The sequence below is a fragment of the Medicago truncatula genome, chromosome 8, assembly GCF_003473485.1.
Source record: "Medicago truncatula cultivar Jemalong A17 chromosome 8, MtrunA17r5.0-ANR, whole genome shotgun sequence".
Lineage (NCBI taxonomy): Eukaryota > Viridiplantae > Streptophyta > Magnoliopsida > Fabales > Fabaceae > Medicago > Medicago truncatula.
This window is the reverse complement of record NC_053049.1, coordinates 25,066,316-25,138,404: the sequence shown is the minus strand read 5'-3', so window position 1 is coordinate 25,138,404 and position 72,089 is coordinate 25,066,316. Positions and strand designations below refer to the sequence as shown.

Genomic DNA, 72,089 nt, shown 5'->3' with positions numbered 1-72,089 from the left:
GTTTATATAGACTTAGACAAGGCAAGTAAGGATGGTAGGATGTCTTAATCATGCCAAACTTGATTTTCGTGTGGGATTGTGGAATATGTGAACTTGGGATTTTCTCATACGAACTTAGGCTAATCTTTGAACTAATGCTTGATAGTTCGTAAGTGGCCTCTGCTAATACTTATATGATTAATTAAGATCGAGTTGTAGGTTTTCAAACTTGAACAAGTTACTTTGCTTTGAAAAGTATCAATGTTGGCCATTTTTGCTACTTGATACGGACTTTGTCAAAAATGGTTCTTTAAAGCCGAGTACCTTATAAATCTTTTGTGAATAGCTTTATATGACTAAATGAAGCTATGTGAATGATTGTTAAGTGTTGAATATGATGTTTATCATAAGGTGTTGTATCTTCTCCTTTACATGGAATGTGGGAAAAACGTATATTAGGAGCTAAAGTGAAGAACAAGGGTTAGAGAAAGGGGGAAACTTGAAGATTGAAGAAATTAGGAGCTAAAGTGAAGCTTAAGTTTGGATTAATCATTACCTAAGGTAAGGGGGTTAGTCTTAATCATAATCATAATTGTTTTTTTTGCAATTTTCTTGGTTTGTATGAAAAAGTGCTTAATTGAGTAAGAATTTATATGAATCCAATCTTTGAATTTCGTGCTCTTGTTTTGGTAATAAGTTTGAGTATGTTAATTGAATGATAAATGAATTGTTGGTGATGAAATAACATGTTCATAATGTATGAAAATGGGTTGTTGTGAAATTATGCTTAATTGATGAACTATGACATGTTGTTGTGAATTGAGGTGAGAATCAAGTTTCAATTGATGTTGTTGTTGCTGAGATATGTTGTTGTTTATGATTTATGACTTGGGTGTTCATATATCATGATTGTTGATGAGAAATTAAGATGTTGTTGGTTGTTTTGCAAAAATGGGTCAAATGAGGATTTTGGTTTAAAATGATGTTTGATTCAAGTGGTTTTATGAAATTGGGTGTCTTTTCATGTTAAGAAACGTTTGGGTGCACTTTGGGATCGAATTTGGGTAATGGAAAATCAAAAATTGGGATTTTAGGGTGAAAATGAATTTTTCCCGTAAAACTGAATTTTTCTGAACTGCACTCACTCGCCAGGCGAGCTGATGGCGAGCTGGTGGCGAGTAGCTACTGCCTTCACTCGCCATGGCGAGCAGCCTTCCTCGCCAGGCGAGCTGCCCAGTGCAGCACCCCATGTTTTCGCGTTTTGCGTCGTTTTCGCTCGTTTTCGTTTTGTTTTGGCTTTTGATTTTAACATGAAAGTTTTAGACAATTGAGTTGGCATTCCATTGGCCTTGATTTGACTTGGAAATGATGTTTTGATCTTGAGTTATAAAGAAAATACTCTAAGGAGGTTTTAATAAAACTTTACGAAAATATCGCATAATTGTTCCTAAGTTAACCCAAACCTTATGGATTGTTTCCAAACTTCAAAGTCTGCTTATTATAAGTTCAATTAAAGGTTTTAGATTATTTGAAACTTGGTTTGTGAAATTGAGATTTAATTTGGAAAATTACTTAGAATGTCGATTTTTCCAGAATGTGATTTCTCTTAAGAAATGAAATGGGATTAATGTTGTTTAATGATTATTGAATTTTCGGAAATGAATGAGATTGGTTCCTTTGAACCTTGATTTGCTTAACTTTGAAAATGGAGATGTATGGATGAATTATGATATGTTGGATATGATATTAACATGAGGTGTTGTATGTTCTCTTACTTGATATATGAGAAATATTGTAATGATGAAATGATATTGGTGAGTCCATATACATTGTTATTGTGATATGGTATTGATTAAGTGTGTGATGATGAATTATTGGTGTGATTGCATAAATGCAAATAAATATTAGTGATGGATTATTGGTGTGATTGCATAAATGCAAATAAATATTGGTGATGATTTGGTGAGTTGTTGTGTGGACATATGCATTATTATTGAGTCATATGTTCATGCATGCATATTTGGTGATGACAAATATGTTTATATATCCAATTGGTGATGATTTTGGTGATGATGGGCGACGGCCTAAAAATATTGGTGATGACCGGTACCACATGCATATAGATGTTGTGTCTAGGATCATATCATAAGGTGACATGAGTCCTAGTTGTGAAATTACTTGATGTACTTGTGGTTGTAAGTGATTGATGGTGATGTTTATACTTGATGGATTGTTGTGTCATGTTATGATTAATTATGTGAATTGATGAACTCATGGAATTGGTGGAATTATGAATGATGATGATGTGTTTGTTGAATTTATATCGGTGAGACTTGGATTGTGGTGATAATGTATGGAATTTATCTATTTTGATTCATACACAATATTGGATTATGTTATTCCTGCTTATCTGTGTTTTTTATTATGTTGATGTAATACTCACCCCCAGTGGTTTTAACCGCCTACTTGCCTGTATGGGTGAGTAGACGTTGTGCAGGACTAGTAGCTTGGTGAGTTCCTGATGTTGGTGGATAGTGGGAGCTTTCTCCACTATCGGGTCTTAGAGTAGAGTTGGCTCTGATCTAGGGTTTTGTTGTTAGCTCTAGATCTTGTTGGATTATTTTTATACTTTGAGATTTTGTCCATGTGTCGGACTTGGAGATTTTATGCTTATGTATTTTGAGATCACATGGCATGTATGTTTGATGTATGAGATTTGTATCCGCTGCGACTGATGAGGTTTTATATACATGCATGCTAGTTTCCGATCTTTGGTTTTTGTTTTTGGTGAAAGTAGCGACTATTTCTTGAATATATGAATTATTCACATGTTTAATTGCTTTAATAGAAATAGGGCGTTACAATATTGATGATGTTTTTGTTGCATAATGAGTTGACGACTTTGTCGTAGTTGATGGTACCGTGTACACATAGAAATCGTGTCTAAGTGCATAACATATCTTGGCATGAGTCCTAGTTGTGTTCGTGCTTGATGTTTGATGTGATAGATGACCTATGTAATTGTGAAATTGAATTATCTGTTGTTCTATTGATTAAAGTTTAATTAAATGATTATATGTTTTCAAACTGTTTATGTTGATTATGATTGATGTGAAGCTAACCCCTAGTGGTTTTGACTGCCTACCTGTTTGTATGAATGGGTAGACAGAGTGCAGGAGTAGTTTACTTTTGGTGAGTGCTTGGATAGTGGGAGCTAATCTCTGTTATCGTTTCTTAGAGTCTTAGATTAGGCTCTGATTAGGACGTCGGTCTTTATGTTTTTGTTGGACTTATTTGTTATTGAGATTTTACCCATGCGTCGGGATTTGGAGACTTTATATGATGATGTATATTGATCTCATGGCATGTATACTTGGAGATGTATGATTTATATCCGTTGCGACTGTTGAGAAATTTTATACATGCATGTTGATGTTATTTGTTGAAGACGTAGCGTCTATTTCTTGAATTTATGTTTTATTCGCGTGTTTTATCGCTTTAATATAAATAGGGCGTTACAACAAGTATCATAATTGTTTATGTGCTCGACGAATATTTGCATGGTTGATTTGTATACTTGTTGAATTGTATACTTGGTGAAATTTGGTGAACCTATGAATATGTAGAAATGTGTAGTGGATATCTATATTCGTATACTTGTTAGATATTAATGATGTTGAGTTTCCTGATCAATTGAAATTAATCCTATCATTTACTTTCATTTGATTATGTTTAATTGTAAATTATGAACTAACCCCTAGTGGTCATTTGGTTGACCGTCTACCATATTCGCATGGATGGGTAGACGACGTGCAGGAGTAGTTGCTTTGCATTGGTGAGTTGCTTAAGGAAAGCTGGGAGCTTCCTCGTTTACTGCTTTTTCGGAGTCTAGTGTGTCGACTCTGATTAGGATGTCTTTCTGTCTGGAGTCTTGTGACTAATTGTTGTTTTATGACTCAGTTATTGAGATGAGATTTTATATTTGGTGATATAGTATGATGTTGAGACATGGCTATTTAGAGATGTTTTACTAAACACAGTTTTAATGATGTTTTTATTCCGCTGCGATGTTTTGAGGAAATTATTATTTATGCATGTTTGATGATTTATTGGCGAAGTAACATCTAAATTATTGATATGTCCGTATCATTAGCGTAATTTATCGCTTTTAGAGTTTAGGGTGTTACACAGTGCAAGGGACTGCATATAACTCGGCTATGATGGGTCTTTCGATGATGCAATTATAGTTGGACTTTCATTATACAACAAGGAAAATGACCTTGACGGTCCTTATCCAACCTATTTCTCTAAGAATCACCATGAGTACCAAATATCCCCATAGTCTAATGGTGTCTTCATCAAATCATTTAAGGTCCGATCCCACGTATGTGGCAAAGTTCATGCATTTTAGTTGTATCTTCTTTAATAGATTGGTGTTAATGATGTATAATGAGTTGCCTTAATTAACTAAGATCCTCCTTACTTTGGAGTTGGAAATTCAAACCCAGATTAAGAGTAAGATGTGATGGTTATTGATCCTGCCACAAAACTCATCATCATAAAAGTCTATTGGAGGTTTCCTTTACTGTCCTTTGATTAGATTGGCTTCATAGGGATGGTTCTCGGATGCTAGTAATGTATGGAGTTCTCTTTTAAGTGATCCAATATTGGTGATTTCATCCGGTAGTTGGCTACCACTGGTGACCATAGTCGAACCAAATAGCTCCCACGATTAGTACAAGTTAGTAATCATGTTAACAAGTGTGATCGGGTGGTCTTTCTTGTCGTTTCACTCTTCTCGAGGACAATCTTGATAGTTATCTTCTCGGTCAAATTCCTTCTTGACTTTGTATTTCTAACCGCGACATTCCCTCTCGACGTGTACCTCTTCAATTTTCCCCCTTTAAAGAGGGCTTCTATTTCCTCTTGTGACAATAGTTGGTCTGATTTGTGCTAGACTTTACTTTGAGTGGCCTAGGGAACTCTACTCCTTCATCCTTGAATTTAGTGTTTGGCCATGTTTTCTGCTCAGTCTCTACTTTTGTGTGTATTTGTGTGCGCGCGTGCGGCGGGGGATGGGATGGGGGCTTGTTTCTTGTTTTGTCTACGGAGTTTTTTTTTTCCCTTTGCCCTTTGTTTTCTACTTGATCTCCACTTGTCTGGTAGGATTCTTTCATACATCTATGTATTTTTTTTTTAGTGAGCTTGAGAGAAGCCATGAGATACTTTCTCGCCTATTCCAGATCTGCGGAAAGATGTGCCACATTGGTGCTCGACACATGGTACTTTATCTTGAGGTGCGCATTGGAAGGGACCGCGTATAGTTCAATTAGATTGGTCTTCTGATGATGCAATTTTAGTTTGTCTTGGATTCTATAACATGTTGAACCAAAGTGAGTTTTAGAACAATGTCTCTAAGGTTTTGATGATAATAATATATGAAAGAACAATTGGATACTCTAATGTGTGTTCTAGTGTGTATGACCATATAATTAAATTCTAACTATTAGGTCAAGTTTTTGGTTCTGATACATCAAGTTCTGGGCACAAGGAAAACGTTATGGTACTCAAGAAAAGGATAGGAAACTTCTTAAGACTTAGAAGACGATTTGAAGAAGAGGAATGCTATTTGAAGGGAAAGATATTCTAACAAATTCACAGCGAATGGGTTATTTGCACTAAGTTTGGTAGTTAGTGGAAAACATGGGTAGTGGAGGATGAAAATGAAAGAGAAGCGACACTGCAATTACACGTCATGAATCTTTCTCGAATTTTTTTTCTTCTGCGATATGCAACATTTTCCTTTGAAGAAAGAACAACATAAAGTCAAAGCTTTTATCAGAAGATGTTCTAAAGATCACTATAATGAGAACAAGTTCTGAAGGGAACATGTTCTGATGGACACATCAACAGCCTCGGTGACTCTGACTAGTTTTATCATCCTCTGATAAAATGTATCTTTTAAGCTCTAATAATATTGTTTGTCTTCTATTTTAATAAATAAGAATAATATTAGAAAAACATAAGCATAATATTATAATAAAAACTCCATCTGTCGTATTAATTTTTTCAATTTTACCTTTATTTAATAATATGTGCATTGTTTAAAAAAAATTACAATTTTCTACTATGCATTTACGTCAAATAAAGTGAAGCAAAGATATATCGTAAATAACACATTTAATATCAAAGCTATGAGTACCTGAAAAGTAGTTAGAAGAGAAGCCGACATATTCAAGTGAAGACATATTTGAAATTGTTTGAGGTATCAATCCAGAGAACATGTTTTTAACAACGGTAAACAATTTCAACCGACGAAGGTTACCAATAGATTGGGGAATAGAACCATTAAAATTGTTAATTCCAAGACGTAAATATTGAAGTTGCGATAATTCCCCCAACGCTGCAGGAATTTCTCCAACAAACTTGTTCATGCTAAAACGAAGAAACTTTAACCGGCGCAACCAACATATCTCTTTAGGCATTTGACCACCAAAGCTATTGTTGTGGAGGTCAAGTATAACAAGAAACGACATATTCCCAATGCTCGGGGAAATAGTACCTCTAAGGTTCATGTTTGTGAGATTCAAACCATAGACTCTATTGTGTCGTTCATCACAAGTTACACCAACCCAACTGCATATAGGAGAGGATGTTGACCAATTATTAGCCAAAATATCATAGGGATCTGAAGTAATAAGTGATTTGAATGCTAGAAGAGCATATTTATCTGTAGTGATGTTTTTTGTATTTGAAGCTAAGCAAGCAACGAAACAATGCATTGAGAGCAAAAAAAGAAAGAGACCAGACAAAAGATTGACCATTTTTTTCATAGTTTGTGAATGTTATTGTTAGACGATTCAACTGCAAAGGACTGATAAGTGCATATATATTAGTTTAAAAATTATTTTCCTACGCTATTATGAATACCAACGTTTATTGACCGATTTGTGTGAAATGTGATATAATTGGTGGCTGCTAGTGGTTCAAATCAATCTGGATGACGATGGATTTGACTATGACAACATTTTCGAACAAGCAAAAATTGGTTTAACAATAAATTCAAAAGTGAATAATAATTATTTAATTGGTCACATCACAAAAATCATATTTTATTCAATCACTCAAAATTTATAAATATTTATAAAAGAATCGATACAAATAATTATTTAATTGGTCACAAAAATCATATTTTATTAAATCACAAAATTTATAAATATTTTTAAAAGAATCGGTACAATCTAGAATGAGTTTTGTTTTCATGCCGTGAATCGAGCAAGACATCTGATTGATAAGTGGCTGACAACGAATGCTCCTCCCAATAATTCATACGCAGAGTTAGATTCGGCACAAACTACTGATACTTCTCAGCAAGTTGTTTCCACGAGCGTTCAGCAGGTTGGTTGCGCATCAGCAAGCTTGAATAAGTGGCAGAAACCGCAACTGGGAAGGATAAAGGGTAACATTGATGCCTCCTTATGGAACTGTACTGGCATAGGTATATGTTTATGCGATGAAGATAGCGAATATGTGCTTGCTAAAACTATGAGTTTGTCACGGTTGAAGTCGAAGAAGCTCTTGAGTTGTTTTATACGTTACGGTGGTTAATAGACAAGCAGTTCGAAACTGTGAATTTTGTGGTTGAGTCGAACATCACATCAGATGCTTTCAACATAAATCGTCAAATGTAACAATGTTTGGTCAAGTTATTATAGCATGTCATTAATTCTTTTTCCTCACAGTTTACAAACAATAGGGTGGAGTTTAATAGACGACAAACAAATGTGGTTGCTCATGTACTTGTAGGCAAGACCACGTTGTCAGCTACCCACAATTCATTATGTTATTCCCGATTGTATTAACACTATTATTATAGATGAAATGTTATAGGCATCTTTTCTTCAAAAATTAAATAAATTAGGTATATGCGCTAAAGTGTTTTTGGTTTCTTAAGTATCTGGTTAAGGGTTCGATACGAGCTACTCTGTATGAGTAAAATTTAATTGATAAGAATGAATTCAGGTTGTATGTGCCATAGAGATTAATCATCGCTAAACAACAATGAATACTTCATGCCTTTAATACACCGACTCAATAAATATGGAAGGATTTTTTTATTTTTGAAATGGTTTAGATAGTTTGGAACACCGGGAATATTTTCTCATTGAAGACTCAAAACCTGGAAGAATAATACTTGATGAAATTAAATATATATCTTGAAGGTGATTCTCAATAAAAAAAAAAAAAAAAAAAGGTTTGTGCTTGTATTACGATTTACGAGTGGTTTTGGAACACACTCCTTTGTTTTAATTCTTATTGTTATTTGAGAGTTTGAGATGGATCAAATACTATTTGTATTTTTCTTTGTATCGTCTAATAAAGTTTACCTGCAGTTCAAAAATAAAATCATGTTTGATAGAACTACAGTTTGAAAGGAACTATAGGGATATGTTGGGTTAGAGGAGAAAGTGAACAAAGATAAAGATGTGAGAAAGAGAAAGAGAAGAGAATTTTGTTTTATATACGAAAGGAACTATAGGGATTATTTTTTTATAAAATCATGTTAACCCTATAGGTAAAGGGATGAAAAACACTACTAGCTCTAAATTGTAAATAAATAAAAAAAAGTGACAACTAGGGTACCCATAGAAGAATTGTGGATAATTTACCCCAACCAATACACATTAGCCACATAAGCACATTTTTAAGTGGTATCCATGAACTATCTTGACCCCATCAATAAATTGCTCATTTTCATTGGTTGGTGGATAAATTACCCACCATTCTTCAAAGGTAATCTAGAAAAAACCTAAAAAAAAACTATAAATTGTATGTTGTTCTTATTTTGATTCATTTTATGACAATTTTTTATTTTTTTTTTTATCTTTTGACAAATATAACAAATAAATGATATTTTTCCTCTAAAAGTTGATATTTTTATGTCAAATGTTTTTAACAATTGTACTTTTTAATTAAATGAAATATCATTATTATGGAAATAAAGCATTTTAATTAATACATTAAAAGTTGTTTTGATTTTATAAGTTTTACAAAAGTATTATGTGTTAAACGTCTGTTGTAAATATTTCTTCAAGGGTCTGTTTGGTAACACCCAAAAAAGAGCTTATAGCTCTTAACTTATAGCTTATAAGCTCGTTTGACAAAAAAAGCTCTGTTTGGTAACACTTTTTCACCATGAACTTATAGCTTATTTCACGAGCTTATAAGCTATTTTTCAGAAGCTATTCTCAGTAGCGTTTGAGCTTATAGCTTATAGTTTCTTACTTTTAATTCCAGTTTTACCCTTATTATTCTAACTAAATTTCATTTTTTACCCTTAATCATTTATTATATTATAAATTAAAATACATATGTTTTAAATATGAATGCTATTTTTTTTATGAATGAAAGATCCTTTTTTTTCTCAATAGAAATAGATATTTTTTTTACCTTTACGTTTAAGTTTTTTTCGTTACAATTGTTACGTTTTTTTTTGTGGGACTATTTCAATATTTAATGTCACCTTTTTTTTTACGAAATGACACGTTATTTTTGTGTGATATATAAGAATTGTAGAGAATAAGAACAAAGACAATAATTTCTCCAACAATAAAAAATTAAGAACGTTATGTTTACCTTCACTATATATATATATATATATATATATATATATATATATATATATATATATATATATATATATTTGTAAAAACTAGATTTTATTTATTGTTACGTTTAAAATTTTTTACACTTTATATTTTTTTAGTAAAATGAAAATAAATATAAATTAACATTTAGGAATTAAAAATTAATTTAATAATATATTAAATTAACAATTTTTAATTTTTAAATACTTTAAACATTAATTGATATAAATTTTATTATGAATTAAAAATGTCCTTTTTATGTAATTTTACATCTATCAGCTAATTGAACCGTTAATTTTACCAAACACTTCAAGTAGCTTATCAGCTACTAGTCATCAGCTATAATCCATCAGCTATGAGCTAGCTTATCAGTCATCCGTTATGCCCAAATAAACTTTTTTTGTTTTTGAAGGAGTCAAAGATAAACTTTTGTACTTCTACGTTATTTTTCTTTACGTTGACTGACTTCTAAATTGCAAAGTAGTAGCAATGTGGAAAGGTTTTAGTCTTTTGTTTTCTGGTTAGCTGTCTCATATCATCAGGTCATCTCAATAACAATGAAGTAAACGGTCATTTAATTCGTGAATAAGACCGATATAAATACTTTAATTTGAGACCTTTTCATGCCAAGTCCTACATCTCGTCGAAACTTCTTAAGTTGAAGAGAAAACTTCGATCCTGCAAGAGTAAAAGTGTTGAATATTTATATGTTGGCTTCACTTTTGCCTAAAACAAATATTTAAGTGAGATGTTGGACAAGATGTCCCAACATCCTGGCATGGTTCAGTTGATCTGCACCTTGCCTTGTTTTTCGCACGTGTTTTTTTATTTATTTAAGGAATCCACGTCTTTATTCTTGTGGTCAAGCTGCGTGCTTTTAGTACAGAATCAGATCGTTTGTGATTTCCTAAGAATGTGCTATCTACTTAGGAAAGTTTGGAGGTGATCAGGATGTTCCTAATAATGTGCCTACATATCAGGAGTTTCCTTTTCTGGTTCTGTTGTTTTATGAAATAGATCACTGATTGTTCTGAAGCCCAACAAGAGTGTACTGACCGTATTGCTTCGGTATTTAAACAAGACTGGAAGACCTAGAGAATCATTCAAGCCGTCATTTTGAGGAATAGATTGTTTAGGGTTTTGAGTATGTTATTTGTGAGCCTTTCTTGTATCCTCTTGATGCATGTTGTAACGCCCTCCTTGAATTATTTAATTATTTAATTGAGTCTAGAGTGATTATGATGAGTTATATTATATTTATATGATATATGTGTGATTTAAGAGGTTTATACGATTGAGGTAGAATTATGTGATTTTATGAGGAGTTGTGACTTATTTTATTGTTTAATAAAATGAGATTTGAAAATAAAATAAATATGGAGTTTAGGGGTTGTTTTGAGATTTTAGAGAGTTTTGGGGGAGAAAGAGAAATCAAATAAGATAGATGAGGGAGATATAAATAGGGAAAACCTAGTTAAAAAAAAAAACATAACGTACGATCAATTTTGGAGAAAAGGGAGAAAAAGCCAAGAGAAAGGAGAGACACCTAAAAGCTGCGATTTTGATTCTAAGGTAAGGGTGAGACTAACTTTGCAATTCTATTAAGTATGTGATTCAATGGTTATGTTTAACATGATGTAGGATGAGTTTTAGAGGATTTGAAAACTAGGTCAAAAGTGTAGAATTAATGATTAAACGGTGGAAACTTGTTAGATTGATGTAGAAACTGTTCCTAGACCTTAGATAATGTGTAGGATGAATTCTGGAATCAATGTTAGGCTTAAAACCATGAGAAAAGATGAATTTTCGTGAAAACTGCACTTCTTCCCGTAGCGACATTCATCGCTCGCCTCCCGAGCCATGATCCTTGCCACAGCGAGTGATGAACTTCATCACCCGCCTCGCGAGCAAACCTTACCCGCCTCGCGAGTTGCACCTTGCAGCTTGCCATAGCGAGCAGATGAACTCGCCTAGCGAGCTTGACCAGAGAGCTTGCAAGATTTCGTGATTTTGACCTTTGAGTTAATCCTTAGATGCTTTTGAGCGTCTAAACATGTTTAATAATGATTAGGAAAGATTGTAGAACGAGGTTGAACCTGGAAAGATTTTAGAATGAAACTTTGGGAATCTGACCTGAACTCGCCATGCCGAGCAGAGGCTCTCGCCTCGCGAGTGACCCAGAAACAGAGTGACTTGTTAGGGCTTTGCGATCTATGTCGCACAAGTTGTTAAGAGTTGAACCTTGGGGTAGTATTGAGATGTAATGGTGATGTTAATTATAATCTGTGAAGCTGTTTTAAGATGTGTTGATGTTGATTATGATGTGATATAATGTTATACGCATTACTTGAATTATGAATGTATATTTGAGATGTTGTTGACTTGCATTTGATATTATTATGTCATGTTGTTTTGTATACTGCCTGTGTTGCTGCTGCTATTTAACTAAGCTGCATGAGTCGGTCTAAATTGATGAAGATGATGATGTTCCAAATTATTGGACTATATAAGAGGTTGTTGATTTAAGATATTTAAGAGGTCGAGTCCATGCATTATCATTTCATTGTTGGGGGCTTGATGCCCTGGAGCCTTTGCTCAACACGATGGAGCTTTAGCTCAATAGCGATGGGGGCTTGATGCCCTGGAAGTATATTAATACTTATAGCGACGGGGGCTTGATGCCCTGGATTGGTACCACATGCATATAAGAGGTCTATGTTGCATAGTCTCATTTGTCGAGTCAAAGATGATAAGTTGTGAAGTTGTGTTTGTTTATTTGAACTATGAATGAAGTGATAAGTGATACATTATTATCTATGATGAATATCATGTTGAATTCTTGTTGTTAAATATGATTATTGAATTATATGCTTAATATTATTGTTTTGTGAAATCTCACCCCTTCTGCTTGGAAATGTTGCTCTTCGTATGAGTAACTTGCAGGTGATCGAGAGTAGGTTGCTGGTGTTGCTGTCGTGAGTGACTTATTCCTCACTGAGTCTTAGGTTGCTCTGATACGTAACGGGATGGGATCTTTTGTGGCTATTTCTCTTTCCTTTACGTATATGCCATGATTTATGATTATGTTGCTTAACTGAATTTATGAGATGGTTTTTATGAGGCCTGCGCGCCAATTATTATTTACGATGATGAACTTAATCCGTTGCGAAGTTTTTGAATTAATAATGTTGAAAGATAATTTGTTAATTATCTGTTTTATGATTTTTAAGTTCCCAGGTTGAAGTCAGTACGGGTAGGTCCTAGGTCATTAGTGCAAATGAGGAGTTTGCTGAGAGCTTTTGAATAAGGACTACACTAGTGGATTTCCTTCCTAGCTTGGTAGCCCCTATAACACCCCGTTTTTCCCAACATAAAAATTTCTTAATAAACATCAGAGTAAACGTCATAAACGGGATATCACATTTCACATAATCATAAATAGTCAATTAACAATTTAACTTTCAACGAAATAGCAGCGGAATTATGTCATCAACCATAAATAAGTTTGGCACGCAGGCCTCATCATAGTATCTCGGTTAAACAACTTAAGCATAAATATCATAGTCAAATACGTAAAGGAAATGAAGCATGCATTCAAAAAACCCATCCCGTTACGTATCAGAGCAACCTAAACGACTCAGTGAGGAACTCGTCACTCACGACAGCAACACGCCACTCTAAGCTCGATCACCTGCAAGTTACTCATACGAAGAGCAACATTTCCAAGCAGAAGGGGTGAGATTTCACAAAACAATAATATTAATCAATATAATTCAACAATCGTAATTAACAACATAAATCTTTGACATAAACAACTTAAACATCATAACATCATAGGTAATAACATATCATGTAATCACTTCATTAAAGCATCATAAATCTCATAGCATCTTAATATCATTCATCATTGACTCGACTATGCGACTATGCAACTTAGACCTCTTATATGCATGTGGTACCAATTCAGGGCATGAGCCCCCATCGTTATTTGAGTATTAATATACTTCCAGAGCATAAGCCCCCATCGTTATTTTGAGCTAATGCTCCATCGTGTTGAGTACTAAGCTCCAGGGCATGAGCCCCCAACATATGTATGCTAATGCATGGACTCGATCTCTTAAAACATCTTAATCATCATCTCTTATGTATCCAATAATTTGGAGGTTCAACATCATCTTGATCATCTTATATCAATTCATGTAACATAGTTAAATAACAATAGCAGCATAGGCAGATTGCAACAACGGTATGACATCACATAACGATATCAAATAAAATGACATTTCAATCACTCATTCATAACTCAAGTAATGCAATTAATCGTTAAATTACATCATATTCAACATTAACATTTCATAACAGCTTCACAGATTGCAGTTAACTTCTTAAATAGGTCACATTACTGCCCAGGGGTCCATCTCTAATCAAATTATGCGACACAGGTCGCAACATCCTCAGTTGCACTCAGTTCTGGAAGTGCTCGTGAGGCGAGAGCATCTGCTCGCCATGGCGAGTACAGGCCAGATTCCCAACTAATGTTGTTCTAAGCTAAACCAGGTTCAATCTCATTCTAAGTTATCATTTAACCTTTAATAAACATCTTTAGGCACTCAAAAACATCTAAGGTTCAACTCCAAAGTCAAAAATACAGAATTCTACATGCTCTCTGGTCATGCTCGCTATGGCGAGTAACATTGTTCGCTGCGGCGAGCTGCGACGTGCAACTCGCGAGGCGAGGGTAATTGGCTCGCGTGGCGAGCGATGAACTTCATCACTCGCGAGGCGAGGATCATCGTTCGCGAGGGCGAGCGATGAGTATAGGCTCGGGCAGAAGTGCAGTTTTTACGAAAATCCATCATCTCACATGGTTCTAAACCTAATTTCAATTCCAGAATTCATCCTAAACATATTGTAAGGTCAAAGGACAGTTTCTACATCAATCTAACCAATTTTCACCGTTTAATCATCAATTCTAACAATTTGACCTAATTCTCGACTTCTCCAATTCAATCCCATTTCTTGCTAATTACAACCAGATGGATTACATGATTAATAAAATTGCAGAGTTCATCTCACCCTTACCTTATAGATGAAATTCGCAGCCCTAGGTCTCTCTTGCTCTTCTCTTGGCTTTTTCTCCCTTTTCTCCAAAAACAGTCGTACGTACAAAGTGTTTCTAAAAACCTAGGTCTTTCCTTTTTATATCTCCTCCTAATATCTTATCTTAACTCTCTTTCTCCCCCAAAACTCTCTAAAATCTCAAAACAGCCCATAACTAAATATTTTATTTTATTTTCAAATCTTATTTTATTAAACAACAAAATAAGTCTCATCTCCTCATAAAAATCATCATATCACATAAATCATCTCAAATCATCGTAAATCACACATATATTATATAAATATAATATAACTCGTCTAGACTCAATTAAATAATTAATTAATTAAAAGTGGGCGTTACAACTCTCCCCAACTTATAAGATTTTCGTCCTCGAAAATTTACCTCAAGCAAACAACTCTGGATAAGACTCCAGCATCTTACTCTCTAGCTCCCACGTCAAGCTTTCACCAGTCGCTCCGTCCCAAACGACTCTCACAAGAGGTATCTCCTTGCCTCTCAACGTCTTCACTTTTCGATCATCAATCCTCACCAGTAACATCTTTACCGTAAGGTTGTCTCTTATTTGCACATCATCACTCTAGATCACATGAGATGGATCCGGAACATACTTCCGAAGTTGTGACACATGAAAGACATCATGCAAATTCGAAAGATGCGGTGCTAATCCCACTCGATATGCCACCGTTCCAACTCTTTCCGATATCTGATACGGACCAATAAATCTCGGAGTCAACTTCTTTGACTTCAAGGCACGTCCAACACCAGTCACAGGAGTGACTCTCAAAAACACGTGGTCTCCTTCTTGAAACTTAAGATCTTTTCTACGCTTATCATGATAACTCTTTTGTCGACTCTGCGACGCTTTCATCTTCTCTTAAATCATCTTAACTTTCTCAGTAGTCTGCTGAACAATCTCTGGTCCTAAGACCACTCTTTCACCTGATTCAAACCAACACAACGGAGTTCTGCAGCTCCGACCATATAAAGCCTCAAAAGGTGCCATTCCAATACTAGAATGATAACTTTTATTGTACGTGAACTCTATCAATGGAAGATGACTATCCCAAGTTCCTCCTTGCTCAAGTACACAAACTCTCAACAAATCCTCTAGCGACTGAATCGTCCTCTCTGACTGACCATCTGTCTGCGGATGATACGCCGAACTCAACCTCGACTTAGAACCCAAAGCCTCTTGCAAACTCTTCCAAAATCTAGAAGTAAATCTTGGATCTCTATCTGATACAATGATCGAAGGAACACCATGCAACTTCACAATTTCATTGATATAAATCTCTGCCAACTGGGCAACAGGAAAACTGATATTAATCGGTAGAAAATGAGCCGACTTCGTCAATCTATCAACAATCACCCAAATCGCGTCATTCCCTCTAGGAGTATTCGGCAAACTCGTCACAAAATCCATGGATATACTATCCCATTTCCACTCTGGCACATCTAAAGATACCATCATACCAGCAGGTTTCTGATGTTCAACCTTCGACTTCTAACAAACCAAACAGGAATACACAAACTGTGCCACATCGCGTTTCAATCCAGACCACCAGAATATCTTCTTTAGATCATGATACATCTTTGTAGCTCCCGGATGAATACTCAAGCTACTTCTATGACTCTCTTCAAGAATCATTTTCTTCATCTCTTCATTGTCAGGAATACAAATTCGACCTCGGAATCTTAATACACCATGGCCATCAACCTTAAAGTCTCCATCTTCAGTCGGATTACTAGCAACCAACAAGTCTACAAACTTGACATCAACTTTCTGTGTTTCTTTGATACTCTTCAGAAATTCACTATCAATCTTCAGCATTCCCAGTTTCACACTCTGAGGTGACCACTCGCAAACTAAGCTCATATCTCTAAACTGTTCAAGCAATTCAAACTCTCTAACCATCATAGCGGACATATGCAATGTCTTCCTACTCAAGACATCTGCAACAACATTAGCTTTACCTGGATGATAATTCAAACCAAAGTCATAATCTTTCAGCAATTCTAGCCATCTACGCTGCCTCATATTCAATTCTTTCTGATCGAACAAATATTTCAAGCTCTTGTGATCACTAAACACCTCAAATCTCGAACCATACAAGTAATGTCTCCATATCTTCAATACAAAGACCACAGCCGCCAACTCTAAATCGTGCGTGGGGTAATTCTTCTCATGAATTCTCAACTGTCTCGAAGCATAAGCTACCACTTTACCATCTTGCATAAGTACACCTCCTAAACCCAACTTGGACGCATCACAATATACCACAAAAGGTTCATCGGACTTCGGCAAAATCAAAACCGGAGCTGTCGTCAACCGCTTCTTCAATTCATTGAAACTGTTCTCACATTGAACATCCCACACAAAAGCTTTACCTTTACAAGTCAACTGCGTTAGTGGAAGTGCTAACTTGGAAAATCCTTCAATAAATCTTATGTAGTAACCAGCTAAACCCAAGAAGCTTCTAATCTCTGTAACTGACTTAGGCGTCTCCCATTGCGATACTGCATCGACTTTAGAGGGATCTACAACAACACCATCACTAGAAATAACATGGCCAAGAAAACTTACCTCTTTCAACCAGAACTCACACTTAGATAGTTTAGCATAAAGTTTCTTCTCTTTCAACACTTGCAAGACAATCTTCAAATGCTCAGCATGTCCTTCTTCAGTCTTGGAGTAAATCAAAATATCATTGATAAAGACAACTACAAAGTGATCCACAAAAGCATGGAAGATGCGATTCATATACTCCATAAACACTGCAGGTGCATTGGTAACACCAAAAGGCATAACTTTATATTCATAGTGACCATACCGCGTTCTGAAAGCTATCTTCTGCATATCTTCATCTTTTACTTTAATCTGGTGATAACCTGATCTCAAATCAATCTTGCTGAAAACTCGTGCACCCACTAACCGATCCATCAAGTCATCGATTCTCGGAAGTGGATACCTATTCTTGATAGTTACTTTGTTCAACTGTCGATAATCGATACATAACCTCATACTACCATCTTTCTTCTTTACTAACAAAATAGGCGCTCCCCAAGGTGAAACACTTGGTCTAACAAACTTCTTTTCAAGCAAATCTTCTAACTGTTTCTTCAACTCAGCTAACTCGGAAGCTGACATACGATAAGGTGCCATCGACACTGGCTTCGTTCCAGGAACAAGGTCAATAGAAAACTCAACTTCTCTCTCTGGAGGCACATCAGGAATTTCATCTGGAAAAACTTCAGGAAAATCGCACACCACTTGTAGCTTATCAATCACTGCTTGATTCTCAATAGATAAGGAAGCCATCAAGGAAAACATCAAAATACCATCGCGTTCCAGTTGCTTCAACTGCTTGGTAGACAAGAACTCTGCACCACTTTCCTCTTCGACGGAGGAGAAATACACTGACTTGCTAAAACAATTAATGTGAACATGGTTGTATTCCAACCAGTTCATACCCAGAATCACATCCATACTGCTCAAAGGTAGACAAACTAAATCCATTTCGAAATCACGACCAAACATAGACAAAGGACATTTCAAACATACGAGAGAAGTAGTCACCAAACCCTTAGCTGGAGTTTCGACAACCATCTCTCCATTCATATCAGACATAACAAGACCCAAAGTAGAAGCACAATCGAAAGCAATAAAACAATGCGTAGCACCAGTATCAATAATAGCAACTAAAGGAGTATTATCAATATAACATGTACCTCTGATCAGGCAATCCTCATTCTCGGTCTGAGTACCAGTCAAAGCGAAAACTCTACTAGTAGTCGGCGCCTTCTTAGGCTGCTTGCACTGAGAACCAATGTGACCCTCTTCATTACAATTGAAGCACACAATGTCATTATGTTTGCCCTCAGCTAGTGCATGACCCTTCTTACCACATCGGAAACATCTTTTTACCTCTCCCGAACAAGCATTGCTCTTGTGGCCTTTCTCACCACAATTAAAACAAACAATCTTAGCAGGAACATCCTTCTTCCTTGGCCGCCTATCTTCGATCATCCTCTGTTTGCCCTTATCAGCAGGGGCGCTATAAGGCTTAGGATGACTGTGCTGGCCCTTAGTCTTCCGCTCATTCACAACCTTGTAATGAGCCTTAGTGTCCTCCTCATAAATCCTGCAACTGCTCACCAACTCAGAGAAAACTCGAATCTTTTGGTAACCAATTGCCCTCTTAATCTCAGCTCGTAACCCGTTCTCAAACTTGATGCACTTTGAGAACTCAGCTGTCTCAGCAGTGTAATGCGGATAGAATTATGCCAACTCCACAAACTTAGCAGCATACTCAGTCACGGACATGTTTCCTTGCTTCAACTCAAGGAACTCAATCTCTTTCTTCCCGCGAACATCTTCCGGAAAGTACCTATTTAGGAACTCCCTCCTAAACACAACCCAAGTCACAACAGCACCGTCTTGCTCCAAAGTAGGCAGGAGACTAATCCACCAATCATCAGCTTCCTCAGCCAGCTGATGAGTACCAAAACGCACCTTCTGAACTTCGGTGCACTGCATCACACGGAAAACTCTCTCAATCTCCTTAAGCCACGTCTGGGCTCCATCAGAGTCATATCTTCCCTTGAAAGTAGGAGGATGATTCCTCAGGAAGGTTTCCAACATCCTCGACTCAGCATTCGCACCAGCATTTGCATTAGGCTGTTGCCCCACAGCTTGAGCGACGGCTTGTAGTGCAGCAGCTAACGCAGCATCGTTTCTTCCAGCCATCTCTGAGATTCTACACAACAGGTAACAACAACATAAGATAGTAATACAAATATTACTAAGACTCGACACGACTCTTCTAATTGGCCAGACGGACCGACCTGCTCTGATACCAATTGTAACACCCCGTTTTTCCCAACATAAAAATTTCTTAATAAACATCAGAGTAAACGTGATAAACGGGATATCACATTTCACATAATCATAAATAGTCAATTAACAATTTAACTTTCAACGAAATAGCAGCGGAATTATGTCATCAACCATAAATAAGTTTGGCACGCAGGCCTCATCATAGTATCTCGATTAAACAACTTAAGCATAAATATCATAGTCAAATACGTAAAGGAAATGAAGCATGCATTCAAAAACCCCATCCCGTTACGTATCAGAGCAACCTAAACGACTCAGTGAGGAACTCCTCACTCACGACAGCAACACGCCACTCTAAGCTCGATCACCTGCAAGTTACTCATACGAAGAGCAACATTTCCAAGCAGAAGGGGTGAGATTTCACAAAACAATAATATTAATCAATATAATTCAACAATCGTAATTAACAACATAAATCTTTGAGATAAACAACTTAAACATCATAACATCATAGGTAATAACATATCATGTAATCACTTCATTAAAGCATCATAAATCTCATAGCATCTTAATATCATTCATCATTGACTCGACTATGCGAGTATGCAACTTAGACCTCTTATATGCATGTGGTACCAATTCAGGGCATGAGCCCCCATCGTTATTTGAGTATTAATATACTTCCAGGGAATAAGCCCCCATCGTTATTTTGAGCTAATACTCCATCGTGTTGAGTACTAAGCTCCAGGGCATGAGCCCCCAACATATGTATGCTAATGCATGGACTCGATCTTTTAAAACATCTTAATCATCATCTCTTTTTTATCCAATAATTTGGAGGTTCAACATCATCTTGATCATCTTATATCAATTCATGCAACATAGTTAAATAACAATAGCAGCATAGGCAGATTGCAACAACGGTATGACATCACATAACGATATCAAATAAAATCACATTTCAATCACTCATTCATAACTCAAGTAATGCAATTAATCGTTAAATTACATCATATTCAACATTAACATTTCATAACAGCTTCACAGATTGCAGTTAACTTCTTAAATAGGTCACATTACTACCCAGGGGTCCATCTCTAATCAAATTATGCGACACAGGTCGCAACATCCTCACTTGCACTCAGTTCTGGAAGTCAAAACACTTAATAGTGTAACAGAAAAAGATCTGAGAAAAACATATCCGGTGCGGAACCTGAATCCAGTACGAGAAATGCTATTCCATATGATTATGGTAGCAACAAGAAATCTGACTATGGAAAAGTTCCAAAGTTCAATGGAGATCCTGAAGAATTTTCCTGGTGGAAAACCAACTTCTACAGTCATGTCATGGGTTTAGATGAAGAGCTATGGGACATAGTTTATGGAAAAGTTCCCTCGATTATATTGAGCATAGTTTACTTGCTCAGGACCTCTAACAACACTACCTAGTTGGCAATCAATGCCAATATGGCCAAATACACCACAAACTTCACAAGGAGGTGATACATGGGCAGGTGTGACAGCACTAGTATTCATTGTATCAAATTTTTGTGTTAGTGCGTCAACCTTAGCAGCTAGATGATCAAGGGAGGAAATTTTGAATATACCTGCCTCTTTTTTAGAGGGTGAAGAAGCAGTGATGACTCTCTCACTTGTCCACTGATAGTGGTTTTGTGCCATGCCCTCGATCAAATCATATGCTGCTGTGTAAGTTTTATTCATCAAAGCTCCACCTGCAGCTGCATCAACATAAATTTTTATAGTATACTAAAGACCATTATAAAAGGTGTGGATAATAAGCCACTTCTCTAAACCATGATAGGGGCAAAGCCTAAGCATTTCTTTGAAACGCTCCCACGCATCGTAAAGAGATTCACCATCTTTTTGAGTGTATTGAAAAAGCCTCGCCCTTAATTGAGCGGTTTGAGAAAGGAGAAAAAATTGGGCAAGGAAAGCTCGCCTCATTTGGTCCCATGAAGTGATAGAACCAATTGTCAATGAATGAAACCAAGCACTAGCTCTATCCCTTAAGGAAAAAGGAAAGAGGTGCAGCCTTACGGCCTCTTGGTTTGCCTTCAAAGTTCCACTGAGTCTTAAAAAAATTGAAACATGAAGATTCGGATCCTCAGTGAGTGATCCGAAAAATTGATTTTGCTGCACTAAGTAAATAATTGCAGGCTTTATTTCAAAATTATTACCCTCAACCGTTGGGTACACAATAGCATCGTATGGCTCATCTGAAGATGTGATTGCATACTCTTTGAGAGCACGTTTCTCAGCCATATTGTTATTATTGTGTGTTTTTCATCTTAGAATAAGAACCCAAGAAGTTAACGGTAAAAACAAAGAAATAGAAAAAGAAATAAAAATAAAAAAGGATTTTTTTTTCAGTCTAATCGTTAAAAAAAATTAATCAAATTGCAATAACTCCCCGGCAGTGGCGCCAAAAACTTGATGGGATAAAACCGCAAGTGCACGTTTCTACCGGTGTAGTAATAAAAGAGTATCGTTCCGACAGGGAGTTATGAATTCAATTAACTTTTAATAATGATTAGATGAAAGTTTCAAAAGTTAAAAGTTTGGATTTTTAATTGAAAGAAAATAAAAGAAAAGAAAAGATAAAAGTCTTGGGATTATTGGTTCATCTAACTGAGAAGTCCTTCACAAACCAAACTATTAAACTTATAACCTTATGTTAGACCTAATTTCTCAAGACAGTTTCTCTTTTGTTCCTCTAGCAACCAAGCCTATTTCGCTGACTTGATTACTATTAGATTTTGGTCCTAAGTTGCAACCAAGCCTATTTCGCTGACTTGATCACAATTTACAATCTTTGTCTAAATTCACTTGTTCGAATATCAAAGCTCCACTTTCGTTTTATGAATTGATATTTGAGATGATGGATTAACAATTATCAAACCCTCCACTTTCGTTTCCACAATTTGATAATGGTTAATTCATGTTAAAGCGGTGAATTTAGATTAGAATTTAGGGTTATATAAGATTAAGGTTTCAGAGCTTGGTTTGATTAGGATTATGTCATTTAGACTTATCCAACAATCCCAAGACAAGAGAAGTCTACTCACTGATGTTCATCGTAGACATGGAGAAGAAGAGAGAAAGCATAAAAGTAAATAACAAGAAAGTAAAAAGAACTTTTATTAGAAAGACAATTGTCACATATTGAATTTCAAGAAAAGATGAATATTTGTGATGGCTAGCTACTCTATTTATAGCATACATTCGACTTAAAATCTAACAAATTACATTACTAGAATGTTCCACAAGAAACTGCGGGCTAAAATAGAGTAGCTTAAAATCTAAGCAAAAGCAGCAAAAGCAAGTGTGGGATGTGGCACGGCCGTGCTAAGGGTGGCACGGCCGTGCCAAGCTTCTGACTTTGGGGAGATGTATTTTGTCTCCAAATCTTCATATTTTTGCTCCAAATCAGCTCCAAACCCCTTTCTTTTGCTCCAAGACTCAATCCATCAAATATTCGTTCCTGAAATATAACAATATGCTTTTAAAGTAAAATGATTCAAAAAGGAAATAATACTAATATAAAATAAACTTAAATCTATTTAAAACGAAACTAAATAACATATAAAAATAGATAATAAACGACTCATCAAACTCCCCCACACTTGAATCTTTGCTTGTCCTCAAGCAAAAGGCATAGACATAGCAGCAACAAAAAGATTAATATATGACAATTCAAATAAAAGCTTATGCCCCCTTCGAGGTTTCATTTCAATATACACTAATCACAACTTCAAGTATTCCTTGTGAACTTATTCAACCCAACAACAAGTCTTAAGTGAGTGTGTGTGTGTGTGTAGTCCAACCCTTTTCTTGCTCCTGTATAAGATAGATATTATGAGGAACAGGTTTTAACCTTAACACTAAAGTGACCGAGAAAAATCATTTCTTCATTTCATATAAGAGAGATGGGAGTTAGTTCAGATAGATTTGACAATTTAGATACTTGGGGGCTTGTAGATGCCTAGGGGCTATCATTTCACATTGGAAGTCCGCGAGGGGGTATCCTTTCCTCCAAGTTTCCATGATCGCCCTAAGTAGTGCTACAACTTATTCATCTTCACTTAGGAAGTTCCTCTTTTTAGAGGGTTTTATTTAAGCACAATTTAGTTGAGAAGTCATCACCACATTTAGGAAGTCAGTGAGGGGGTGTCCTTTCCTCCACATGTTGGTTATATTCTTCAGCCCCATTTTGGTTTACACATTATAGCACATTAGAATTATTCCCACACAAATTTATACTACTTTTACTCTGAAGATTTTTAAGGGTCCAAGCTACCATTAAAGTTAGAACGTGTTCCTTAAAATACCTATTCATACACTTACTCAAGGATTGCAACTAGGTGCTTTTCTCATTGGAGAATTTTCACAATAAAACTTGATGTGGGTATAGCAAGAACACTTACAACACAAGAAATCACTTTCATGTACAAGAAACGACCATTGAAGAGACAACAAAAAATTTATGTCATAATAAAACAATAAAAATAAGCTGCTTATTCATGCCGGGTTAATAGGTTTTTACCCCCCTGTAATATAGATCATTTCCGGTTTTCCCCCCTGTAAAATATTTTTTTTGATTTGCCCCCCTGTAATTTTTTTTTGTTTTGATTTACCCCCCTAATAGGCCAAACAAAAGCAAATTTTATTTTATTTTTTCCAGAATTTTTCGTTTTTGTTTGGCCTATTAGGGGGGTAAATCAAAACAAAAAAAAAATTACAGGGGGTTAAATCAAAAAAAATATTTACAGTGGGGAAAACCGGAAATGACCTATATTACAGGGGGGTAAAGACCTATTAACCCTAAAACAAAATAAAAGAATAAAGTTCAAGGGAGTTTGGAAACACTACGACTCAAGACACTTTATTAGGCTCCCCCCACACTTAGGAGAAGTATTGTCCTCAATGATTTAAAAGAAGAAGAAGAAGAAGAAGAAGAAGAAGAAGAAGAAGAAGAAGAAGAAGAAGATGATGATGAAGAAAGAAGAGAAGTAGAGAAGAGTAGAGGAAGAGGAGAGCTCATAATTTTATTGTAGTCCATAAGGTGGACCTTGGAGGTGAAGGTGTTGCATCATGTATCGGAACATTTGATTGTTTTATTCATTTATTTGATTGCCCCTTAGGACGTCGTTTCTTAGCCCGATCATTTCAACACCTTGTCTTTGTTGCTCGGTGCATGTTCTTTGAACATCGGTTTGCATCCATGCCCACCGTTCATCATTATAGTTTCCACCGGCTTCTTGTTAATGGTGCAAGTTTACACCTACCTCCTCTTCATCACCACCATCATCACCATCATTGTGTACCTGTGGGTTAGTGCCAACATAAACCAAGTTTTCTACCACCTCCGGATTAATAATATCTGAATTAGGTAGAATAATCAAGAAATTAGCATTATTGACTCTCCACTCATATTGGTAATTGTTAGAAGGGTCATGGATTCTAAAAAAAAAAATGGTAGTGAGGGTTTCTAAGTCTAGATAGTAGTTTCCCTCAATCCTATTTATCCCTTCGTTCACATTTACCTCAAAAAAATTTTAACAACGAAAGTGATGATTCCACCTACCATTATATCACCCTTATCATCTAGTTTCTTTTTAGCAATTGAAACAAGATAATCAAGCAAATAATAGCAAATGTTAATAGGATGGTTATAAAGCATAGCTCACAACATAAACAGCTCATCGATCCTCATCATTCCTACATCTTTCCTAGTCTATCCATAACATTATTATCAGTGTATCTACAAGCATAAATAGATTGAGAGATAAGAGCTTTAGACCTACTCCTTTGCTTGTCATCTTTAAAATTGATGTCATGGTTCTTGACTGTTGTTTTCTTTTTCTTTGCACCACTTCTAGAGCTTTCAATCTCCTTGCCTATCATTTTTTATGCCATTGACCTAGTTGACTTGGTTTGGGTTTTAGGGAAGGTTAGGGTTTGGTAAGGTTTTGTTTTGGAATTAGTGATGGGTTGGGGTTTAAGTGAGGTTGATGAGTTTAATGATGGAGATTGGTGGTAAATGTTTGGAATGATGAATGGAGATAGATATGGAGGTTTAAAGGTTGATGTTATGGAGGGTTAGTGAGGGAAGTTGAAGGATGAGGGAAGTTTGTGTTTGAGAATGAAGGAAGAAGAAGAAAAGTGAAAAAAAATGGTAAAAGAGGGTCTGGGACTATGGCACGGCCGTGCCACCACAGGCACGGGCCGTGCCAACTCTCTGGAAATGGATGGTTTTTTGGCTAGGTCACAGGCACGGCCGTGGCAACATAGGCACTGGCCGTGCCAAGCTTCTGGACATGCAAGGCTCAATTTTCTTCATTTTTTCGCATCATATTTGGACAAATACCTACAAAACAAACTAAAATAACACAAAACAAACAAAATAAAAGCAATTAAACTCGTGGGTTGCCTCCCACGAAGCGCTCGTTTAAAGTCATTAGCTTGACAATCAAGAGGTTTCTCTACCCTATACCCAATCTTTCCCAAAGGGATAACGGCATCAACCTGGCATTCTCTCCCAAATCACACATGGCTTTCTCAATGCATTCGGATCCTATGACACAAGGTATGAGAAAACTTTCTGGATTCTTAAGTTTAGATGGCAATTTGTTTGGAAGTATTTCAATAAAAATCCTAAACTGGTCATCTAACTTGGATTTGACAAAACCTTGTGTTATTGGATTTTTAGGCTCATGAGGTGGTGAAACAAATGGCTTTTCATTCTCTCCTATAGTTTTCTCATTTTGAGGCTCATCACTTCCTATCTCTCCCTCATTGTTCTTAATTTTCACAACGAGCTCCTCTAATTGTTTACCATTGATGAGTCATTTATTACCTATTTCTAGATATTATTTAGTTTAGTTTTAATTAGATTTTAGTTTATTTTATATTAATATTATTTCCTTTTTAAGATAGTTTACTACAAATTGCATTTTATTATATTTCAGGAATGAATATTGGATGGATTGAGTCTTGGAGCAAAAGAAATGGACTTGGAGCTGATTCGGTACGAAAATACAAAGATTGGAAGACAAAATATGTCTCCCCTAAAGTCAGAAGCTTGGCACAGCCCGCGCTAACATTGGCACGGCCGTGCCACCCTCCAGAGTGTCTTTTGCTGCTTTTGCTTAGATTTTAAGCTACTCTATTTTTAGCCCGAATGTAATTGCTTAGATTTTAAGTCAAATGTATGCTATAAATAGAGTAGCCATCCATCACAAATATTCATCTTTTCTTGGAATACAATATGTGACAATTGTCTTTCTAATAAAAGTTCATTTTACTTTCTTGTTATTTACTTTTATGCTTTCTCTCTTCTTCTCCTTGTCTACAATGAACGTCAGTGAGTAGACCTCTCTTGTCTTGGGATTGTTGGATAAGTCTAATGACATAATCCTAATCAAACCAAGCTTTAAACCTTAATCTTATGCAACCCTAATTCCTTATCTAAATTCACCGCTTTAACATAGATCAACCATTATCAAACTGTGGAAACGAAAGTGGAGGCTTTGATAATTGTTTATCCATCATCTCAAATATCAATTCATAAAACGAAAGTGGAGCTTTGATATTCGAACAAGTGAATTTAGACAAAGATTGTAAAGGCAGCGAAATAGTCTTTACAATCTTTGAGACATATAGTTTCGATCTTCAAGGGAACTAATAATGATCAAGTCAGCGAAATAGGCTTGGTTGTTAGAGGAACCAAAATCTAATAGTAATCAAGTCAGCGAAATAGGCTTGGTTGCTAGAGGAACAAAAGAGAAACTGTCTTGAGAAATTAGGTCTAACATAAGGTTATAAGTTTAATAGTTTGGTTTGTGAAGGACTTGTCATTAGGATGAACCAATAATTCCAAGGCTTTTATCTTATTTATTTTCTTGTAATTAAAATCCAAAACCTTTTTACCCTCTAAATCTTTAGTTTAATCATTATCTAAAGTTAATTGAATTCATAACTCCCTGACGGAACGATACTCTATTTTACTACTCCGATAGGACCGTGCACTTGCGGTTTTATCCAATCAAGTTTTTGGCGCCGCTGCCGGGGAGTAATTGTAATTTGATTAACTTTTTAATAGTGGTTAGTCTAAAAATATATATATATATATATATATATATATATATATATATTTATAAAATATTTTATTTCCTTTTCTTTTTATTTTTTATATATAAATCTCTCTCTCTCCCTCTCTCTCCCTCCCTTTCTCCTTATTATTTTTTTTTTTTTATTGTTTCTTATCTTTAACCATTCTTATCTCAGGCATGGCACAAAACTATTATCCTTGGACTCCTTCCCCTGTTTTGCCTCCTTGTTATGGAATATTTGGTCATACTGGTCAACTAGGTAGTGTTGTTAGAAGTCCTGAGCAAGTAAACTATGCTCAATATAATCAAGGGTTTAGGAACGATCAATTTTTTCAAACCCCTCAAAATCTTTTTGGACAACAAACAACACCACCTGGTTTTGAAAATAACCAAGGAGTCCCTCAAAGATCCAACTTGGAACTTTTGCTAGAAAATCTTGTATTAGATAACTCTAGGCACAACAAAGAATTTGAAATCCAAGCTAGAAATTTGAAGGACTCTCTCGATAGGCTTTCCTCAAAAGTAGATTCTCTTTGTACTCACAACAAAATGCTAGAAATTCAAATCCCTCATGTAGGCCATCAAGTAGCCTATCACTCCCAAACCTCCGGAATCCTTCCGAGCCAACCTAAGGCTAACCCAAAGGTTCAACCGAATGATGTTATACTTAGGGATAGTAAACAATTAGAGGACCCCGTTGTGGAAACCAAGACTAATGAAGTTGAGGTAGAGAGTGAAAAGCCACAAAGTGAGAAAGTTGTGATAGAGAGTGAAAAGCCTAACATATCACCACCTTATGAGCCAAAAATTCATTTCCCACAAGAGTTTGATGAGTCCAAGCTAGATGAGCAGTTTAGAAAAATTATTGCAAACATTCAAGAAAAATTGCCATCTAAACTTAAGGATCCAGAGAGTTTCTCCAAACCATGTGTCATAGGACCCGAGATTATAGAAAGAGCCATGTGTGATTTGGGGGAGAATGTCAGTTTGATGTCATTGTCCCTTTGTGAAAGATTGGGTATAGGATAGAGAAACCCTTTGACCGTCAAGCTAATGACTTTAAACGAGCGCTTCGTGGGAGGCAACCCACGCATTTAATTGCTTTTGTTTTATTTGTTTCTTGTTGTTTTAAGTTATTTTGTAGGTAATTGTCCAAGAATGATTCAAGAAAAAGAAAATTTTTGAAGTCCCGGTCTCCAGAACCTTGGCACGGCCGTGCCAGACCTTGCCACTCCAAAACCAAGCCAAATTCCAGGAACTTGCCACGGCCCGTTCCAACAGCTGGCACGGCCGTGCCCAACCCCAGTTGAGTATAGCCACATTTTCTTTTTCCATTTCATCTTCCATCATTCTCTAACACCAACATCTCTCCTCCTTCAAACTTCTTTCTAAAACCTACATAACCACCAACCTTCACACCTTCATATCTCCATCAAAACCCCACCAATTCACAAAAATTTCTTCACCCAAAATCAACCAAATTCGTAGCCTTCCCTAACCTAACCTAAAACCCACAAATTCATCACCAATTTCCACCACCCAACTCATAACACTCACCCCATCACTAAACCAACCCTTTCCACTAGCACATTCCTTAAACACAACCACACTAAATCCAACCAAGGTCAAGGCTATGGCTTCTGAAAGAGGTGGTAAAGAAGTTGCAAGCTCGTCAAGAGGACCTCCCCCAAAGAAGCAAGTTACAACAAAGAATCTTGGAATACAATTCAAGGACAACAAGCAAAGGGATAGGTATAAAATTCTCATCTCTAAAAATACATGCTTGTAGATATCCTAATTCTTTTAGCTTGAATGTAGTAGGCATTCACGATAATGTGTTTAAATTTCTAGGAAGCTAGCAGCATTCACAACCCTGTGCTTAGGTACCTTCAAAGGGTTATGGCTTGCACAATTTGGGGTAGGATTGAATTGGGGAACACTAGAACTGATGAACTCTTCATGTTGTGGGCTATGCTTAACAACCACCCCATTAACACTTACTTTTCCATGCTTGATTACCTTTCCCATCTCGGTAATAGGTCTAATGGTAGGGGAGAGATAGTGGTAGGTGGTATCATCACATACATAGTTAGGCAATTGGGAGTGGTTGAAGACCAAGGGATTAGCAAGATTGAGGGAAACAATAGGCTGAACATAGAGGCCCTTATCTCTTTGAACTTCATAAATCCTCGACCACCCATGGCCTATACACTTAAACTCAATGTGCCTATTTTGATTATACTCTCTAACCCATCTTGGACTAACACCGAGGTGGAAGAAAATTTGTTGTATGTTGGTGATAGTTCGCAGGTACATGAAGAGCACATTATTGAAGAAGAAGGTGCACACTTGCACCAAGAAGAGGATCACCATGACCATGAAACCGGAGGAAACAATGATAATGAAAGATGGACATGGATGCGAACCGAGGTTGAAAGGATAAGCACCGAGCAACTAAGGCAAGGTGTTGAATTACCGGAACTAAGGAATGATGTCTTAAGGGGCAACCGCATATCCGAAGAAAATAACCAAATGCTTCGGAACATGATGCACCATTTTCACCTCCAAGGTCCTCCCTATAAGAACTCAATGAAAAATGTGAGCTTTCCTCTTCCTCTCTTCTCTTACTCCTCCTCCTCCTGCTTCTTCTTCTTCTTCTTCTTCTTCTTCTTCTTCTTCTTCTTCTTCTTTTTCTTCTTCTTCTTTATTTCTCTTATTTTGAATCATTGAGGACAATGCTTCTCCTAAGTGTGGGGGGAGCCTAAATAAAGTGTCTTTAGTCGTAGTGTTTCCAAACTCCCTTGAACTTTATTCTTTTGTTTTGTTTTATTGTAAAAGGCATGAATAAGCAGCTTGTTTTTAATGTTTTATTATGACATAAATTTTTTGTTGTCTCTTCAATGGTCGTTTCTTGTACATGAAAGTGATTTCTTGTGTTGTAAGTATTCTTGCTATACCCACATCAAGTTTTATTGTGAAAATTCTCCAATGAGAATAGCACCTAGTTGCAATCCTTGAGTAAGTGTATGAATAGGTATTTTAAGGAACACGTTCTAGCTTTAATGGTAACCTGGACCCTTAAAAATCTTCAGAGTAAAAGTAGTATAAGTTTGTGTGGGAATAATTCTAATGTGATGAAATGTGTAAACCGAAATGGGGCAGAAGGATATCACCAGCACGTGGAGGAAAGGATACCCTCTCACTGACTTCCTAAATGTGGTGATGACTTCTCAAACAAATTGTGCTTAAATTAAACCCTTTAAAAAGAGGAACTTCCTAAGTGAAGTAAACAAGTTGTAGCACTACTTAGGGTGATCATAGAAACTTGGAGGAAAGGATACCCCCTCACGGACTTCCAATGTGAAATGATAGCCCATAGGCATCTATAAGCCCCCAAATGTATAAATTCATCAAATCTATCTTAACTCTCGCACCTCTCTTATATGAAATGAAGAAAAGATTTTTCTCGGTCATTTTAGTGTTAAGGTTAGAACCTGTTCCTCATAATATCTATCTTATATAGGAGCAAGAAAAGGGTTGGACTACACACACACACTCACTTGAGATTTGTTGTTGGGTTGAATAAGTTTACAAGGAATACTTGAAGTTGTGATTAGTGTACATTGAAATGAGACCTCGAGGGAGACATAAGCTTTTATTTAAATTGTCATATATTAATCCTTTTGTTGCTGCCATGTCTATACCTTTTGCTTGAGGATAAGCAAAGATTCAAGTGTGGGGGAGTTTGAGGAGTCATTTATTACCTATTTCTAGATATTATTTAGTTTAGTTTTAATTAGATTTTAGTTTATTTTATATTTATATTATTTCCTTTTTAAGATAGTTTACTACAAATTGCATTTTATTATATTTCAGGAATGAATATTGGATGGATTGAGTCTTGGAGCAAAAGAAAGGGACTTGGAGCTGATTCGGTACGAAAATACAAAGATTGGAAGACAAAATATGTCTCCCCTAAAGTCAGAAGCTTGGCACGGCCCGTGCTAACATTGGCACGGCCGTGCCACCCTCCAGAGTGTCTTTTGCTGCTTTTGCTTAGATTTTAAGCTACTCTATTTTTAGCCCGAATGTAATTGCTTAGATTTTAAGTCAAATGTATGCTATAAATAGAGTAGCCATCCATCACAAATATTCATCTTTTCTTGGAATACAATATGTGACAATTGTCTTTCTAATAAAAGTTCATTTTACTTTCTTGTTATTTACTTTTATGCTTTCTCTCTTCTTCTCCTTGTCTACAATGAACGTCAGTGAGTAGACCTCTCTTGTCTTGGGATTGTTGGATAAGTCTAATGACATAATCCTAATCAAACCAAGCTTTAAACCTTAATCTTATGCAACCCTAATTCCTTATCTAAATTCACCGCTTTAACATGGATCAACCATTATCAAACTGTGGAAACGAAAGTGGAGGCTTTGATAATTGTTTATCAATCATCTCAAATATCAATTCATAAAACGAAAGTGGAGCTTTGATATTCGAACAAGTGAATTTAGACAAAGATTGTAAAGGCAGCGAAATAGTCTTTACAATCTTTGAGACATATAGTTTCGATCTTCAAGGGAACTAATAATGATCAAGTCAGCGAAATAGGCTTGGTTGTTAGAGGAACCAAAATCTAATAGTAATCAAGTCAGCGAAATAGGCTTGGTTGCTAGAGGAACAAAAGAGAAACTGTCTTGAGAAATTAGGTCTAACATAAGGTTATAAGTTTAATAGTTTAGTTTGTGAAGGACTTGTCATTAGGATGAACCAATAATTCCAAGGCTTTTATCTTATTTATTTTCTTGTAATTAAAATCCCAAACCTTTTTACCCTCTAAATCTTTAGTTTAATCATTATCTAAAGTTAATTGAATTCATAACTCCCTGACTGAACGATACTCTATTTTACTACTCCGATAGGACCGTGCACTTGCGGTTTTATCCCATCAATCATCCCTAAGAGTAATAGAACTTATGTGGCCTTTCGGGTTGGTTTCAGTTTGACCTGGAAAGATTCCGGTGGTTTGATGGGAAGCAGTCACGTGTTGGGCCACTTGAGAGATTTGGGTTTCAAATATCATATTGTGAGTTGCTATGGAGTCTACCTTGGATGTGATTTTGGCAAGAGAGTCATTCAAAAATCCAGTTTGGTTTTTAAGCTCTTGGAGTTGTTTAGATTGATTTATAACATAATTTTCCATTAAAAGTTTCAAGCTGGATTTTTGAGGGACTCTTTGGTTGTTTGCATAACTGGGTGGTGTTGTTTGTTGTCCAAAAAGATTTTGAGGGGTTTGATTAAAAAATTGGTTGTTTCTAAACCCTCGATTATATTGAGCATAGTTTACTTGCTTAGGACCTCTTATAACACTACCTAGTTGGCAATCAATGCCAATATGGCCAAATACACCACAAACTTCACAAGGAGGTGATACAGGGGCAGGTGTGACAGCACTAGTATTCATTGTATCAAATTTTTGTGTTAGTGCGTCAACCTTAGCAGCTAGATGATCAAGGGAGGAAATTTTGAGTATACCTGCCTCTTTTTTAGAGGGTGAAGAAGCAGTGATGACTCTCTCACTTGTCCACTGATATTGGTTTTGTGCCATGCCCTCAATCAAATCATATGCTTCTGTGTAAGTTTTATTCATCAAAGCTCCACCTGCAGCTGCATCAACATAAATTTTTGTGGTATACAAAAGACCATTATAAAAGGTGTGGATAATAAGCCACTTCTCTAAACCATGATGGGGGCAAAGCCTAAGCATTTCTTTGAAACGCTCCCACGCATCGTAAAGAGATTCACCATCTTTTTGAGTGTATTGAAAAAGCCTCGCCCTTAATTGAGCGGTTTGAGAAAGGGGAAAGAATTGGGCAAGGAAAGCTCGCCTCATTTGGTCTCATGAAGTGATAGAATCAATTGTCAATGAATGAAACCAAGCACTAGCTCTATCCCTTAAGGAAAAAGGAAAGAGGTGCAGCCTTACGGCCTCGGTGTTTGCCTTCAAAGTTCCACTGAGTCTTAAAAAAATTGAAACATGAAGATTCCGATCCTCAGTGGGTGATCCGAAAAATTGATTTTGTTGCACTAACTAAATAAGTGCAGGCTTTATTTCAAAATTATTACCCTCAACCGTTGGGTACACAATAGCATCGTATGGCTCATCTGAAGATGTGATTGCATACTCTTTGAGAGCACGTTTCTCAGCCATATCATTATTATTGTGTGTTTTTCATCTTAGAATAAGAACCCAAGAAGTTAACGGTGAAAAAGAAATAAAAATAAAAAAGTTTTTTTTTTTTTTTTCAGTCTAATCGTTAAAAAAAATTAATCAAATTGCAATAACTCCCCGGCAGCGGCGCCAAAAACTTGATGGGATAAAACCGTAAGTGCACGGTTCTACCGGTGTAGTAATAAAAGAGTATCGTTCCGATAGGGAGTTATTAATTCAATTAACTTTTAATAATGATTAGATGAAAGTTTCAAAAGTTAAAAGTTTGGATTTTTAATTGAAAGAAAATAAAATAAAAGAAAAGATAAAAGTCTTGGGATTATTGGTTCATCTAACTGACAAGTTCTTCACAAACCAAACTATTAAACTTATAACCTTATGTTAGACCTAACTTCTAAAGACAGTTTCTCTTTTGTTCCTCTAGCAACCAAGCCTATTTCGCTGACTTGATTACTATTACATTTTGGTCCTAAGTTGCAACCAAGCCTATTTCGCTGACTTGATCACAATTTAGAATCCTTGAAGTTCGAAACTATATATCTCAAAGGTTGTAAAGACTATTTCGCTGCCTTTACAATCTTTGTCTAAATTCACTTGTTCGAATATCAAAGCTCCACTTTCGTTTTATGAATTGATATTTGAGATGATGGATTAACAATTATCAAACCTTCCAGTTTCATTTCCACAGTTTGATAATGGTTAATTCATGTTAAAGCGGTGAATTTAGATTAGAAATTAGGGTTATATAAGATTAAGGTTTAAGTGCTTGGTTTGATTAGGATTATGTCATTTAGACTTATCCAACAATCCCAAGACAAGAGAAGTCTACTCACTGATGTTCATCGTAGACATGGAGAAGAAGAGAGAAAGCATAAAAGTAAATAACAAGAAAGTAAAAAGAACTTTTATTAGAAAGACAATTGTCACATATTGAATTCCAAGAAAAGATGAATAATTGTGATGGCTAGTTACTCTATTTATAGCATGCATTCGACTTAAAATCTAAGCAATTACATTACTAGAATGTTCCACAAGAAACTGCGGGCTAAAATAGAGTAGCTTAAAATCTAAGCAAAAGCAAGTGTGGGATGTGGCACGGTCGTGCCACCCTTAGCACGGGCCGTGCCAAGCTTCTGACTTTAGGGAGATGTATTTTTGTCTCCAAATCTTCATATTTTTGCTCCAAATCAGCTCCAAACCCCTTTCTTTTGCTCCAAGACTCAATCCATCAAATATTCGTTCCTGAAATATAACAATATACTTTTAAAGTAAAATGATTCAAAAAGGAAATAATACTAATATAAAATAAACTTAAATCTATTTAAAGCGAAACTAAATAACATATAAAAATATATAATAAATGACTCATCACCCTCTAGCTCCCAAAACCCTAGCTTCATCTTCTTTCCTTTTCTCCAAGTTTGTGATCTTCTTTCTCTCTCTACCTCTCTACGTTTGTGAAATGAAAAGAGTGAATGGTTTAACCTAGTTTTTCTCGTAAGAGTTATGAATATATACTCATGTTAATTGGACTTAACCACTACACACCATAATGGACTTAAAACTCTCATTAATAGGTTCTAAAAAGTTTTACTCATTAATCCGCTAAAACACCGAATAATCACCATCTCTAAATAATTACTCTAACTCACTAGTAACTTAGTAAAAATAAATATTCTTGCTAAAATTACAAAAATAACCTTCTTAATGAAATGACTAATTTATACTTACTCGTCAAATGGGCAAAACACCCCTTAGTCTAAAAATGACTAAAATATCCTTTTAGATAAAAAAATCCATTAATCCCAAATTAAATACACACAAAGACAAACAAGCACATATAAGCACATATAAATAATAAGTAAAATAATTCTAGCTAAAAACGGGTTGTTACATTGTACACACATATTTTATATTTTTTCGTTCTTCAAACCATTTAAACTTAAAATTTTATTTGAATTTTCAATTTCAATCGAATGAAAAGAATATTGTTCATGACATTCAAATCTTCTATAGATGACATCTATACTTTTTAATAATTGGAGATTTGGAATATTTAAGAGAAATGATATTTGTACAACCACTTTGTGACAACTTCTTGACAACTTTTTCTCTCATACTCAAATTATGTTTTTATTTTCTCTCTTCCTTTTTCTATCTCCATTGTTTTTGACAAATGAAAAGTGAGAAAAAAGAAATTGTCACAAAAATTGTTTAAAATAGTTGTTCAAATTGCTCAATTTTTAAAACCATTAACTCTATTCTCTTTAGTTATTTCATCTGTTAGCATGTTTTATATAAAGGTTCTTTTAAGGATTCCCAAATCTATAGTTATGCACTCTTTTTATAGTCGCTATATATATTACATATATGGAAAGTCATTTATTAGTCACTAGATCATGTATCTGCAAAAATTATGAAAACAATATATATAAAAAAAAAAAAAAAAAAAATATCAACACCCAAGTGTCGCACGGGCCACGCTCAAAACTAATGATTCAACATTTGTCGATGAATTTGATAGATTCTTATAAAAAAAAATATACACGATTAACACCAAAATAGTAATAAACATAAACCATGCCTACATATTTCTCTTGATTTGTTTTCCACTACTAAGTTCAAGCTTCCACACCCAAATTCACACCTTGTTCTCAAAAGTCGAAATCATCTTGATTAGGCTTTGGTGAAGTTAACAAAGCTGTGTAGAGTCGAAGTCTATCTTCTCCCAATGAAGAACATCTTGACAAGGGTCTTCTAGGTCTTATAAACGACAATGAGTTCAAAGTTAACCTATGTCTGTACCTTCTCCATGCCAATTGTATGGCCACAGCACCCCAAGTTCTCCACCCTGGTGAGTAATACCTAGCACTTCTCTTCACCTTTTCCTTCACAAACGTGTACCTAACATTTATGTTGTTTTGAAATGGTTAATATATTTTACATATGAAAAAAAAAAAAGCTTAATTGTATTTTTCATCCCTATCTTTTGCCAATTGTGCGATTTTGCACCTCGTCTTTTTCCCCCTTTCTGATTTGGAGGCCCCCATGTGTTTTAGTGATGATGTGTCTGATTTTGATGACGTGTAATTTTTAAAAAACAAAAATTGATTTTGGAAATTAAAAGAAACGGAAAAAAAATTGGTGACCAAAAAAAATTGACAGCTGTGCCATGAAAGGAACCGGTAATCGATATTTTTTGTTTAAAAAAAATTATATGAATAAAACCCAAATGGAAAAAAATTAAAATAAATAATTAGGTTTTTTTGATTGGTTTTTGTTTTAATTTTATTTTTTTAATTGGTTTTTGTTTGTATTTTATTTAATTTAATTTAACAAGATCTGCATTTTCTTTTAATTTCCAAAATCAATTTTTTGTTTTTTAAAAATTACATTTACACACGTGGCAAACATTAAATGAACACACGTCATCAAAATCAGACACATCATCACTAAAACACATGGAGGGCCTCCAAATCAGAAAGGGGGAAAAAGATGGGGTGCAAAATCGCTTGTTTAAAAACATGGGGTGCAAAATCGCACAATTGACAAAAGATAGGGGTGAAAAGTGCAATTAAGCCAAAAAAAAATCATTTTGTTAAAACAAATGGAAGGATTCAAATTCCAAACAATGGGATAAACACACTTGCAAATAAATTCAAAAGTAGATAATTTACAAAGAAGCTTCAAACTAATGTCGTCATAACCGGACTAGATGGTTCAACCGAGAATCAATCAGTCGGTTGGTTTAACCATAATTGATTCTAAGTCTTTTCGAACGAGATTATTACGATTTATATTAAGTTGAACAATGGTTGATTTGATCGGTACATATTTTATTAAAAATATTATTTTATTAAATTAATTATTTTACTCAACCGATTGAACCAATTAAACCATGAGTTTGAGGTTTCACCGGTTCTTCAATTGGATTTTTAAAAGATTATTTAAAACTCACTCCATAACTTTAAAACACTATCTAAAAAAATCAACATATCATCATTCATAATGAAGATGTAAAGATCCTCTTTCTCTTACAATCAAACTTGTACCTGAAATGTTGTGTGACATACTTCACATCCTCAGCTTCAAGACCAAAAGCCTCTGTTGTTTCAAGTGTGACAAGTGTTGATGTTGATAGTGGAAGACGCTCTATGAAAGGTCTTCTCAAACACCATGAAAGGAGCTCGTCACCACTGAAATTTCCTGGTCCTAACATGCAGCAACTTTTCAATCCGTCTCTTAATACTTGGCTGCTTTGAAGATGACCCCTCACTACAAATAACATTCTTTGAACTGGGTCTCCTTCTCTTGCTATCTGCAGTATCATAATTCAATTCATCATGTTCATCTTTAATCAAGTCACTTTGTTAATCAAATTTAAGTATATACTTATTTGTGTAAAACTTCTTTGAACATGTTTATCAAATAACACTATGTAGATATTTGTAGAGGTAGGGTATGAACAAATATAAGAAAGTGACAATATTGTGTAATTTAATCTATGAACCACGACACTCCTCAACTTAGACGTGTATTGGTGTCAGACACGTGCCGGTGTCGGACATTGACATGAAACCTATAATTACATTTAATTATGTCTTTTTCTCAAATTATCATCGGTGTTAGTGTGTCGGTGTCTGTTTCGTGTCCGGTGTCGTGCTTCATAGAATTTGATTCAACACGTGTCTAAACAAGTTTTAAATGCAGAGACATCAATCTCTTGTTTCTAAATACCTTAACAATTATTTTAATTGACAAAATTCTTTTTAATAATAATTTGTAAGTTTTAATATTAACCAATGAAATTCTAATATCAATTAAAAATGTAATTTTATGAAACTTTATACTTTTCAAAACGACAAATTTGACAAAACATTTTAAATTTAATTTAGGGTTAATTAAGTTTTTAGTCCCTACAAAATTTTCTGTTAGTGTTTTTAGTCCTTGTTAAATTAAAATTTGTTTAATTATGCTTAAACTTCTAAATTTTTGAAAGATTTTTTACATACATGTTCATAACATCGTAAGACACTCTTTTATATAAAAAAAAAATTAGGTTTTTAACATGTAATGAATTAAATATGAATTTTTTTAAAAGCCAAAATTTTAAGATTATATTAATGAAAATTTGGACCTAATAATAAAATTTTAAGTTACTTTTTTGCGGAGGAACTTTGTATAATATTCTAAGTAAGTATGTGAAAAATATGTTACAAATTTAAAAGTTTAAGCACAATTAAGCAAATTTTAATTTTACAATGACTAAAAGTATGTGTTGGTCCCTATTAAATTGAAATTTGTTTAATTATACTTAAACTTTTATATTTTTAAATGATTTTTAACAGACATGTTAAGAACACTATAATAATCTCTTTTATAAAAAATTAGAATATTTTAACATGTAATGAATTAAATATAATTTTTTTAAAACGCCAAAAATTCAAAATAAAATTAACGAAAATTTGGACCTAAAAACAATTTTTTGAGCTAATTTATTTTGGCGGAACCTTTTATAATGTTTTAAACAACTATGTAAAAAATCATTAAAAAATTTAAAATTTTAAGCATAATTAAACAAATTTTAATTTAATAGGGACTAAAAACACTAACAGAAAATTTTGTCGGGACTAAAAAGTGTGATTTATTTTTATAGGGACTAAAAACAAAACTGCAGATATTTATAGGGACTAAAAACTTAATTAACCCTTTAATTTATTGGCTACAATATCTCTCACTATCACTGTTCCTTTTTACTTTTCGCTTTTGTAAAAATCTTTTATGTTCTATTTACTTGTCATTTTCAAAGTTTAATATAATATTTTGTCCATAATACTCTTAACATTTATTTCAAAGAGTGAAATAATAATTTGGTAAGGGTATCATAGAGAAAAGATAACAAAAAAATATTATTTGAGAAGATTTTTTTTTTATTAAAATTAACAAAATTTAATGTTTTTCTTGATGTGTAAATAACTTTGAAACAAAATCTAAAAATAAAATAAAATGAAATATCAATTATCCATTGTATGTTGGTGGTTATCATTGCAAATGGACGGTGAAATTGGTCCTCCCAAATTAGTCAGTTGTTAGATCGGATCACGAGTTTAAAAATAAGGTCTGTCGTTGTCAACTAACTTAACTATATGTTATAATTAAGTTCATCATTGTTCAAAAATGGAGTTTAGTAGGATTCAAAGCTTACCGTTTCTCCCTTAGTGAATATTAGAGATTTCACTCGGTCACATATGTTCTCTAGAACCAGCTCATCCATATGTTGAAACAATGGCACCTGAATAAAATATTATTATATAAGTCTTATGTTAGATTTGAATCATATAAAGTAGGGTTAATACTGCTCTGGGTCACCGTAATATTAGCGAATTCCGATTTTAGTCCTTGTAAAATAAAAAATTTAGATTATTTTCGAGTAATTTCATATTCTTTTCACTTTTGGTCTCTGTAATTTCAAATTCCTCCATTTTTTATCCTCATTTCACGTGCCATTTATGCAGATTCTTTTGACGTGGGTGAAACGAGGGACCAAAAATGAAAGAATCTGAAATTACAGGATTAAAACCGAAATTTGTTAATATTATAGGGACCAAAAACGATATTAACATGTAAAGTAAAATAACAGTTATATAATCACAAAAATTTTGGTGAACCTATGAACGGTGGTAGACCTTAACATCAAATTACTTGAGATCTTTTACCTGTCTCACCAAATCTAAACAAAGATGGTATTTAATGTCTCTTCTTAAACCTTCAGGAAGATTTTTGGTCATTTCACATTCATCAACCCCACGCATAGCAGCCCAACGTTGTCTTTCGTAGTTACGCACACGTTGTCGAAACCCCTGTGGTAAATGCTTTTTCCTCATCCACCATTCAACATTTCTTATCCTCAATTGCATCACTTGCTTCTTCGATGTTGTTGCATGCAAAAATACCTGCAACACGAGCATTCGAGAGACCTATTTAGCGACCGATTTTCTATATCAATCGTTAAATAACTGTGACTGATTTAGCGATCAATTTTTCAGAAGTCTCGAAATTGGTCCTGTATAATTCACTTTATAGCAATTTTGTAGTAGTAAGAAACAATGGTTGTGAAGGTTAAGAAAGGTGTTTACCTTGATGTTTCCGATCAACATAGTGACTAGAAGAAGTCCACTAGTCAAGATTATGATGTTGAAAACTACTTCTAGCCAATCCGTTGTGCTCTCGAGGTTTCCAAAAGTGCTTATGACATCAAGAAAGATTGTTTATTATCAAGTAACTATCGAGCAAGGATAAACATCTAAGAGAAAACTAATATGCTCAATTGATTGTTTTTTTATACCATGAACCCAGAAATCTTTGGAATGGAGTGAGTATCGTTTTATCAAGCGTTTTGAAATTAAAATTGTGGTCATTATATAGACAATTAACTTAGAAATTAACGTCATCGTGAGCTTAGCTCAGTTGGTAAGGAAAATGCGTAATATATGCAAGGTTTGGGGTTTAAATCTCAGCAACCACAAAAAAAATACTCAGAAATTAACAATGTTTTGCATGCTCTAAAAATAACAATGTTTTGCATGAAAACCACAAACTAAAAGAAGTTTATAAATGTTTCCGTGTAGTTGGCAGGGACATGCATTGTTATATGCAGGGGTCGAGGTTCGAACCCCACACACCTCACTTATTCACCTTAAAAAAGGTGAATTCTAGCCACTTGACTACATGACAAAAAACAAAAAAGTTGCTTATAAATATGTAGGAAACTAGGGACTAGGAAATAAATGTACCTTAGAGTCATTAAGCCCCAGAAGATTGGGAAAAGTACTTTTTCTAATCGGTTCTCATTAGTGAAAAGTTGAACAGTCCATTTATAAGCTCCATAATTGAAGCTATCAGGACTATTTAAGCATGTAGACCTTGCTTCCCTATTCCCTGCCCATGCCATTCTTGCCATATCTTTGTTCAACAAACTTGTACTTCCATAATACATTGGCTTATGACAAGAAAGGAGATTCATGCCACAACCATTTGTTTTATAACATTGCTCTTTCAGACATTTGGATGCTCTTTGGATCCCCAATAAGTACCAACATGCCCCTGCAGCCTATTTTAGTATGCATGAAATGAAGAATTAAGGTGGTTAGCTAACATTTTTGCGAATTAAAAATTATGTTACATGGTATTGAGTGTTTGGTTGCTTATTGTTTTGGCTTAATAGCAGTTTTAACCCCTTAACTTTTTTAAAGTTGTGATTTTAGCCTCTTAAGAAAAAAAACTACAAAACTGTTCCCTAAGTTTTGCAATTGTAGCATATTTGGCCCCCCAATGCCAATTTTTGGTTAAAAAAAAACACGTGGCACCTCACTTAGGGTGCCATGTCAGCGTAGACCAATTCAAAATTGCCCTTGAGGGCCAAAACTGCCAAAGATGCAAAACTTATGGGACGATTTTGTAGTTTTTTTTCTTAGGGGACCAAAATCATAATTTTAGGAAAGTTATGGGGCTAAATCTGCTATTAAATATATTGTACTTTGGTGTAGAACTAATTTTGTTTCTATAGTTCATAGAATTGGATGGTGTTTCTCTAGTTAGATTGATTTTTCAATTTGTTGTTAGTTTTCACCATTGTGTTGAACTTAGTTCGTAATACTGTTGTCCTACTCCTAACTCTTGTGGGATCCTCAAGAGTGTTTTTTTTCTTTGGTTTTTTTCTCTTCTATTTCTACTTTTTTTTTTTTATATTTGTGAATATGTCTAAACAATTTAAATTCGTGATTGTGACAACACAAACATTACTCTTTCTTGGCAATTTCATATTTTGGATTTGGTTCACCGATATATAATTGTTAGAGAAGCATTAGTTATCCCAATTCGAAAATGGGTGAGTTTCCTTAGAAAGATGGAAAAGCTGAATAATTACTTGCCTTGTTTTCATTACACGATAGAATACAAACACCATTATAAAGTAACAAACTCCCTACATTCATGAGAAACTGCATAATAGAAACGACATAATTTAAATGAGGTTTAAATGTATTTGTGATCTCTTAACTTTTAAAAAGTTGTGATTTTACTCCTCTAACAAAACAAATAACAATTTCACCCATTAATTTTACCAAATGTTACAAAGTTGTTGAGAAGACATCACGTGTCCCAAAACAGGGGCTCAAATCGTAACTTTTTGTACATATAAAGAGACAAAAGAGCTTATTTTTCTAAAGATAGAGGGTCAAAAGAACATATTCATCTAAAGTTGGCGGGTCAAAAAAACATATTTACTTAAAGATAAAGGACAATTTTTCTTTTTTTTGGGTTAGGCAAAATAATTTTTTTTTATTAGAGAGCTAAAATTGCAACGTTTTGAAACATAAAAAAGGAAAACTGCATTTAAGACTTTAAACGAACTAATACATTTATTTATTTAAAATTATTTAATGTAATATTTATGATGTGCAGAAGCCTTAAGAAAATTGCTCTTCACACAAAGATAATTGTTCATTTTCATAAAAACTGACCAAAATATCCCAATGTGACTTAACTCGCGTTGATGTATAACCTGCGTGACTTAAGTCATGCTCGGTATATACCAACATGACTTAAGTTACGTTGCGTTCTGGTATAAAAACATAACAACAACTATTTTGCCATTCTATTTTCAAAACTTCCAATTGCAATTTTACTCTCTCCCAGGTGCGACTTTCATCAACTTTGATCAAAGCAACATGAAATTCTACCCCAACATCAAGTAAGTGATTACGATAATTTGACATTGGTTTTTTTTAAAAAAGTTAGATTTTTATTTATGAAATTTCATAATTTTAGGTTTTTTGGGTAGAATTTAATGTTAGAATTTGTTATTGTTAATGATGAATTAAGTTAGAAATTGTTATTTAGATGCTGATTAGAGTAAGTTTGAATCAAATGCGGTAGGTTAGAGTTAGAAAATTGTTGGATTTTTTTATGGAACATTAGGTGTTTGATAAAATGTCTCAATGATTTTTTTTTTTGTGCAATGTTAATGATGAAATTAGTTAGAAATTGAATTCTTAATAGTTTAGAGATTGAAATGTCCCTATGAAAATCACTGATTTTTAGCATTGTTTTATGTTGTATAGATATGTCTGAGACACTGAACAGGCTGAGAGCAGGAAAACCATGACACAGAGTGCACGGGGCGAAAAGGAGGGTGAGGTCCAGCAAGAAAAGGAGGGTGAAAATGTTACTCAATTGAAAGAAAAAGAAAAAAAGCAAAAACCACAATGACATGGCACGACATCAAATGTGAAAGATCTAAAATAATAAACCAATTTGAAGGTGCCAGTATACAATTTCAACAAGCTGAGAAAGAGTGGAAGGACGTGTTATTTTAGTCCACAACCAAAATTAGGTGCTCTAGGAATTGCAAACAACAATCCTATTGACTTAAGTGATAAGAGAGAAGGGTAAAAGAGATTTTTGTAATGGCTTATAACAATGTCTTTGCTTTTAGATGTTTTTGGATATGGTGTTTTTAGTCTTTGCGCATTTTTATAACATTTTGGTACATTTTCGGTTTTAGTTTTGTGTATTATAACTTTGAATAAATTTGCGTATTATAACTTTAAGTTATTGAATGAAATGAATGATTGAATGAATGAATATGCGTATTTGAAAGATTGATGAAAACATGGATGAAAATGAATGAATGGATGAATGAAGCAATTTTTCCTATTCTGTTTGGTGGTACAAACAGAACATGACTTAAGTCACACTGGAATATGACCTACGTGAGTTAAGTCACGTTGGAATATAACATATGTGACTTAAGTAAAGTTCGGTACATCCAACGTGAGTTAATTCACGTGGGATACATTTAAAGGTCATACAATACCTCATTTCTTCATTCTTCTTCATTTCGCATCTAAAATCTTTAAAATATCTCTCAAATCATCCAAATCCCCAATTTCTTCAAGTTCAAATCAACCAACACTCCAATAATAAGTAAGTTTTCATAATCAAGTGCCGTTGATATTTTATGTTTATATGTTACATTTTTCCTCTTAAATTAGATTTTTTTTTGTTTTAAGGTTTGTTTAAATTTTGATTTTTTTCCGCAAGAAATGGTACAATGTTTACATGTAAATGACTTTTGTTGCTTAAATGTTTAGATGTTTGCATGTTTATGTTGTAGTTTTTAGTTTTAGGGTTTATGTATAATTTGCACTCCAAGTGTCCGATGAAATGCTTGAATGAGTTTTTCATTGATTGTTATTAATTTCCTATGGTGTAAATCCGAAGCAATCAACAATTCTCAAGTAGATCAGAACACAATGTTAGCTGAAGTCAGCTTCAACGGTAGAAGCCCAACAAGTTGTTCAGGGTTCTAGTCGATGCTACGTTAAAAGATCTGAAGGATCAACTAGATGAAATCAACCAATGACTTAACCCCGAAAACACAAGGAGGGTGGAATACGTTTGGTATGAACGTCCATCGTTTGACGATGGGAGAATAACGTTCAGTTGATTGGAGTTAACGAAGGACGACGACTTGAGGAGCATGTTCTCGATGTTTGGTCAGCACAACATGTTTCCGACGATCGAGATGGATGCTTTGTTTTTGAGATCGCCTGAAGTTATTCTCAAGAGTTTGATTCGGCCAGACGAAGATGTTTAGGTAGTATTATATGTTGTGTCATTATTTTGTTGGATTTAGTTTAATTCTTCTTAGTTTGCTGAAGATGTTGGCATTGAATTGTTCTACAGTTAGCGCAAAGGTTTGCAAGTCTCTTTCATAACTCACAAGAAAGAAGATAACACAACTTGTATTCTACCGAATCAACTATATAAGTTTTCACATCAAATTCCTTCCTATAGCTAGGATGAGCGTCACAAAAGTGAATGCATTTCTAAGATATTGTTTTGAGCTTGCTCATGCTCCTCTGTCAATTGAAACTTGTTAGTTGGCAGGGCAGTAGGGTTATGTTCAAAAGAATATATTGGGATACATTCTTTTTTGTGATGACTCATCTTATATGAAGGGATTCGATGTGAGAACTTATATAGTTGATTTGGTAGAATACAATTGTCGTGTTCACTTCATTCTTTTGAGTTTTGAAAGAGACTTGCAAATTTTTATACTAAGTATAAGATACTTCAATGCCAACATTTTCGGCAAAATTTCAAGAATTTAATTTGAACCCAACATCATGATGATACCACATATTTAGGGAGAATGTAATGTAATGTAACGTAGATGAAATCAAAACTAAATAAAATTGTGTATTTTTGGAATTGATTTCATGTACTTGTGTATTTTTAGTTATGATTTATTTTTTATCATGAATGAATTGTAGTTATTGATGTTTCGAAGACATTACATGCTTTAAAAAATGAAAATAACATATTGTATGTTTGGGGTCCAAAAAAATAGCATCTTTGTAAAAAATTGATGAAAATTTAACTTACCTAAAACAAACGTGACTCAAGTCACGTTGGCTTTGTACCTACGTGACTTAACTCACGTTGGCTCAACATGACTTAAGTCACGTTGATGGTACCAAACGTGATTTAAGTCACGTGGGAGATATTTTAGGAAGTTCATGTGGGAATGAGCAATTCTCAAGCCTTAATAGTTCTTTTGGGCCTAGATGCCACTTCAGCAGTTGAGGCCCTATGTTGCAGTCCAATTCCTATGAGATAATTGCTCTTCTCCATCTGTTTTTACTCATTTCCACCTTACGTGAGTTAACGCATGCAAAAAAATACATTTACGTGAGTTAACTCACGCTCGACTATTTTGACGGGAATGAGAAAAAACAGATGGGAGAAGAACAATTATCTTCCTCTGAACCATGCATACCATTCACGTTGGACTATCCTTATGCTTTTACTAATATATATTTTCATTTATTCTTCTAAAAATAGACCGAATAAAAATCAATAAAAGGGTCTAATATTTCAATAAATCTTGATTTTTGCTTATCATCTAGTTATAATATATATATATAAGTCTTTTTTTTTTTCTTTCAAATTTTTGGACTTCAATTTGTTTTTTAACTACGGATCATTGATTTTCATTCTTCAATATTTTTACCTACGGATCTATAGGTGGTTTTTGTTTCCATTAATGTATGGGAGATAAAGATCCAAAACATTTTTATTTACTTTTTGTTTATTATTTCAAGTTTTTTCTTAAAATAAAATTTAAATTAGGTGCCAATATTAATCTCTATTCAAAATAGGTTGATGGTAAAGTGGCATGGATTAACTTTTTTCTTTATTACTTCAAGTTTTTCTTAAAAAAATAAATAAATTAATTAGGTACCAATATTATTCTCTATTTTAAATAGGTTGATGGTAAAGTGGCATGGATTAATTTTCTCTGCAGTCTATATTTGAGTGTTTTGCAATTTGTTAATTTTTCGTAACGATTTGTTTCGCATCATTGATGAACACATTTCGATTTAAATATTTTTGTATTTTGCTTTTGGCAATCTTCTAAATAACTACTACTTTTTTGTTAAAAAAAAGAAACTCCTTTAATTAACATAAAAAGGAAAAGAAACATGAAAATGAAAGACTCCTTGAAAATTTATTTCTTTTAAGTGAAATTAAATAAAATAAAATACAAATAAATAGATTGAAAAGAAAGGTGTAGCAACTTACATGGGAAGCAACAAAATACGCAATCATGTTAAGGGCAATACCCCACCAAACAGTTCCAAAAATGTAGCCAGATAGGTTTTGTGTCCGTCGCAAATGGCATACTGAGTGATAAATTTTGGGAAGATATTGGAACAGAAATACAATTAAAAATATTGTCATCACCAATGTAACTGAACCTTGCTCCAACAAAGAAGGAATAGCCACCCAAAGCACAATCTAATGAAAATAAATTAATACCAAAAACATATCAATTTACTATGACACAAATAAATATTCCAGATGTTAATAATATATATGTGATTGTTTTCATAACTTTTATCTAGCCATCCAATGTAACATCCCAGACGACTTTAAGCATTGTCAACTGACCCTATAAACTAACATGAGCGGCTCATGTAAACTTTAAGCACAATCTCATGAATGGACTACCAAAAATAAGATGCATCATGTAACACCCAAGGCTGACAAGGGCGGGGAGTGGTCGCCGGTGCATAAGACACGATAATGAGCGGCTCCCGATAACTTCTAGAGTAACTGAATCACATCGGAATGAGAGAGATCCTGAGGCTTTGTAGGTATGAGACTACATGGTCGAATGAAGACTTATAAGAATTGTTTGGTACTATCTATATCAACAAGATGCATCTTCTTTTTGTTAGCTCATTCCATAAGAACTCCACAGTAATCATGCTTGACTTAGATTAGTCTTTGGATGGGTGACCTACCGAAAAAGTTAGGACAAAACACACTGAAAAGACTCGTGTTGGTTTGTATGGTCAGTCGACAATATTTTAAAGTCGTCTGGAATGTTACACCCAATTTCGTTGAAATTATATGAATCCTTCCATTTTTTTATAGGATATATGAAATTACCATCTTTCATATAAAATAAAAAATTTGAAATGATATATTCAATAAATGGACAAAAATAAGACGACATATATACGTACGATGTTCAGTTAGATCACTGTGTTGTATATTCACAACCACGAATGAATTGCTACAAATGTAGACATGCAAATTTGTACTGATATTTTAGGGGCCCATTATTTGTTACCTATAATTATCATCATTATTATTATTTTTGATCAGACAAGGTATCAAATTTGTATCAAGCTTTGTGGCTCTCCATGCATATAATATGCTGTAACATAGTTTATGTTATTAATTTGTTTTTTTATTTCTCAAAAACAGGCAATACAAAGGGCCATACATACACACATCATCATCATATAGTACAATACAAGAGTCGTGAGCTTTCTTCTAAGAATAATAACAAAAAACTCTTCACAAATTTTCCTTCAAGTAGATGCAAACAAAAGAAATAAATGACTAAAATCAAATCAAATCAAAAGAAAATATAATGTAGGTAGGGACGTTGTAGGGAGATAGGCTCGTGTAATGCTCTGCCTTGTTAGGTTAGAGTTCATCACATGCACATATTTTTCATCAACAATGATATATAAACACTCCCTCACCAAATTTTTTTTATTATATATCAACACTTTCATTTTTTTATTACCTCTTTTTTTCAATAGGTTAATGACCATATTCACACACACTTTTGAAATATGAAAAATAATTCAAAATTAAATAATTGATTGAACTAAATGTAATTTTGTGACATGGTAATTTAAATGATATAAATTATATCATTATGTTGGTGTATCTCAAATATATATTCAATCATACATGATATATGGTTTGCACATAAAACAAATTAAGAATAGGATTTAACACAATCATGTCCATATTTTTTTCATATGACTAAGAAAACTCTATATGATTAACTAAATATAGTAGGGAATATATTGTTATATATTTTGAATCGGCAAAATATTATTAACCAACAAGCCCGTGCAAGACGCACTAATAAGTTCGGATGGAGGAAAAAAACAAAGAAGAGGAAATCGGTTGCCATATAAAACATCGGCTCGAACAAAAATCCCTTTAAAAACCACCCGTAAACAAAGGAACACACCACAATGACAATGTATCTATTTTTTCAAAAATCCACTCTCACACTCATAAAGAAATAGCACTTGTCACGTGTCGATTTGTGAAGAACCCACACACAAAACATTTACCTTTTTTTTCATGTAGGGAAACCGGAAACGAGCAAGATAAACACATTTACGTGTATAAAACTATAAAATTAATAAAATCTAAATATATTTTCAATGAATATAAAATTAATATTAACATTTTGAATTTAAATATTAATAATTATTAAAACTATAAAAAAATATCATTATGTTTGGTGTATCTCTCAAATATATATTCAATCATACATGATATATGGTTTGCACATAAAACAAAGTATAGGATAACACACAAACATGTCCATATTTTTTTTCTTCATATTATTAAGCAAACTCTATATGATTCTAGAAATTGTTTAAAAACATATAGTTGAATGATTAGTTTGTGAAAATTGTGAGATAATAAATACGCCAGATGATTCCTTCCAAAAAAAATAAATAATGTTATTTGTAGCGACATTTCTCATGACGAAGTCCTCACGAATTGTATTCTATCCAATTAAATAAGGTGCTGGCCGGAAATCATAGGATGATGGGGTATAATTGAGGCTGAATTTTCAATTGTGTAGCATTAAATACTTTGAGGTGTTCTCACATTTTTTTTTTCGCTGTGTTCAGCATTTTTCAAAAAAACAAATACACCGATGATATTAAAAAAATTCAATGAAAGTAAAAAGTCATTTAAACAATAAATATATTTTAAAATTTGAAACATTAACTCATTTTTAATAAAATGTTTTTCTTTTTTTTTTGAAGGGTAATAAAATGTTTTTCTATCATGTGCAAATTTGCACATGTTAAGAAGTTTAAAATAAAAACTTTACATTAAAACTTGTATAGTACGTACTATATATGTAATTTTTTAATAAATAATTGTTGATTTTTAATAAAAACTTTCTAGTTTAAGTTGCTTTAACATAATGTAACGACCTTTAAATATGAACCTGCAGTGCACAACAATACGCATACCAAATTACCTCATAGCCAATTATTTGCGGTTAGTTAAATTACTTCTATAGTATAAAAACCATCTTGTCCCTTGAGCATAACTCGGACAATATATTATTATATTCAGGAGTTGGGATTCGAACTCTGGACAGCACATTTATTCACCTTATAAGGGTGAATTCTAGCCACCAGACTATCTGACAAAATAAATATATAAAAACTATCTTAAAAAAAAAAAAAAAAAAAAAAAACTTGCCCCCAAATCATAAACTTATACAAGGCCATACCATATGATATGAAAAATAGCACATGGATATACAGCATATGCTGACAACCATCATCAATAATAATGTCCGCATGCAAGCAACGACATATAACACCTATCGTCTCAAATTTGTTGTGTTTTTTCTTTCCCTCTTTCATCAAGGAAAGAAAACAAAAACTTATCGTTCAAAGGAACCGTATATAACGTGCCAAACTTCATAATTGACATGGATTGCGTAGTTACAAGAGAATGTCTTAAAATCAATTATTAAAGAATATATATATCGTCCCCGTGAGCATAACTTAGTTAGTTGGCAGGGACATTCATTGTTATATGGAGGGAAATACCGGACGCCCCACTTATTCTCCTTGAAAAAAGAGAATTCTAGACACTGGACTACCTGATAAAAAAAGAATATATATTGTTTTTAATTAATATTTATTTATTTATTTATCAGAATGCTATCTGTTTCTATGGATTTTTACCCAACAAAAACAAACAAACAGAATATTGCATAAAGGTAAGATATCAAACAATTAGGTTCAGACTAATCATATATGAGAAAATTCTTGCATTTTTTTGTCAAGCATAACAATAAATATTTTGATTTCCATATTATTTATTTATTAATTTTCCAATCCCTTAACCTTAATTTTAGCTTGCAAATAATATTTTAATTTGTTTTAAAAGAAAAAATATTTTAATTAGAAAATAAAATAGACAAAAATAATGGAAGATTTGAAATTCTGACCTGAGGTATAGGAAGAATAACAAAGAGGTCAAAGAAGAAGCCACGGCGGGACTTAAGATAAGCAAGAGCGACCAAGCGGCGGCCATCCGCGGTGGCCGAATGGCTGGCAAATGTAAGTGAGCTGCGTTTCGCCGTCTTGAAGCGGAGGAAAATATTCCAAAAGTGCAAAGCATCAGTCATGCAACGGAGCACCGTTACAGTGACTGCGAACCATCCATCGATGAAAAGACACATACATGAATCACTGATGGAAAGAGCATAGAAGAAAAGTGGATCCACAAACAACCCTGCTGCACATACTAGCAAGAAAACTCTATTCCATTCTTGCACCCACTTTGCTCTTGGGTCCACAGCTCCACTGATACTTGTTGAAGATATTGACCTTCTATAATTCACCGGTTGCTGCTCTTCTTCCTCGTCATCATCTTCGTCGTCTAGGTAGTTCTCCGGCTCACTGTCCTCAGTTGCGTCGTCGGTTGCAGTGTCGTGCATGTGTAAAGCACTTGAGGTGTCTTGTTCTGTTGTTGTGGTGGCCATGGATAAAGGAAGAGTGTTAGGAAGGGATTTTTTATTTTTTTTTTGAGTGGTTTTTCTTTTAAATGGCAAGTATATTTGAGTGAATGAAGTAAGGAATTGAAACAGTGTGTACTAGGTAGTGAAAATATACAAGTTGCACAGTACTAATGTCATTTGCACCCTTGATTACCCAATGGATGTGACGTGTGTGTTTAACAGATAATTTTGGTAGTCTTATGGTATAGTACTTGTATGATTTGCTCCTAAGATTTTGTTTGCTGAGTTTAGGATGGAGGGAAGGAGGACTTGGGTAAAAATACAGAAGAAAAGGAGAGAAAGGAATGATAGTTCCCCAATTTGATGGGAGTTAAAAAAAAATTTGGGAAAATATAGATAGATACCCTTTTCCATACCACTTTTGTACAAATCCTATGTGGGAGGGTATTTTGATAAGAGAAATGATATTTGTACAACCATTTTCATACAAATTTTGTACAACTTTCTCTCTCATACTCACATTATCTTCTTATTCTCTCTCTTCCTTTTTCTCTCTCCATTGTTTTTGACCAATGAAAAGAGAGCACAACAAGGTTATCCCAAAAATTGTAGCAAAAAAGTTGTTCAAATATCATTACTCTTTTGATAATGTATAACAAAGGATATGTAGTTATTTTGGACCCACTTTGCCACATGTTGCATTTATGTGTGGAGGTTTAAGGGGTGTATGCCACTTATGTTTGTCTATGTGTAAGCCCTCAAAAAAATTTTTTTCAGCAGACAATTTTAGTGACATAAGTAACTCAAAAGATGTTTTAGAGGAAAGATTTGGGATTTTTAAGAAGTTTAAGACAAATTCTTCAAACCATTTTCATCACTTTAAAATTAATTTCATGACATTTTCACTCTAAAGTGTGCAAGTCTATTATACCAAGCTTTAGGAGCTTGTTTAAGATCATAAAGTGCTTTAGTTAGTTTAAAAACATGATTTGGTTTTTCTTCATTTATGAAATCAGGTGGTTAGCTTACATAAACTTCTTCATTTAGAAAACCATTTAAAAATGTACTTTTCACATCCATTTGAAAGAGTTTAATGCTTTTATGTGCAGCATATGCAAGAAGAATTCTGATGGCTTCTAACCTTGCAACTGGTGCAAAGGTCTCATCATAGTTTTTATACATTCTTGTTGGTTGTAGCCGTGAGCAACTAACCTTGCATTGTTTCTGACAACCTTACCTTCTTCATCAAGCTTATTTCTGAAAACCTATCTTGTACCAATGATGGTTTTGCCTTGATTATTTGGAACTAAGTTACAAACTTTGTTCCTTTCAATCTGAGAAAGTTCCTCCTTCATGTCCTCAATCCATGAGTCATCAACAATAGTTTCATTGACTGATTTAGGTTCCATTTGAGAAATCATGTCATGTTGTTATCTTGAAAGGACAATTTGGTTCTTATACCATTAGTTATGCTTCCAATGATTTAATCAACATGATGATCTCCTACCATTCTCCAGCTTCTAGGTGGACTTTGGAGTGTTTGATCCTGAACATTCTGATCATCTTCTTTCTCCACTGTACTTACAGTGTTTTGAATGGGAACATTCTGAAGTGTTGGCACCTCAGTGTCTTCATTCTCTTTTGGTTGAGAATGTTCATCATATTCATCATATATGACATGCATACTAATTTCAATTGTCTGGGTTTTTAGATTGTACACTCTATAACCTTTAGAAGTTGTAGAGTATCCTAAAAAGATAGCTTTATCTGATTTATGATCAAACTTACCCAATTTTTCTTTATTGTTCAGAATGTAGCAATAACAGCCAAATATGTGAAAATAAGATATGCTAGGTTTAATGTTTTTCTAGAGTTCATATGGGGTTTTGTTAAGAACCTTTCTTATTGAAACTCTATTCAAAATGTAACAATATGTGTTAATGGCTTCTGCCCAAAAATAATCTTTAACGTTTGATTCATTTAACATTGTTCTAGCCATTTCTTGCAAGGTTCTATTTTTCCTTTCAACAACTCCATTTTGTTGTGGAGTTCTTGCACAAGAAAAATCATGTTTAATACCATTTTCATCAAAGAATGTTTTGAAGGATGCATTTTCAAATTCTCCTCCATGATCACTCCCTACTGTGATGATATTAAAACCTTTTTCATTTTGAACTCTTTTACAAAAGTTTTGAAACATTTCAAAAGATTCATCTTTGTGTTTTAAAAATAAAACCCATGTACATATGGAAAAGTCATCCACAATAACAAAACCATATCTTTTGCCATTTAGACTTGCAGTTTGAACTGGACCAAAGAGATCAATGTGAAAAAGCTCTAAAGGTTTCTGAATTGAAATAAACTCAATTGTTTTAAAACTGTTTTTTACTTGTTTACCTTTAATACAAGCTTCACATATCTTGTCCTTTTCAAAGCTAATCTTAGACAAACCTCTAACTAGATCAAGTTGAGAAAGTTTAGCAATGGTTTTCATACTTATATGACCAGCCCTTTTGTGCCAAATCTATTTGTCTTTTTCAAGAGACATAAAACAAGATTCAACTGGCATATCATTTAGTTCTAAAACATACAAGTTCCTTTTTCTTGATCCATAGAAAAATAGTTTGTTAGAGGAGGTTTGTCTTACTTCACATATGTTAGGTTTAAAGACAACTTCAAATCCACTATCACACAATTGACTTATGCTAAGTAGATTATGTTTTGAACCTTCTACATACTGAACATTTTCTATTTTAACAGAGTTAGGATTACCTATAACACCTTTACCTTTGATTTTGCCTTTGTCATTGTTTCCAAATGTCACCAGTCCTCCATCCGTCTTTTCAAAGGTTAGAAAACAATTCATGTCACCTGTCATGTGCCTAGAACAACCACTATCCAAGTACCATGGTTTTGTCCTTGCACCCTGAGGCAGGACCTAAATTTGACAAGATAAAAAATTTAGGTACCCATGTAATGTTGGGTTCTTGAGGGTTAGTTCTTATAAGAGATCTTTTCTAAAAGTAACATTATGTCTTTTATGATCAGATTTGTTATAGTAGAAACATGTCTTCTTGACCTTCTCAGCCTTTTGTGAACTTTCTGGTCTATTGAGATGAGAACGTTCTGAACTAAGATTAATCTTATTTTTCTTAATAATTTTTTTCTTAACATAACATACTGACTTATTATATACAAACTTATTACAGTGATAACATTTGATTCTCACGTTAGTCTTTTGAGGTACAAAACTTTCAACAATTTTGCTTGAATCTTTAAAGTCTAAATCAGATTTTTTACCACTTTCTCTTTGAGATCCCAAAATGTTTTGAAATGTTTTTGTAGACTTTATAAAACATGTAAGATCATTTTTCAATGTTTCAACTTCCTTTTTCAAAAACATGTTTTCATTTTGCATTTCAGAAGGTTTAGAAAGAATTCCTTTTTGTTTTCTGTTTAGTTCTCTTTGTTTTTCAGACATTTCAAAATGAGAATCTAGCAAAATTTGTATGGTCTTTCTAGACTCATCATACTTGTTTTGAAGTGTCTCTTTTCTTCTTTTATTTCAGAAAGTTCCTTGATTAAATAATGACATCTATTAGTTAAGAAGTTTGAGTCATATAAGAGACTATTTATTTTACTTTCAAGATCTTTATATAAAGAATCAGTTTTATAGATAGTTATCTCTTCCTCATCATCTGACTGAGCCATCAGTCCCATGTCAGTATCTGCATCTTCTTGAGGTTTTGATTCTTCCATGTCATCTCAGGTGATCATTGCCTTCTTGAAAGGAAGTTTTCTTTGCACCTTCTTGATGTCAGGACATTCACTCTTGTAGTGTCTAGTTTTGTTGCATCCAAAACAAGTGACTTTGTTTTTGTCAGCTTTAGTTCTAGTGTTGTTGTTGGTGTTTGGAAACTTCTTCCTGATTTGATTTCTTCTCATCATCATTCTTTGTATTCTTTTGGAGATTAGTGGAAGTTCATCTTCAGCTTCTTCTTCATGAACTTCTTCTAACTCTTGTGGTTCTTGCATATCATCATCAGCTACTGATGAGGTTTGCTGAGAGGCTTTCAAGGCAAGTGATTTTACCTTCTTCACTGGTTTGTCTCCTTGAAGTACTACTTCAGGAGCTCTCAGTGAACCAATGAGATCTTCAAGGTTCATAGATTTCAAATCTTTGGCCTGAGTGATTGCAGTGACGATAGGTCTCCACATAATTGGAAGACATCTCGGAATCTTTCCGATTCTTTCATGAGTGGAATATGCCTTTTCAAGAGATCTCATTTCATTTACTATTGTAGTAAATCTAGCATACATCTCATAAATGGTTTCATTCTCACTCATTTCAAAGACCTTAAACTTTCTGACTCCATTATCAATTCTAGTTTCTTTGATATGAGATGTACCTTCATGATGTACTCTCAAAGTGTCCCATACCTCTTTGGCATTTTTACACTCATCAACTCTTTCACTTTCTTTCATGGTTAGTGCACATGATAGAAAGAGTCTAGCTTTAGAGTTTAGTAATACCTGAGCTTTTTCACTCTTTCACATTATCATTGAGGTCCATAAGGAGGACCTTGGAGGTGGAAGTGTTGCATCATGTTTCGAAGTATTTGATTATTCTCTTCGAAGATGTGGTTGCCCCTTAGGACATCATTTCTTAGCCTGGGTAATTCAACATCTTGCCTTTGTTGCTCGGTGCTGATGGGATAAAACCGCAAGTGTACGGTTCTATCGAAGTAGTAAAATAAGAGTGTCGTTTCGACAGGGAGTTGTTAAATTCAATTAACTTTTTTTTGATGATTAGAAGAGAATCAAGTTGCAAAGTTGAGATTTTCAAACGGTTGAAAGATAGTATAATAAAAAGAGCCTTGGGATCATTGATTCATCTTAATGACAGGTCCTTCTCAAACCAAACTATTAAACCTAGAACCTTATGTTAGACCTAACTTCTAAAGACAGTTTCTCTTTTGTTCCTCTAGCAACCAAGCCTATTTCGTTGACTTGCTTACTATTAGATTTTGGTTCCTTTAATAACCAAGCCTATTTCGCTGACTTGATTACTATTAGTTCCCTTGAAGATCGAAACTTATATGTCTCAAAGATTGCAAAGACTATTTCGTTGCCTTTGCAACCCTTGTCTAAATTCACTTGTTCGAATATCAAAGCTCCACTTTCGTTTTATGAATTGATAATTGAGATGATGGATTAACAATTATCAAACCCTCCATATTCGTTTCCACGGTTTGATAATAGTTAATTCATGTTAAAACGGTGAATTTAGATTAGAGATTAGGGTTACATAAGATTAGGGTCAATAGCTTGGTTTGATTAGGATTATGTCATTTAGACTTATCCAACTATCCCAAGACAAGAGAAGTCTACTCACTCATGTTCATCGTAGACATAGAGTAGCTTGGTTTGTGATGGCTAGCTACTATATTTATAGTTTACATTCGACTTAGAATCTAAGCAATGTTCCACAAGAAACTGCGGGCTTTTTGGTATACCTAAAATAGGGTATCTTAAAATCTAAGCAAAAGCAGCAAAAGGTGTTCTGGGAGGTGGCACGGCCGTGCCAATGTTAGCATGGGCCGTGCCAAGCTTCTGACTTGGGGGAGACATATTTTTGTCTGCGAATCTTCGTATTTTTGCTCCGAATCAGCTCCAAACCCCTTTCTTTTGCTCCAACACTCAATCCATCACATATTCGTTCTTGAAATATAATAATATGGTAAAATAGTTCAAAAATAAAATTATATTGAAATAAAATAAACTTAAATCTAATTAAAGCGAAACTAAATATTATATTAAAATAGATAATTATTGACTCATCAGGTGCTTATCCTCTCAACCTCAGTGTTTATCCATGCCCATCTTTCATTTTCATTGATTCCTCCGGCATCATAGTCATGGTGCTCCTCATCATGGTGCAAGTGTGCACCTTCCTCTTCTCCAGCATTGTGCTCTTCATGTACCTGTGAACCATCACCAACATACAACAAATTTTCTTCCACCTCGGTCTTAGTCCGAGATGGGTTAGGAAGTATAATTAAAATATGCACATTGAGTTTGAGTGTATATGTCATGGGTGGACGATGCTTAATGAAGTTCATAGAGATAAGGGTCTCTATGTTAAGCTTATTGTTTCCCTCAATCTTGTTTATCCCTTGGTTCTCACTCACTCTCAATTGCCTTGCTATATATGTGATGATACCACCCACTACTATCTCTCCCTTACCATCAGACCTATTACCTACATAGGAAAGGTAATCAAGCAAGTAAAAGCAAGTGTTAACAGGGTGGTTATTAAGCATAGCCCACAGCATGAAAAGCTCATCTGTCCTAGTGTTCCCCAATTCAGTCCTACCCCAAATGGTGTCAGCCATAACTCTTTGAAGGTACCTAAGGACAGGGTTGTGAATGTTACTAGCTTTGTTGGAACGTGTATTAAATTGTCTAAGACCGTGATACGTTCCCAAAAGACGGCGGGTTGATAGTCAACCGGCTTTAGACCTTGATCCCAAGATTCATGGATGAACCCCGCATTCACGAAGCCCATCTCATTGCAAAAGTGTTGAATAGACATCTCATAATCAATGTTTAAAAGCCGGAAAGAGACTCTATGATTAGGGTTATCAAAATTCATCATATCCTTTGTAAAAACAATAGAACTTAAAAACTCATAGGTGAAATTTTCATACCCTCTCATAGGTCTCAACATATCAACCCACCCTAATCTTCCTAGCAAGTCAAACACATTGTCTCTAATGCCTAGTACATTCAAGCTATAAGAATCAGGGTATCTACAAGCATGTAAAGTTTTAGAGATGAGCACTTTATACCTATCCCTTTGCTTGTTGTCCTTGAATTGTATTCCATGATTCTTTGCCGGTGCTTTCTTCTTTGGGGGAGGTCCTCCGAAAGAGCTTGCTTCTTCTTTTCCACTTCTTTTTGAAGTCATTGCGTTGACCTTGGTTTGACTTCGTGTGGTTTTGGTGAATGTTAGGTTTTGGGATTGTTTTTGGTGGAAAATGTTGGTTTAGTTATGGGGTTAAGGTTTAAGTAAGTTTTATGAGTTGGGTTGTGGAGATTGGTGATGAATGTGGTTTTTGGGTTAGGTCAAATGGGATTACGAATTTGGGTGATTTTGGGTTTGGGTGGATGAAAGTTGTTTTTGATTGGACGGTTATGGTTGTAATGATGTTTAGGATTGATTAGGTGAAGAAATTTTATGAATTGGTGAAGTTTTGATGGAGATATGAAGGTTTGAAGGTTGTTGGATATGGAGGGTTTAGAGAGAAGTTTGAAGGAGGAGAGATGTTTGTGTTGGAGAATGAGGGAAGAAGAAGAAAAAATTTGTGTATATTCCTACCTGGGGTCGGGCACGGCCGTGCCAGCTGGGGGCACGGGCTGTGCCAAGCTTCTGGTGTTTTTGTGTGTTTGGACATGGCAAGGGATGGCACCGCCGTGCCAAGCTTCTGGAGTTTTGGGCTTCAAAATTTTTCATTTTCTAGAATCATGCTTGGACAACTACCAACAAAACAACTTAAAACAACGAAAAACAAACAAAACAAAAGCAGTTAAATGCGTGGGTTGCCTCCCACGAAGCGCTCCTTTAGAGTCATTAGCTTGACGGTTAGAAAGCATCCTTAGAAAGGATCAAAGAGATCATATTGTGTAGAAGACGCTAAGAAGCGTTCTTTCACATCATGATCTTTAATCATGCAACAAGAATAAAGAGCGGGACCTTTCATAATATTCTCCAACTCAAATCCTACCATTTCATCACTCAATTGAAAAAAAATCCTACCATTCTTAACATCAACTATAGCACCCGCAGTAGCGAGAAAAGGTCTTCCTAGAACATAGGGCAATCATGGTCCTCTTCTATGTCAACTATCATGAAATTTGTCGGGATGTATATATGTTCTATCTTAACGGGGATGTCCTCAACATATCCAACCGGTTGGATAGTAGAACGATCAGCTAACTTTAATGTCATCTCGGTAGGTTTCAACTCTCCTATTCCCATCTTCTTAAAAAGGGATAGAGACAACAGACTAACACTAGCTCCTAAGTCACACAAGGCTTTGTCTATGGTCTCACTCCCGATCATACATGGGATGGCAAAACTACCTGGATCTCTAAGCTTTGGACGTGGCTTCTTGATGATTTCACTATTTTCCCTTGTCAAAGCTATTGTCTCATTGTGATCTTTGAAAAAATTTCTTTTAAAAACTTGGCATATAGAGGCATTCGAGACAAAGCTTCCGCAAAGGGAATTTTAATGCAAATCTTCTTAAGTATGTTCACAAATTTATTGAATTGAGCCTCCAAGTTAAGCTTAGCAAGCCTTGAAGGAGCATTGTTCTTATCAAGCGGTTTCTCACTTTCTATCAAATCTTTCTCACCTAGAAGCTTAACACTCTCTCCCTTGGTACTTTTAGCTTTAGCAACGGTATCTTCTAACTTACAACCCTCAAAAGAAATAGCATTAACATGAGCTTTATGGTTGGCTTCGGTTTGACCAGAAAAGACTCCTGGTGTTTGAGAAGAGGTGGCCACTTGTTGGGCCACTTGGGAGATTTGGGTCTCAAGCATTTTAGTGTGTGTGGCGATAGAATCTACCTTGGTATTGAGTTTGGAGAGAGAATCGTTCAGAAATCCCGTTTGGTTTTTGAGCTCTTGAAGTTGTTTATTTTGGCTCATCATGCAGTTTTCCAACAAAATTTCGAAACTTGATTTCTAAGCAACCCTCTGGTTGTTTGCATAGCCAGGTGGTGCTACTTGTCCATAGAAACCTTGAAGGTTTTTATAAAAGTTTTGGTTTGGCCTCATTCCTTGGTTGTATTGAGCGTAGTTCATTTGCTCAATACTATTAGCAGCACTACCTAATTGACAATCAACACTAACATGACCAAATATACCACAGATTTCACAAGGAGGAGATGTAGGAGTAGGTGTGACAGCACTAACATTAAGTTTTGAAAATCTTTGGGTTAATGCATCAACCTTAGTAGCAAGGTGATCATAGTCAGAGACTTCGTACATATCTGCCTCTTTTTTAGAGGGTGTAGAAGCGGTGATGGCTCTCTCGTTGGTCCATTGATAGTGATTTTAAGCCATGTCTTCAATCAAAGCGTAAGCCTCCGTATAGTTCTTGTTCATTAGAGCTCCACTTGCAGCTGCATCAACAAACATCTTAGTGGTATATGATAAGCCATTATAAAAAGTGTGGACTATGAGCCACTTCTCTAAACCATGGTAGGGACAAAGTCTAAGCATTTCCTTGAAACGCTCCCACGCATCATAAAGAGACTCCCCATCTTTTTGATTAAACCGTCTGATTTGGTCTCTTAGTTTAGTGGTTTTAGAGGGGGGAAATAATCGGGCAAGGAATGCTCGCCTCATTTGATCCCATGAAGTGATGGAACCAACTTCTAGAGTGGAACCAAGCGCTAGCTCTATCCCTTAAGGAAAAGGGAAAAAGATGAAGTCTTACGGCTTCTTGGTTCTCTTTTATAGTGCCACTGAGTGTAACGCCCACTTTCGTTTAGTTAATTATTTAATCGAGTTTAGACGATTATAATATATTTATATAATATATGTGTGAGTTTTGTTGATTTAGATGATTTGGATGATTTTGATGTGTTTTGATGATTTGATGAGATTATGAGACTTATTTTATTGTTAAATAAAATAAGATTTGAAAATAAAATAAAATATTAAGTTGAGGGCTGTTTTGAGATTTTAGAGAGTTTTGGGGGAGAAAGTGAGATAAGATAAGATTTTAGGAGGAGATATAAAAAGAATAGACCTTGTTTTTAGAAAACAATTGCACGTACGATCAAACTTTGGAAAAAGGAGGAAAAAGCCAAGAGAAGAGAGAATCACCTTAGAGTGCTGCGATTTTCTTCAAACAAGGTAAGGGTGACACTAATAATTCAGTAATGTTAGTTTCTATGATTCTGATGATTAATTGACAAAGTTAGGATTGATTAGAAAGTTTTGAAATTAGGTCAAATCCCTAAAAATTGATGATCAAACGGTGAAAATTGATTAGATTGATGTAGAAACTGTCCCTTGACCTTAGAATATGTTTAGGATGAGTTATGGGATTGAAATTAGGCTTAGAACCGTGTGATTAGATGATTTTTCGTAGAAAACTGCATTCTGCCCGAGCCAACATTCATCGCTCGCCCTAGCGAACGATGATCCTCGCCTCGCGAGTGATGAAGTTCATCGCTCGCCACGCAAGCCAAAACCCCTCGCCTCGCGAGTTACATGTCGTAGCTCGCCACAGCAAGCAACCCTACTCTCCATAGCGAGCATGACCAGAGAGCATGTCGAATTCTGAGTTTTTGACTTTTGAGTTGAACCTTAGATGTCTTTGAGTACCCTTAGGTGTCTACTAAAGATTAGAGAATGATTTAGAACAAGATTGAACCTGGATCAACCTTAGTTGGGAATCTGGCTTGTACTCGCCATGGCGAGCAGATGCTCTCGCCTCGCGAGCACTTCCAGAACTGATTGCATTTGAGGATTTTGAGACCTGGGTTGCTTGGATTGATTAGGAAGGAACCTTAGGTACTAATGAGACCTATTTAAGATATTAATTGAGAACTGTGAAGCTATTATGAAATGCTAAGTGATTATAATGTGATTTATTGATTGATTGCATTACTTGAATTATTATTGAATGATCAAGAAATTGTTGAAGATGAATTGATATTAAGCTGTTGATGTGATCTGAATTATGCTGCTATTGTTAATTAACTAAGTTGCATGAGTCTGAATAAGATAATTAAATTGATGATGAACTCCAAATTATTGGATATATAAGAGATTTGATGATTAAGATGTTTTGTTGAAAGAGTCCATGCATTGGCATACATTGAGCTTTGTCCTCACCACGATTTGAGCTTTGTCCTCACCACGATTGGAGCTTTGTCCTCCCCACGATGCTATAAGTATATTAATACTTTGATGACGATTGGTACCGCATGCATATAAGAGGTCTAAGTTGCATTGTCGCATTTGTCGAGTCTAAAGATGTTATGTTATTGATGATGATTGAATGCTGTGATTACTTGTTAATTGTTATCAAAGATGCAATGATGATTAAGACTGTTTATGATGTTAATTATGTTTTCGAATTATATTGATTAATATTATTGTGTTATGAAATCTCACCCCTTCTGCTTGAAAATGTTGCTCTTCGTATGAGTAACTTGCAGGTGATCGAGCTTAGTGTGAAGATTGCTGTCGTGAGTGGCCTTGCCTCACTGTGTCGTCTAGGTCGCTCTGATACGTAACGGGATGGGGTTTTCATGATTTGCATGCTTCATTCTTTTACGTGTTCATTTATGATATTAGACTGAATATTTATGAGATGTTTTAATGAGGCCTGCGTGCCAAGACTTTATGATGATTAGAATTTATTTCCGCTGCTATTTGGTTGATGAAGGATAAATTATTATTTATCTATGTTTTGAAGATTTTAAGAATATGATATCCCGTTAATTGTTGTTTACTCTGATTATATGTTTGAAATTTTTATATTGGAAAAACGGGGTGTTACACTGAGTCTTAAGAAAGAAGAGATATGGAGATTTGGATCCTCAGTGGGTGATCCAGAAAACTGATTTTGCTGCACAAAATTGAGTAGTGCAGGCTTAATCTCAAAGTTGTTACCTTCAACCGTTAGGTACACAATAATAGCTTCTGGCTCTTCCGTATAAGGTGTTGCATACTCTTTGAGCGTACGTTCAACCATAACGATATTATTTCGTGCCTCTCTCTTTTTCTTATGCAAATATCTTTCGATCTCCGGAATGAATTCTCCAAGACTTTTAGTTCTTCGCATAAAAAATTGAGAACCCAAGAAGTTAACGGTAAAAGAAAGAAAGAAAGAAGTAGAAGAAAAGAGAAAAGGGAAAAGAAAAGATTCTAATCACTAAGAAAAATTTAATCAAATTAGTTAACTCCCCGGCAACGGCGCCAAAAACTTGATGGGATAAAACTGCAACTGTACGGTTCTATCGAAGTAGTAAAAAGAGAGTATCGTTCTGACAGTGAGTTGTTTAATTTAATTAACTTTAATTGATGATTAAAAGAAAATTAGGTTGCAAAGTTGGGGTTTTCAAATGGTTGAAAAGATAATATACTAAAAAGAGCCTTGGGATCATTGGTTCGTCTTGGTGACAAATCCTTCACAAACCAAACTATTAAACCTAGAACCTTATGTTAGACCTAACTTCTAAAGACAGTTTCTCTTATGTTCCTCTAGCAATCAAGCCTATTTCACTGACTTGATTACTATTAGAATCCTTGAAGTTCGAAACTTATATGTCTCAAAGATTGCAAAGACTATTTCGCTACCTTTACAATCCTTGTCTGAATTCACTTGTTCGAATATCAAAGCTCCACTTTCGTTTTATGAATTGATATTTGAGATGATGGATTAACAATTATTAAACCCTCCACTTTCGTTTTCACAGTTTGATAATTGTTAATTCATGTTAAAACAATGAATTTAGATTAGAAATTAGGGTTACATAAGATTAGGGTTAAAGCTTGGTTTGATTATGATTATGTCATTAGATTTATCCAACAATCCCAAGACAAGAGAAGTCTACACACTCATGTTCATCGTAGACATGGAGAAGAAGAGGAAAAGCATAAAAGTAAATAACAAGAAACTAATGGAAAAGAAAATAACTATTATTAAGAAAGACAATTGTCACTTATTGAATTCCAAGAATAAAATATGAATGTTATTGATAGCTAGCTACTCTATTTATAGTCTTATATCGACTTAAAACCTAAGCAACTATTCAATATAATGTTCTACAAGAAACCACGGGCTTTTTGGTCAAAACAGGTAGCTTGTTTCTGAAGCAAAAGCAGAAAAAAAGAACCCTGAAGCTTGGCACGGTCGTGCTAGTGGGAGCATGGGCCGTGCCACCTCTCTGACTTGGGGAGTGACATATTTTTGTCCCATATTTCGTATTTTCATCCCGAATCAGCTCCTAATCCTCTTTCTTTTGCTCCAAGATTCAATCTATCAAACATTCGTTCCTGAAATATAATAATATGCAATTAAAGTAAAATAGTTCTAAAAGGAAACAATATTTAAATAAAATAAATTTAAATCTAAATAAAACGAAATCAAATATTATACTAAAATAACTAATTAATAACTCATCAAACTCCCCCACACTTGAATCTTTGCTTTTCCTCAAGCAAAAGACATAGACAAAGTGGATTCTGCATACATCAGAAAGTTAATTTCCCATATTTGCCTAGGGACTGGTGCAGGAGAGATAAAGTAGATTCTGCATCTTCATTCCCATGCTTTGGGGGATTGTGTGGTCCTTGTACTGTACCAACTCCCATGTGTGTCTATCTCTGAATGAGCAAGACATATTTGCTTTGCTTTTGCTTTTTCACCTACTGTATTGTTCATAAAGTAAGCATGTGCAAAGCTGAACATTCTGAGTGTAAAATTCCAATATTTTATATATATATATATATATATATATATATATATATATATATATATATATATATATATCTTAATTGATTTTCTTGACCAATTTATTTTATGTGCGAGAAATTTCAAATCTTGGTATTCCTTACTCTGGTTTGTTAATTAGATTTTCTCTCATATAGTGCATTTATATTAATCAATTCTGTGTGCCAAAAATAGGATAATAATTCCTTACATGATTTAATTTCAAATAATTTAATGTTGTATTATTATTTGTAATCTATTTTAGAGTTAATTAATTTTATTATATTAATTATTATTTTGATTGGTTTTCTATTTTGATTTGGTCACACAACACGTTTTTCCTTCCCTAATTACATGCTTCAACTCATCTCCTATTTACATGGTTTTGTGGCCTTGCTTGGGAGAAATAATAGGTAACCAACCCATCTTCCTTTTATTGTTGTTGCCTTAAATTGTGGAGTCAAGGAAATAGATATTTAGTTCCTAAAAACAAGCACATGATAGCTACATATTAACTCACAGTCAGTTGGCTTCTGACTAATCAAACCAGTCGAATCATTCTTCTCTAATTCTCAGCATCCATTCTCTTTCAATTACACAATTATCACCCTCTTCCCATCTTACACAATTATTAGTTTAACCTTTCTTTCCATACTGAGATTTTTGGTAGCACGGCTCCATTCCAGTCACTCGTTAATCTCAAATAATTCTTAGGGTGCATCAAGCAATACCTATAGCATCTCTTTTAGTCACATTTGCGTAAGTACTACCTGACCGAAATGCCATTCCAATTCCATTCTTTTCTTGCTCTATTTGTCTAATACTAATCCTAAATTATTCATGTTGAAGCTTTGACCTGGCCTCCCCTGTGATTTTAATTTTTGTGGCCTTAGAGTGTGCTAGGAAGGAAAGCTCTCGAGGTAAGGGCTTTTTCCCCATACGTTCTTGCTAAGTGTTAGGACTGTGTTATTAAATAGTGGTTGCAATTCTTGTCTCTTGAAAAGAAAAACAATTAAAATATTTTTTTATGTGGTAAAATCTAATATTTTCTTACGTGGTAAAATCTAATATTTTATAAGAGTGATTATTTTAATCGAGTTTTATATGATAGTTGTATATAATGTGATGTGGAATGTTAATTGTATTTTATTTTATTATGTTTATATGTTTTTGTGATGCTGAGAAGGACATGTTAGATTTTGATTAATTAACGAAAATGAAAAGAGATGAAAATGTGAGTCTTATTGAAAAGATTGTTTTTGATCATGTTCATGGTGATGTGAGATATATATTCATGGTGATGTGAGATATATAATTATTTTCTGTGTGGTGCCTAAGTGGCGGGTTACTATTATATTCTGTGTGGTGTGGTGCCTTAGTGGCGCGGGTTACAATTATATTATGTGTGGTGCCTTAGTGGCGGGTTAATATCATACTGCATTTATTTTCATGATCATGCATGGCATATGCATCTGTGCGGTGCCTGTGTAGCGGGTTATTTCTGTGTGGTGCTTGTGTGGCGGGTTATATCTGGATCATATAGTTATAAGAGCATGCATCTTACACATAATTGCATTGAGTCTGTTGTATACATGTGATTGATTATTGACTTAAAACTATTTTATTGCAAATAAGATGTGCGTGAACCTTACTTTGAAGCATATGACTTCAATGTATTTTTATTAATTCTTGTTGATTTGATATTATCTATTTTATGATATAGTTTCTGGTGCTTTGAGTATGAACCAATTTGGATAATGAAATTGACCCTTACATTAACATTTTAGGTACCAATGAAGAGATAGTCTATGATTTGAAGTTTTTGCTTGAAGTGCGTACGGGGGACGAAATTGGGTTTTTGATTGAATTGTAACTTTAGTAGAAATGAGAGTTAGCCTCACCCTTACCTTAGATTGATGAATCAAACTCTACCAAAATCTAATTCTCCTCACTTGGCTCTTCTCCTAGCTTTCTCTTGGTTTTTCTCCCAAAATTTGTTTGTACGTGAAACTGCTTCTGACTTCTCAATTTTCCTAACTCCTAAACTTAACTCCCCTTTATTTTATTTAACTCCCACTTAATTCACTTAATTATTAATTAACCCCAAAACTCCAAATAAATTCTACTTCTCACTTAATCTATTAAATAATAAAAATAGTCATTTAATAAAATACCCCACACCATAAAATCAACATAAATCATTTAAAATCATATAAAAGACTTTAAATCAACCAAAAGTAATTAAATAACAACTAGGGCGTTACACAAACTACCGACGTCTAGGGAAACGAGTTATACAGAATTTATGTAAACTGATTTGTTGACCACCCCTTTTATTTTAATGCATTGAATTTTACCTTTTCCTTGAGTTTAAGTGCATAAACTTACTTTTATCTTGCTTTATTTTAAGCTTTTTACTTGCAAACTCAAACCTGTCGAGAGACAATGCCTTTTCTTTCAAACCCGTCCTGCTCTCTAAGCAACCTGAGTGCATTTCGTGGCCTTTTTTCAAACTTTTTCCTATAAAAAACCTTTGCACAACGGTCTTGAGATTTCTAGTTCAATCTCGCTTGTAATAATCAGAACTAGCCCCCGTTTGCTAAAATCATAGGCAAACAGTTATATATATATATATATATATATGATGAATATATGACGATGTGATATGATGAATATATAACGATGTTGATATGGTGATGATATGACGATGATGTTGATTTTAATTGTCGAGACATGATGTGAGGTTCATGCATTCATGGTCAGTCCTATTTGATGACAAGTATTTGACGATAATTGGATTAATCAGTAACATACCTCTGATTATCTAAATATTTGACGATGAGGGATCACTCAAAGACATACCTATGATATCCTAAAAAAATGGTACCACATGCATATAGAGACAAGTTAGGAACATTGCATACATGTGAGTCTATGTGTAAGATGTGTACTTGACTATGTGTAACTATGGAAAATGTGTGATTTGACGATGGTGATGATGTGTGAATGTTATGTATTCAACTTGAAGATTATTTGATGATGCGGCTACTTGCTTATAATCTTGTGATGATGTTTGAAGTTGTTATATCTAATTGAATAAGTAAATGAGAATACATGTGAATATTGTATGCTTATGTAAAGTATGTATGTATGTTGTTGTTGTTTATCCTGAAGCTATACATACATTCATATTTTCATTTGTTGAATATTTCTCACCCTACTTGTTGCAGGTTGGACACCTACACCCTTGTGGTGTAGACTTGCAGGTTGAGAACATATAGTTACTGTGAGTTTTTCGATGATGGTTTTAGAGCCTACTCATTGTTTACCGCTTTCTTTTGGAGTCTTGTCTAATGGTACTCTGATTAGGATTGTTTGGATTTTATTTATGTTATCACATTATGTTTGAAGAACCTTGAGTTCTTTTGAGGATATATTTATTCACAGATATGATGTATGACATTTATGTTGATGAGACTTATTTTCTGTTGTGACTTGATATTTTATGATGAGTTTCCATTTGTGTTGAATGATAAAGAATAGCACCTTAATATGTTCTTTTAATTGTTTGAATTATTATTTTAAAATAGTACGTGGAGTTCATGGTGTTATAGTGGACACTAGAGATAAGATGGTACTAGTCCCTCCTACATAAAATCATGATGGAAAATATTTTAAAACTAGTTGCCGAACCTCAAACTATAATGAATCCTACCATAAAGTGGTTGATCAAAAAGAAGTGGTGACACTACTGGAAGAAGGCACAATTAATTTAATGTATGATAGTAAATGGGTGAGTTTAGTCCAAGTGGTTCCAAAGAAAGGGGTGACATTGATTTGCAATAAGAAAAATGATTTGATACCAACTAGAATAGTCATCAACTAAGGAATGTGTATATATTATAGGAGGATAAATCAAACTATTATAAAAGACCATTTTTCATTACCATTTATGGATCTAATATTAGAAAGAATTAAGTCCTTTAAGTTTGTAAACGTTTTCAATTTAGTTTTTAGGTTAACCAAACATTACAAAAACGATGATGTGGTAGTTAAGTGTATGATGTGACATGTTGATGGGCAAAACACGGCGTTTTGGGAACAAGGAAATTGAGTTTGGGTTTTTGAGAGAGAGAGAGGGACCGAAGTTGGGGAAATCGCAACCCTAATTTGGATGGAAAATCTGTGATTCTAGTTGATTTGTACATGAAATTGCAAGTTCTTTCTACCTTAAAGGTTAGTAATCGCTTTTCAACATGCCACATCATACACTTAATTGTCACATCATTTTTGTAATGTTTCGTTAAATATATGACTAAATTGAAAACAAACTTAAATGACTTATGTGTGATCAAAATAACTTATATGTTACAAACCTCAAACTTAAAGGATTTTTAGTGTAATTTAGCCAAAATTATAACTAATGAAATTTCCATAAAGTGAATATAAAGTGATTAAAAGGATCCCAGGTGTAAGCACCAAAATCTAAATTTCATAAAAATTATTTATAATTTACACACATTAAGAGCATATAAACAGCCATAGCAAACATAAAGTGATTAAAAGAAGAAAATATACAAACATGCATGCTATTTACGATGGTAACATTGGCCAACGTACAGTCCACATATTCCTTTGCATTTGCATTTGATTATGGCAAATCATCCATAACAAAGAAACAGTTATAGAATGGGCCAGTGTTTTATTAATTAAAATGATAGTGATTTTAGTATAAATAATGAAATTTTTCTAGATGATTTAAAAAAATTATGGTTGAAAAATGTTTAAGTTTAAAAATCATGAATGTACATTAAAACTACTTTTCGGAAATATGGTTGAAAACTCTTGGATACCATAAATTATGTTTTTGATATAGTTTTATTTATTTTCAGCATAAAGGTTATTTTAAAGAAAATAATTTTTGAAATGAAACTTACACCTAAACATAACTTAATTATTAAAATTCATTTTTCTTTAAAATCTTAAACAAACATATATATATATATATATATATATATATATATATGGATTTTGCTAGAAGACACATTTTATTAGGTATCTTTTAGCACGTTATTCTATGAGCATTTGTTAAAAGACACCAACTAATTTTTATGAAGGTGTCTTTTAACAAAGTTATAACTAAAAAGTGAAAATCACATCTTGAGGTGTGGGTTGCTAAAAGGCACCTTCATGGGTGGCTTATATATATATATATATATATATATCAAGTAATCTTTAATAAATAACACACATATTATCTTTCTTTTTTAGAACAACTACTCTATGGAAAAGGAGATTCTCAAAGCATATGCATGCATAATAGTAGCGTGCTCTTTTGATGGAGATGTAACAATCTTTAAAGAGTCGAGATGAAAAGTAGCAACAAACTCATGTAAGGTTAAATTGTTTTATTAACTAACTTTTGAGTAGTGTTAGATTTGAGAATTTAAAGTGTGCTCTTTTAAGATATATGGTTCAATTATTCCTTTTGCCAATTTTCGGTGAACAATTTTGACTTCTTAAAAAACAATATTAGAGCAATAAGGGAGTTTTAAATATTGATGAGTTTATGAGTTGCCAAACATCAACTAATTAAAAGCCAATACAAAATGGCCAATATTTTTGGAAATTCATACAAAATGATGAAGATTATTATTTATTTTTCTAGAAACTTGATATTCAATACAATGACCGACTAATTCGGAATCTAATCTTATTGTACATTGGTGGAGGGTTTTTTTAAAGTCAAAGTAAGTTTTGTATGTATTAGCATACGAAAATATGTGTCTCACAAAGTTTTGGTCACTGCCTTAACAATTAAATAGTTTTCACTATTAGACTTTTGACATTAAATAGTTTGCTTAAAAATTATTTTATGTAAATATGTTTTATAAGTGTACTTTTGAAGAGAAATGATATTTTTTTAAGGAATAGAGAAATTATATTTGTACGGATAATTTGTGACAACTTTTTTTTATATTCATATTATTTTTACTTTCTCTCTTTATTGTTTTGATTTATGTGTCATTAACTAATTATTTTAAAAATTTATGGTTGTCTTAAAGGTTGTCATACAAATTATTGTTTAAATAACACACCTCATTTTTTAATTAAGGGTTATAGTCTATTAAAAAAACAAGGGGTATAATGACCTTTCAATAAAGCTTGCAGAGACAGAAAAGTATTTTATGATATGGGTGTTCGCGGTGCGGTTTGGTTTGATTTTGAGGCTAAAAGTCATCTGAACTGCAAGATAAATATGTATGCTGTTTGGTTTGGTTCGGTTGACTTTTAAAATAAAATTTGAACCAATGCGGTTTGGATAAGATCGGTTGGTGCAGTGTTTTTAGACAATAATTTTTTTGTTTTCAACCTTAAAAGCAAATTAAAAAGCTAAAACACAACATATTTTTGCAATATTTTAAATTTCATACAATTTTAT

At 34.1% G+C, this 72,089-nt stretch overlaps 3 protein-coding genes, 1 long non-coding RNA gene, 1 other non-coding gene and 2 pseudogenes across 6 annotated transcripts in view; 4 read left to right on the top strand and 3 right to left on the bottom strand.

Annotated features, from left to right (window-relative positions):
• LOC25502566 (LRR receptor-like serine/threonine-protein kinase EFR) overlaps positions 1-6,860 on the bottom strand; it is a 21,529-nt gene extending 14,669 nt beyond the window's left edge. Inside the window, exon 1 of one of the 2 annotated variants that reach the window (XM_024771678.2) lies at positions 6,182-6,860. In XM_024771678.2, coding sequence (XP_024627446.2) covers positions 6,182-6,812 — 631 coding nt within the window. In that variant the 5' untranslated portion in view covers positions 6,813-6,860. The remainder of the gene's footprint in view (positions 1-6,181) is intronic. The other variant, XM_013590117.3, reaches the window with a different exon arrangement.
• A 473-nt stretch (positions 6,861-7,333) lies between these two features.
• LOC120577509 (zinc finger protein GIS2-like) lies at positions 7,334-18,775 on the bottom strand. The gene is made up of 2 exons (XM_039829072.1): positions 18,478-18,775; positions 7,334-7,422 (listed from the first exon to the last, which is right to left on the bottom strand). Exons 1-2 carry the CDS (start codon positions 18,773-18,775, stop codon positions 7,334-7,336), a joined length of 387 nt encoding a protein of 128 aa, XP_039685006.1.
• A 2,620-nt stretch (positions 18,776-21,395) lies between these two features.
• Positions 21,396-21,477, top strand: LOC120577799 (uncharacterized; annotated as a pseudogene).
• An 11,982-nt stretch (positions 21,478-33,459) lies between these two features.
• LOC120577797 (uncharacterized) lies at positions 33,460-33,541 on the top strand (annotated as a pseudogene).
• A 2,896-nt stretch (positions 33,542-36,437) lies between these two features.
• LOC25502565 (cyclic nucleotide-gated ion channel 4) lies at positions 36,438-52,447 on the bottom strand. Its single transcript, XM_013590116.3, has 8 exons — positions 51,610-52,447; positions 47,604-47,819; positions 41,747-42,063; positions 41,090-41,198; positions 40,670-40,906; positions 40,159-40,245; positions 38,006-38,271; positions 36,438-36,857 (listed from the first exon to the last, which is right to left on the bottom strand). Exons 1-8 carry the CDS (start codon positions 52,144-52,146, stop codon positions 36,608-36,610), a joined length of 2,019 nt encoding a protein of 672 aa, XP_013445570.1. The 5' UTR covers positions 52,147-52,447; the 3' UTR covers positions 36,438-36,607.
• An 8,940-nt stretch (positions 52,448-61,387) lies between these two features.
• LOC112417671 (small nucleolar RNA R71) lies at positions 61,388-61,494 on the top strand. The gene has a single exon (XR_003008264.1). It is a non-coding gene; the product is annotated as a small nucleolar RNA R71 (small nucleolar RNA).
• Positions 61,495-65,987: 4,493 nt separating this feature from the next.
• Positions 65,988-69,141, top strand: LOC112417260 (uncharacterized). The gene is made up of 3 exons (XR_003007842.2): positions 65,988-66,406; positions 66,497-66,567; positions 68,878-69,141. It is a non-coding gene; the product is annotated as an uncharacterized lncRNA (long non-coding RNA).
• Positions 69,142-72,089: the final 2,948 nt, after the last annotated feature.

What these genes read in the sequence shown, in the direction of transcription:
- LOC120577509 (XM_039829072.1), bottom strand. Translation starts at nt 18,775, where the DNA reads ATGATCGAAGATAGGCGGCCAAGGAAGAAGGATGTTCCTGCTAAGATT. An exon ending in TGAGGATTGCCTGATCAGAG is followed by an intron (nt 7,423 to 18,477) that starts GTACATGTTATA and finishes TATCCTTCCCAG; the next exon opens with TTGCGGTTTCTGCCACTTAT.
- LOC25502565 (XM_013590116.3), bottom strand. Translation starts at nt 52,146, where the DNA reads ATGGCCACCACAACAACAGAACAAGACACCTCAAGTGCTTTACACATG. An exon ending in TTATTCTTCCTATACCTCAG is followed by an intron (nt 47,820 to 51,609) that starts GTCAGAATTTCA and finishes TATTTTCATTAG; the next exon opens with ATTGTGCTTTGGGTGGCTAT. An exon ending in TGTTGATCGGAAACATCAAG is followed by an intron (nt 40,907 to 41,089) that starts GTAAACACCTTT and finishes CTCGTGTTGCAG; the next exon opens with GTATTTTTGCATGCAACAAC.